This window comes from Prionailurus bengalensis, chromosome B2, assembly GCF_016509475.1.
Source record: "Prionailurus bengalensis isolate Pbe53 chromosome B2, Fcat_Pben_1.1_paternal_pri, whole genome shotgun sequence".
Taxonomy (NCBI): Eukaryota; Metazoa; Chordata; class Mammalia; order Carnivora; family Felidae; genus Prionailurus; species Prionailurus bengalensis.
In genome coordinates this window covers 140,256,000-140,328,088 of record NC_057349.1, presented here as the reverse complement: position 1 = coordinate 140,328,088, position 72,089 = coordinate 140,256,000, and positions in this window count along the sequence as shown.

Sequence of the window (72,089 nt, the reverse complement as noted above, 5' to 3'; positions counted from 1 at the left end):
GAGGAAAAGGCTCGGGCAGTCCTGCTTGGGAAACTGGAGGGACAGCACAGCATAGGCCCCGGCTGTCCACTGGAATCAGGACCGTCAGCCCCGTGAACAAGGCTGGCCTCAGCCGTGATGAGTCATGATGAGACCCGCTGTGATGGCAATTCCACTTTACTTCTTTGACCGTCCTCCCCGAAACCCAAAATCCCAGTCTAATCGTGAGAAAAAAAAAAAAAAAAATCAGACGAATCCAAATTCAGAGACATTGTACAGAACACCTGCCCAGGACTTCTCAAAACTCTCCAGATCACCCCCAAAGGGAGGAGAGTCTGAGAAATTGGTTTCCTGTTGAGAACGCACCGTTGGATCTTGTCTTTGTAATCCACTCTAACAATCTCTTTTAGTTATCGTATTTAAGCCATTAAAAAAAATTGAAAATAAACAAAGGGACTACTGATACAGTTGGATTAATATTTATCACACTTGTGGGGTGTCCGGGCGGCTCAGTCGGTCGAGCGTCCAACTTCAGCTCAGGTCACGATCTCACAGTTCGTGAGTTTGAGCCCCGCGTCAGGCTCGCTGCTGTTAGCGCAGACCCTGCTTTGGATCCTCCGTCTCCCTCTCTCTGCCCCTCCCCTGCTCACACACGCTCCCTCTCAAAAATAAATAAAACATTTCACAACATATCTATCATGCTTGTAACTTTTCGCTCGTTTGTTCTTTCTTTCTTTTTTCCCTCTCTTCTGCCTTCTCTAGTTTTCAATGAGCATTTTACACGATTCCATTTTTACATCCTCCTAAACTTACCCATTGTACTTCTAAACGTTTTCGTTAGTGAAGTTGTTTCTGCGTCTACGAAATAGGTCACTTCCTAGGTTACAGGATTCTTATGAGAATTAGAAATAACGGAGTAAGTCGTAGACTGGATTCTTGTTCGTTCCCTTACAGCCGGTGCTTACTCAGCATCGGGAGTGTTCAAGCAGTAAATCTGTATTGGTTCATTTCATCTACAGAAAGCCTGTGGAGACACCTGAGAATTCTTTATAAATGGAGAAACTGAGGCAGAGAGAAATTAGGTAAACTGCCTCAGGTCACAGAGCTGGTAAACGGTGGCATTGGTGGTTGAATCCGGGAAAGGTGGCCCTAGAACCTACACACATCTACATTCTGAAAGGGGGTTCCATTAAAACACAGTGAGGGGGTTAATTAGGTTGACAAGTGGTCTGTATTGGGGTGAAGTTAAAGAAAAGCTAGCATATATTCACATTAGATTAAATTCAAGAAGAATACAGGATAGGGATCTTTTTAGAAATAACGTCCGTATAAAAATTTTTTAAAATCCAGCTGTTTAAAAATCTGTGTATATGGGACTTTTCACCTGCTGCAACAAAGCGACCTTCAACTGAAAAGCTTATTTTATACGCGGGTCTTCTCTAGGAAGGCCAAGTTGGGATTCAGCCTTCTATGAAACTCTTGTTATATCATCTTATGTGTTTGTTAGAATAAATTATAAATACTGAATTTGTTTAAAATATTCTGAATTTGATAAACTTCTTTCGTATAACTCTACCTATTTGACCTGTATGCATAGTTTGAGTACATTCATTAAGGAAAGACATTTTAATTCAATCAGCCATTTTCCCCAATATGGTAGCAATAAGTCATTTTTAATGACTTTTTTAAATGCTTGACCCATGAGGCTATGCTGCAAAGGGGAAATGTAACTTACATAAGGCTAATGCATAATTCTAGTTTCTAGCTAAATACTTAGAAAGCCAACTACACAAACCCAATTAGTTATACCTCTAATTTCAGTATTGGCCCATGGCAGCACACTGCTTGCTGCTTCGATAACAGAGTCATAGTTACCTATTCTTTATTTTTACAACATCTATATCGAGGTAACTCTTCATTATCAAAGCGTTCTCTAATGGAATTCAAAGCTCAAGACTGATTTCGAAAACTATCTTAAAGGCAAAACCATGATTGTATTAAATACTCTGGAATGACAACTCTCTGGCTATGCAGCAAATTAGGAAAACTAAAATCCCCTTGCATTTATGTTTTATTTACTCTTTCGCTGCAAATCGTGTTAAAGCAGATGCCTTATCTGATGGCAAGATTTCTATGCGTTTGGATTTCAAGTATGTAAAGACTAAAATAGGTTTCAAAAGCACTCTGAATAATGATTTAAAATCAAAATGCTTTTGTGCTTCATGGAATAATATTCTACTAATAGAGTCTTTTGTTGCTTACTGTTTAGGGAATTCCAAAAGACTTTCCTCTATCCAAAACGCTATTGAAGCTCCTTCAATGAGACCTGGGATACAATCTGTTCAGATACCTTCATTATACGAAAGTGTCGTCGCTGTAAAATGTATGGCTCCATCATAACCTAATACAACACAGTGATTTGCAATACGGTGATTACCACTGTGATTTGATTCATTAATTCTCAGTCACAGTTGTTAATCAGCTCATTAAGCAAGTATTGTACAGAAGGCTTCAACCAGGGGAACCTCTTAAAAACCACTAAATATCTTCTTTTGCAGGGGGAGGAAAAAAGAAACAGGTGTAATGCCCCCAGAAGCAGCCTATAAATATGGCAGTTTTTCATCTACGGCAAAGTTTTAAATAATTATAATTTTATACAACTATAAATACTGAGCACTCTGTGCCTTTTCCAAACACGTGTTCATGGTCAGAAAACTCCTCTTCTGTGGCCTTATTTGATTTTGCAACTAGTTTGTTACTGAGAACAGGAAGGAATTCTAGCCATTTCACACTTCACCAGCGAGTTCCTTCATTCTCTTGCTTCCGTAGCAAATAATTCAATCATGCATTTTAGGTATCAGGGGTTAAATTTGAATATAATCTTAGTATTGCTTTAGTTGATTTCCAGCAACTTGTTTTATCTTGAAATACGCAACATGTAAACGCACGTGCATGATAACAAAAATTCATAACGTTGCCCAGTCTGCAGAGGCATTTCGAGCACATGACTTCGTTTGATATGTACAAAACCTGGAAGAATGTTGTCATTAGCCTACAATTAGCCACGAGAAACCTGATGCTCACGTGACTCGCCCCAGTTGAAAAGTTTGTATGTTCACTTTTTATAATCACAAACCCTATGCTTTTGTTTTGTTTTGTTTTGTTTTACTGAACCACTAATTTTCTCAGTAACTAACCAGAAGTTGGTTGCCTTCCTAATTGAAATACATCTCATCCATACCCAGAAGAAGGAGGTTTTAAACACAAAGGTGAAAGAGATCTGGTTCGTGTTTCGAGGGATGTGGTATGCAATCACACTTCAAGAAAAGCTTCAGTGCAGCATTATTTACTTTTGTAGGCACCGTCCTGTCCCTGCCTTCCCCAAACACTGTAAATCATCTGTCTACGGTCAAGCAAACTGAATGGCTGAGCAGGCTCACTGAATTAGAGCCAATCAAACATGTGCCTGACATTATTCCAGGAGAGCTCCAAAGCCAACATCCTCCACCATTCTAGGTGCAATGGCTCATGAAGCACGACGAGCACTTGAAGTGTTTCCCTTCTGAAATGAGGGTGCAGTTTCTTCTAATTGCTTACCGATGCATAGGGTCCACGGGTGCTTCATGACGCATTGGGCCACTTCATCTCTTAAGTGGTCTAAGGACGGTCACCGGAGATAAGCTGATGATTTGCATGAAAAAACAAGACATTGATGAATTCCAAGTAAACCTACCTACTTACATAAACCAATCCAAGGAGGCAGTTACTAATTCAATTTAATTTAATTTCGGGGTCTTGGGTATTGATTGAATTGATCAGTATTAATTCAGAATTGTCAGTGGCTGGACCTTTTGTGGATTAGTTCTGCTCTTTGTCAGCCTGCTAATTTCAGTGAATAGTGCCTCAGACATTGCAAATGAGCAAATTAAAGTGTGAATTGGCGATGACATTAATGTGTCATGTTACTTCAATATCTGCTCTGAACAAAGAATATCACATTTACAAACATATTTATACTCCTTTTTTTTCCTAAGAACTTCAGCCTGCTTATACAAGGTACAACATTTTGTGTTAATAAATGGAAATAGGGAAAACACCGTTGGAAAAATCAGCCTCCCAATGTGAATGAAGACTGTTTCTACAACCTTATGAAATCGTACCATGGCCAGCCCTTTCCCCAAATATAACTCTAATGGAACCATACGGCCCCGACTTCTCACCGAGCTCGATTAGTATGCCGTCAAACTTCTAACGGAAGAAAAAAAGCCACTGTTAAAATTTCCTAAGTGGTCCCTGAGCCTCTCCTTTCATACTCTTGTATTCCATTGGCTATGCTGTGATGCTTTTAGTGAAAGTTCTATGCTGTCCTCTATCTTAAAGGTATTGTTGCTCTCTTTGACTCTTGATCAAACCGAAAGCTCACATTGCATAGAGTATACTTTGGGAAACCCTGTCTTAGAGGAATAGCCCATCAAGACCCCACTTCTTCTTTTCTTATTGGTCCAGAGAGGCCATTGGCCACCTCATTGCCAATTCTGGCATGCGGATTTCACAGAGCCACTGCACATGAAGTACATAGACCTGTGAAAACAGTCAAATTCAGATCAGAAACCTACACGATATTCTTTGCGGCTTGGTGAATGGGAGGCAAAGATTAAAGCATGATTTTTCCACTCTGGGGAATCGAAATCAAGATGGCTCATGAACGTAGAGGTTTGTTGTCCTTCTATGGAAATTCAGCACGTTTCCCTCATGCATTAGGAAAAGGAAAGGATAAAAAGGGCATGGAGTGGGAAGAATTTTGTTTATTTTAGTTTGAATCTCTGTCTCTTGAAGGCAAATCTTATAGCTTCAGTGAAATTAATGGCAAAGATGCTTTGCCTTCTGAGCCTTCTCCTGGCACATTCCAGAAGAGAACTCTTCATCATAAGGAGGCATATTCCAGCTGTTGTCTGTCATATTCAAAAAAAGATGCCATAATTTGACCTATCCAGCTAGTATTATAGATTTATATAGTATAATTATATATGTATAACATCTGTTTGAATAATACCATTAAAACTTGCAGGCCTGTTTCATCTGAGCTGATGTTTTTTTTTTTTTATTATTGTGAACTTTTATAAATTTTCTAGACCAATCGGTCTGCAAAAGACCAGTCTAAGATTCAATGGACAAATGGCACACTGTTGCTGGAGATACTGGCTTTGAACTTTGGAAAGAAACAGCCCAGAAATCTAAGCTTTATGCAGAGAGATTTAGGACAACTCACTCTAAAAATAAGATCAATTATTGGGGCACCTGGGTGGCTCAGTCGGTCAAGCGTCTGACTTCAGCTCAGGTCATGATCTCGCAGTTCATGAGTTCGCGTCCCGCGTCGGGCTCTGTGCTGACAGCTCAGAGCCTGGAGCTGCTTTAGATTCTGTGTGTGTGTGTGTGTGTGTGTGTGTGTCTGCCCCTCCCTGTTCATACTCTGCCCCTTTCTCTCAAAAATAAATAATAAGAAATTAAAAAAATAAGATCACTTATTGAGATGGAAATTTGGTAGCTTCTACCAAAGGAGAGTTGTCAGAAAAGATCATCAGGGTGAGTGAGTAGAATAAGTAACCAATAAAAATACTGTTAAAATAGGGTTTAATCTAGTTTAATGTAGAATATGGAGGAACCTCAGAATCAGAAACTTCTCTTGTATAACCCATTTTCGAGTGGACTCTTTGAGGCTTCAGTGAAACACAGCTCATGGAGGATCATGTAACAATAAATCCCTCAATTTTAGACAAATATGTAAGTATTGTTTAAACTTATCTAGATTGTTTGATCACCTGCTGGGATGGTTATATACCGTGAGGACTTTATCATCTAAAATCAAACCTACACGGAACTTCCAACTAATCACAATTCCTTGTGCTTCTACTTTTAGGGGGAAAAAAATAGGTCAATCATAAGAAAACAAGCTGAGATCAAAGTTGTAGTTAAAAACAACGTTCAGATTTCACATTACATTTTTCTAAATCATCAAAAAGGATTTCATTTTATACCAAATTATATGCACTCTCAGTCAACAGAGTATCTTAACATGTTTTAAAACATTTCCCACAAGAAAAGAAATACAATGTTATAATAGTGAGGACCCTTTTGGATGTAAGTCGCAGAAAACCCAACCCAGATTGGCTCGTGTAATTAAATTCTGCACGGATCAAGAACAGTTGGATTCAGCCCATCAGGACCTACCCTCTGTCTTTGGCTCAGTTCTTAACCATATGGCTTCATCCTCAGACTTTGGGTTGGGACATGAATGGCTGCCAGCAGACCCATGACCAACTCCACCCAGGCCCAAATCCAGAGAAAGGAGTTGGTACTTCTTTTTCAGAAGTCCCAGATTACATCTGATTGGTATTGAATCTCTGTGTCTAGGAGATTATGACCTTCTGATTGGCCAGATTTTGGGCAGCAAAACATGAAATGTCCACTAAAACTGTTAAGTATTCACTGGGCCTGATGATAAAAGAGCTCATGGGCTTGGTTCCTAGGGGTATGTTTATCCCTATGACTTCATATAATATCCCACACGTAGTAGATAAATGTCTCCTTAACTGTTGAGAATTTAATTTGTTCATAAGTTAATAATTACAAAAATGATAATTCTATTAGGAAAAAAATGTTTGATCTTCAATTGGTACCAGAATACCCAAACAGAAATGAATGAAAATGGTGATTTCATGGAATCAGAACACTGTCTCTTGAAGTGTTTTACCTTGAAATGCTAGGTCCTTGAAATGCTCCGTGAGGAAATGAGGTTGAGAAAGGATGATTCCACATCCTTCTTATGTAGATTCCCAAGAATTATTGCCATATTAAGAACCTCAAGAATCCTGGAGTAATGAAGACTGCTTTCCTTGGCATTCATGTTTCTCAGATTTACACGTCAAAGGATTTGTCTGTCTTAGAACTCATCTTGGGAGGAAGCGGGCTGGATTTTTACAAAGTAGAACCCGAGGGACACCTGGATGGCTCAGTCAGTTAAGCAGCTGACTTCAACTCAGGTCATGATCTCAAGGTCATGATCTCACGGGTCATGGCTCCAGCCCGGCATCAGGCTCTGTGCTGACAGCTCGGAGCCTGGAGCCTGTTTCGGATTCTGTCTCCTCCTCTCTCTCCCCTCCCCCACTCATGCTCTGTCTCTCTCTCGCGCTCTCAAAAATAAACATTAAAAAATTAAAACAACGATAACAACAACAATAAAACAAAGTAGAACCAGAGATAGGACTGTTGGAGTGGTTGGTTTAGGTGCAACACAGGCTGCCATTAAGAAAAATTGTCAAACACTATAAATGTTCAGAAGTAGAAAATTATTTAAATTAATTGTTAAAGTATAGAACATACTAAAACCATAAAAATTATAAACATCTATATTTGCTGGCATGAAATCAGTGGCATATGATATATTTAAAGAGGCTGTAAAATAGGGGCGCCTGGGTGGCTTGGTCGGTTAAGCGTCCGGCTTCAGCTCAGGTCATGATCTCACGGTCCGTGAGTTCAAGCCCTGCGTCGGGCTCTGTGCTGACAGCTCAGAGCCTGGAGCCTGTTTCAGATTCTGTGTCTCCCTCTCTCTCTGCTCCTCCCCTGTTCATGCTCTGTCTCTCTCTGTCTCAAAAATAAATAAACGTTGGGGCGCCTGGGTGGCGCAGTGGGTTAAGCGTCCGACTTCAGCCAGGTCACGATCTCGCGGTCTGGGAGTTCGAGCCCCGCATCAGGCTCTGGGCTGATGGCTCAGAGCCTGGAGCCTGTTTCCGATTCTGTGTCTCCCTCTCTCTCTGCCCCTCCCCCGTTCATGCTCTGTCTCTCTGTCCCAAAAATAAATAAATGTTGAAAAAAAAAATTTAAATAAAAAAAAAAATTAAAAAAAAAGAGGCTGTAAAATAAATGCGTATTGTCTCATTGCATTTTCTTCATAAAAAATGGGGAAGTAGATACTTGTATGCAAAAAAAATCTCTAAAGTTGTACCACTAAAAGATAACAAATGGGGGGTTTGTTTATGGTTGACTTAATTTTTTTTTTCTTTGAGCCTCTGCATTCTCAGAATGTGTGTGTGTGTGTGTGTGTGTGTGTATTTCTATGTTCTGGTCATGAGCATGTATTGCTTTTTTTTTTAATATTTTAAGTTATTTTCATTTGTCCAGAAACTTACACCACACACTATTAAGTATTATTATACTACTTTTCAATCCTTTTCCCTTTCTAATGTGAACATTAGCTGATGCACTTTTACCATCATGTAAAATCTCAAACTCATAAGCCTTTATTCTTCTGTCAAAAAATAAAACTACTTCTAGGTGCTACAGAAGTCAAAAAGAAAGGCTTGTAGGCAGAGAACTTCAAAAAATCCTCAGCCGATTCCTATTTCAGCTGCCTCAGTACCAGATTTCAATAGAACACATGAATCAGGACAACTTGACATTAACATCAGTCCAATAGAGATGTCAAAAGGATAGGGAGCAATTAGGAGCAGAAAAATAACAAAGTGATGGAATATCATCAAATCACAGCAGAGAGTGTAATAGGGCTTGACGCCAGCCACCTAATGAAGCTGATTGAACTATTCGATGCTTTTATTTCGGGAATGAAGGGGTGGGGGTGGGGGGATGGACCTTCTTGGGCAGTGGAAAGATAGAATGCCCTCAAAGGAGTTCTCTTCAAACTGCTGAGTGGAACAATACCAACGCATTCTGCTGTCAGCCAGGGCTTGCGCTGTGCACCCCCAGGCCAAGCATGGGGGGAGAGGGGACAGGCCGGAAGGTTGGATGTTTACATCCAGATCTGGGAGATAATAGTCAGTCAGTTCTTCATTATCTATCACAGTGGAAGGCCCCAGAGACAATAGAAATGTCTCTCCCCTTGTCTCAAATTCTTTTTTCTCTGTTCCTGATGTTCTGTCTGGATATAGACAGAATTCCCAGGTTGAAAGATAAAGGCAGATACTGGCATGGAAATGGTCTTGCATTCTTTCCAAAGGAGAAAAAAAAAATAATGAGAAAGCCTTGGTACGGGGTAGATCAACAAAAGTGTATTGGGATCAGTTCTCACCCAGAAGTCTGAGAGTTGTTGGGTGGGCAAGTGAGGAAAGCATGCTTTTTCTTTGATATTTTATTACGGAAATTTTCAAACCTATGGTCAAGTTGAGAGAATAATACAATGAGAGTTCACATACCCATCACTTAGAATCAGCAATTGTTTAATTGTTTAATGTTATCACATGTGATTTATTTAGATAGGTATCCAGTGTCTCTATGTTTTTCTGAACCACTTGAAAATGGGTTACAGGCATCATGATATCCCACCTCTAAATTCTTCAGTATGCATCTCAAGGGGAAAACAAAAGCACTTTCTTATCTAAACAATGGCCATTATCATACTTGGTGAAATTAACAAACAAGAGAACATTAACATCAGATCATCTTCCTTATACAAATTTCATCGCTTGTGTTATTTTAAAAATATCTTTTACAAGCTGGCCTTTGGAATCAACATCCAATCAAAGTTCTCACACTACATTTAGTGATATCTCTTTAGTCTATTTTGACTCTAAAAAAAAAGCTTCTGCATTTTTTTACCTTGATGAAATTAACTTTCTTATGCATCCGCCCAGTTGTCTTATTGTTTCTCCCTGATGTTTTAACTTGTTTCTCTCCATTGTGTTTCCTATTAGCTGGCCAAAGGTTTGATTAGATTCAGGTTAAATATGTTGTACAGAATACTTCAGACATGAAGCTACGTATACTTCATATCATATCAGAAAACATATAAACCGAACCTTACTGTTGGTGACACTAGTTTGATCACTGCAGTGAGGCGTTAAGATCATTTCATTTAAAGTATATTTTTCACTTCATAAATAGCAAGTTATCTGTGGGCCTGTAGATAGAGCCTATGCATCTATTATACTCCAATGGAATATTATCCATTGATGACTGGTGCCTGAATCAATTATTTATTAGGAGCTGCAAAGGATGATTTCCTAATTTTATTGTTATTTCTACATTTATTGGATGATGACATCAAAGAATGTAATAAAATCCAGGATCTCTACAATGTAGCATGAACAGTGTCCAAACCAGGGTTCCAAATTCGTTGATCTAGAAAGAAACAGAACATGTAACCCATGCTTAGGAGAAAAGGAAGTCACAGAGGTCAACCCTGAGACCCTGGAATTAACAGATAAGCGCTGTAAAGCAGTTAATACAATTATGCTCAAGAACATATAGAAAAATATACTCATGATAGACAAATAGAAAATATCAGCAGAGAAATAGAAACTATTTTTAAAACCTATGAAAGAGAACCAAAAAAAAAAAAAGAGAGAGAGAACAAATTTGGAGGAATAACAATTCCCAATTTCAGAACTCGCTACAATCATATGAATAGACATCTAGATAAATGGAACAAAATTGCGAGTCCAGAATTAAATCCCTATTTTTATGGTCAATTGATTTTCAACAAACATGCCAAGGCAATTGAATGAGTTAAAAACAGTCTTTTCAACAAATCCTGCTGAGACAACTGGATATCTATATGCAAAAACAAAAAACAAAAAACAAAAAACAAAACAAAACAAAAAAAACCCTACCTCAAAGAACACCCACAAGTTAATTCAATATGTATAATAGACCTAAATATAAGAGCTCAAACTCTTAGAAGAAAAATAGGAGTAAATATTCACGACCTAGAGTTAGGCAAAATTTCTTAGCTATGACACCAAAATGTCAAGCTATAAGAGAAAAAAAAATTAAGTTAGTCGTAATCAAAATGGAAACTTTTGCACTTTAAAAGGTACTACTAAGAAAGAAAAGATAAGCTGCTGTTGGAGAAGGGAGAATATTTGCAAATTATATATCTGATAACAGACTTGTCTCCAGATGATATTAAGAACTTTTGCACCTCAGTGATAAAACGATAAATAAACCAATTTTTAAAATGTGCAAAAGATTGAATAGGTATTTTACCCAAAAAAAGATACATGAATGGCCCGTTAGCACATGAAAAGATGCTCAGTATCGCTGGTTATTAGGGAAATGTGAATTGAAACCACAGTGAACCACCATTCTACATCCACAAGAATGGTTATAACACTAATACTTTTAAAAAGCTAACAAGTGTTTGGGAGGATATTGAGTAACTGTAACCTTCAAATATTGTGAATGGGAACATAAAATGGTATAATCGCTTTGGAAAATCATTCAACAGTTTCTTAAAATGTTAAAGATAAATCTACCAAATAGTTCAGCAACTCTGCTCCTCAGTATCCACTCAAGAGAAATAAAGACACATGCGCTCAAAAAGCGGTGCTCATGAATGACCATAGCATCATCATTCATACTAGCCCCAAAGTGAAAACAACCCAAATGTCCATCAACTTGACAATGGGTAAGTAAAAGGTGGTATAGTCATAGGATTTGATTTTATTTAGTAATCAAAGGAAATGAAGTATTGATACACACACACATGAATGAGTCTCAAAAACATTATACTAAGCCAAAGAATCCAGACACAAAGGACCACAGAGTCTATGATTCCATTTAAAAGAAATGTCCAGAATATGAAAATAAATAAAAACAGTTAGTGTTACCTGGGAATGGTAGTGGGAACAGGGAGTGACTGCCAATGAGCACCAGGTTTCTTTTTGAGATGATGAAAATATTCTAAAAGTAGCTTATGGTGTGGCTTCTGGGTGGCTCCGTCAGTTAAGCATCTGACTTCAGGTAAGGTCATGAGCTCACAGTTCATGGGTTCAAGCCCCCGTCAGGCTCTGCACTGACAGCTCAGAGCCCGGAGCCTCCTTGGGATTCGTTGTCTCCCTCTCTCTCTGTTCTTCCCCCGTTTGCCCTCTGTCTCCCTCTCTTCTCTCAAAAATAAATAAAAGATTAAGAATATTAAAAAAATATAATTAGTTTATGGTGACGTGCACAATTTTATAAACTTATTAAAAATCGTTACCTTGGGGCGCCTGGGTGGCGCAGTCGGTTGAGCGTCCGACTTCAGCCAGGTCACGATCTCGCGGTCTGTGAGTTCGAGCCCCGCGTCAGGCTCTGGGCTGATGGCTCGGAGCCTGGAGCCTGTTTCCGATTCTGTGTCTCCCTCTCTCTCTGACCCTCTCCCGTTCATGCTCTGTCTCTCTCTGTCTCAAAAATAAAATAAACGTTGGAAAAAAAAATCCCTTTAATAAAAAAAAATCGTTACCTTGTATAGTTAAAATGAATGAATGTTATTGTATATAAACTGCGCCTCAGTAAAGTTATTTGAAAAAGGACTAAATGTAAGCTCTAGAACTGAAAATACAATAAAAAAGTGATTAACGGTATGACAAAGAAGCAGTGAGCTTGGAGGCAGACCAATGGGAGCCAGACAATAGACCTGAACAATAAGAAAAGAAAAAGAAAAAAGAGCCTGTGCAATAATATCAACAAGTATATTTGCGGTTCCAGAACTGGAAGAGAGAAAAATGGGGGTAACTATTTGGGGAAAAAAAAAAGACATAATTTTCTAAGTATCACAAGAGACACAAATTTAGATTCGGGAAGCTGAGCGAATCCCAAGCAGATAAGACGCATAAATACCAACAAAGCCATATCACACCCTAGATACCATCCTGGTCAAAGTGCTGAAAACCAAATATAAACAGAAAAACTCGAAAACAACCAGACATGAAAGATATTGTGTATGTCAGTAAACACTAGGAATGGCCAGTCTTCTCATTAGAACAAAGACCAGACACAGTGCAATGATTTCTTCAAGGTGCTGAGACAGTGGAAGAGAAACCACAAATCCTAAAATGGTACGCACGGCAAAAACGTCCTTCATTAATAAAGCAATGATAAGGATATTTGTGTGTAAACAGGCCGAAGAGAATTCATCACCAGGAGACCTGCACTAAAAATAATTGTAAAATGCGGTTGTTCAGGGTAAAGTGAAATGCAGGAAAGATGCATTTTCAGGAAAAATAAAAAGCAATAGAAGTGATAAACATTTGAGTAAATATTAAAGACGGTTTGTCCTCTAAATACCGTGAAAACACATGAGTTAGTTTAAAAACCATTAAGTTTAACTGTGGCATTTATAATATACATTTACATAATGAATTTGATAAACAGCAAAAAGGATGGCGATGGGGATAAGTGAGCTATACAGTTCCAAGGCTCTCACACGTGGCATAAAATAGTGCAATATTGACTCTATAACTGTGAAAAGTTAGAAATAGTTATTGTAATCTGTACTGTAATCACTAAAAATAATGCAAGGATGTATAGCTGTTTAAAAAGCTAATAGAGGGGCGCCTGGGTGGCGCAGTCGGTTAAGCGTCCGACTTCAGCCAGGTCACGATCTCGCGGTCCGTGAGTTCGAGCCCTGCGTCCGGCTCTGGGCTGATGGCTCCGAGCCTGGAGCCTGTTTCCGATGCTGTGTCTCCCTCTCTCTCTGCCCCTCCCCCGTTCATGCTCTGTTTCTCTCTGTCCCAAAAATAAATAAAAAACGTTGAAAAAAAAATTAAAAAAAAAAAAAGCTAATAGAAACTTTAAAGTTATAAAAAACAAAGATCATTTAACCCCAAAGATAGCAAGGCAGGAAAAAAGCTAAAACAAAAAGTACATGGGAAATCAAAAGCATAGTAAAATGGAGTGCCTGGGTGGCTCAGTTGGTTAAGCGTCCAACTTCAGCTCAAGTCATGATCTCACAGTTCATGGGTTTGAGCCCCATGTCAGGCTCTGTGTTGACAGCTCAGAGCCCAGAGCCTGCATTGGATTCCGCGTCTCCCTCTCTCTCTCTCTCTCTGCCCATCCCTCACTCATGTTCTGTCTCTCTGTGTCTCTCAAAAATGAATGAACATTTAAAAAAATTTTTAAAAATAGGGGTGCCTCTGTGGCTCAGTCGGTTGAGCATCTGACTCCAGCTCAGGTCACGATCTCTCAGCGGGTGGGTTCGAGCCCCATGTCAGGCTCTGTGCTGACAGCTCAGAGCCTGGAGCCTGCTTCGGATCCTGTGTCTCCCTCTCTTTCTGTCCCTCCCCTGCTCCTGCTCTGTCTCTCTGTCTCTCTCTCAAAAATAAATAAACATTAAAAAAATTTTTTTAAGAAAAGATTTTTTAAAATAGTAAAATGGTAGCTATAAATCCAAATGTATCAGCCATTATATTAAATGTTAATTGAGGGCCTCCTGGGTGGCTCAGTTGGTTAAGCCTCTGACTCTTGATATCGGCTCAGGTCCTGATCTTGCAGTCTTGGTGCTGAGCATGGAACCTGCTTGAGATTCTCTCTCTCTCCTTCTCTCCCTCGGCCCCTTCCCGGCCCCTGAATGTGCTCTCTCAAAACAAATAAACAAGTAAACATTTTTTAATGCTAATTGACTAAGCAATCCATTTAAGCAATCCAAAGGTTGACAGAATGGAAAAGCAGTCCCCCACTATCTGCTGTCTAGAACAGACACACTAAATATAAAGACACAGATAGGCTTAGTAAAAGGGTGGAAACATACACTCTGTAAACAGAGTGGGAGGAGCATATTAAAATAAAATAAATCAGACTTTAAAACAAAGAGTATTGTGGAAAGTAAAGGAGATATTTTAAAGTGATAAAAGAGCCAATTTGTCAGGAAGATGTAACAATTGTAAGTGTATGTGTCTTACACATACTTAAAATGACAGAATTTAGGGGAGAAATAGATGCATCAACAATCATGGATGAAGACCCATCTTCTTAAGCAATTGACAACTGAGCAAAAAATATCAGGAAAGACAGATGATCTGAAAGTCACTGTCAGTCATGATGACTTAATTGACTTTTTTCCCGAAGCTTTTAATTTTATTGTGAAATAAAAAATTTATATATTCAAGGTATACAGCATGATTTCATGTACATATACATAGTGCAATGATTACTACATTCAAACTCATTAACATATCTCCTCGCATATCATTATTATTTTTGTGTGTACATGTGATGAGGGCACCAGAAATCTACTTAGCAAATTTCCAGCATTTGATGCAGTAATATTAACTGTAGCCATCATGCTATGCATTGGTCCTCTAGACCTGTATAATTGCAACTTTGTGCCCTTTGGCTAACATCTCCCCCCACTTCCGTCTGACAACCACCACTATATTCACTGCTTCTACGTATTCAACATTGTAAAATTCCACAAAGAACAATACATCCAACCACTTCATGCTAAACTTTATAAATGAGTATGCATTTTCACCAAGACAGACCCCATGCGAGGCTATGAAGCTCTGTTACATTTTAAAATCTCTAACCATAAAGGAATTGTGTCAGAAATCAATAACAATGAAACATCTTCAAAGAGATCACATACTTGGAAACTAACGCATTTGAAATAACCAACTGTACCCATCAAAACTTGCCTTGAGAGTCTTTAAACCGGCTTACCAATGATCTTAATCTTACCTAAATCTTACCTTAATCTTCTACTTACCTGCCAACTAGTTCCACTCAAATGTCACCCTCTGCTGAAGATTTGTCTGACATACCTCCAGCTTTTGGGCCTCATTCTAAAAAAAAAAGATGTGAATTCCTTCATCTGGTATTCTCTTAGATAACTTTATCTCCTTTATGGTACATATCACTCTGTGTCTTATTTACTTATGTATTTTTCCATCCCAGTGGAGGGTGCATTTCTGTATTTTTTTTTTTCACATTTCGGTGCATAGTAGGCCCTTGATAAATGTTTGTTTAAAAGAAAGGTAAGAAGGAACAAAGAAGGAAGGAAGAAGGGAAGATGGGAAAAAAGGGAGGGAGGGAGGAAAGAAGAAAGAAAGAAACATGTTTTACTTCAAATAATTCAGGGCTTTTTAACTATAATCATATAATTCTAAGCCCCAGAAACAAATGTTTTTTTTATATTTTTCCTTCCTAATTTAGAAAGTGATTTGAGATATATTTTTAATTTTTTTTTAAATGTTTATTTATTTTTGAGAGAAACAGAGACAGAATGATAATGGGTTATGAGCAGAGGGAGAGGGAGACACAGAATCCGAAGCAGGCCCCAGGCTCCGAGCTGTCAGCACAGAGCCCGACGTGGGGCTCAAACTCAGGAGCTGTGAGATCATGACCTGGGCGGAAGTTGGACACCCATCTGACTGAGCCACCCAGGTGCCCCTGGGATATATTTTTTAATAGTGAAAAACATTCTCCTTGATATGAAAAGGGTAGGACCTAAAGAAAATACAACAGAACCAGCTTTTTAAAATACGTTTTTGCACACGTACCTTATGCATATAGCACCTACATGGTTTCACAGCCAACATTGCAACAAAGTAATTTTCAGGCATCTGAGTATCGGCTACCCATACCGATTTCCATCATTAGAGGATTAGCCGGAACATATAACAATTTATTTCTCCAAATCTGGATATAACTTCTTGGAACACAAAACAAAACAAAACGATTGCAGTCTATCAAGAGTCTGGTGGAGCCCAAGGAAACCTAGAACAAGAGAACTGATTTCACGTTAAATATAATCTCATTGACTTAAATGTTGAGAGGAGCTGGTTTTGCCGAGATTTGATCCTTGCAAAGTCTGAACTGGGAGGGCTACGTTCTTCTGAGACATTTGTCCATTACTAATTCTCTGAGTTCTAAAGGCCAGTCTCCGTGTATATGCAGTTATTGCCACAATTCTTTAAAAACAACTTTGTGGGCTTCGTCTAGGAGGAATTACACTTAAATCTCTAATCAAGGTGACAGTGTTATTGATTAGTTAATAATTAGATTTTATTTATTTCCATCCTTGAGAGGGCACTTGTAGACTTGGTTGAAAACAGTCGTTTGTGCCCTGAAATCTACTGAAACTTGGTTATCAGTTCTGTTGACAGAAAACCTTTACCCACCCGCGCGCACACACACACACACACACACACACCCCATTTCTTTCAACAAATATTTGTGGAGAATACTGAGCCAGGCACAGGTGTTCTAACTCTGAACCCAGACCCTGACTTAGGAAGTGGTAAAAGGGAACAGGGGTAAATAAACATAATGACAACATAATGTGCTAAGGGCTGTGATACAGGAACTTCCAAGTATTAACACAGCGAAGAAAAGATTTCTGAGGAAAATAGCATCTAAATTGCAACCTCTCTACAGCAGGAATAATCCATCCAACAGCAATAATTCTCTTGTAAATTCTCTCTTATCCAACCTCCAACATCCCCCGCACCTCTGACTTTTGGCCAATGACTGTATTTCATAGTCACAGAGAAAAGAGAAATAAATAGCTATCACCTCTCATCCCCAATTCCATCAATCGACCTGCATCAGCAGCCACAGAGCCCCCCCAAACATGTGCGCTGGAATCTAATCCCTCACACCTTCTCAAGGACCTTCCTCCCTTCCTCTCCTGCAACATCAACCAAATCACCTATAGCAGGTCAGTCGTTCTCCAGAACCATCAATCGTGTCTTAATAATAACCATCTTTTAACACACTATCCACCTTGTACCACATCTCCCTTTAGACCGTTAGGTATCATCACCCTGTTTTTCTTTTCCTTTCCTAGCAAAGTTCCCCCAAAGGATTAACTGTCTCACGGCCTTCTCTTCCTTACCTCCCATGCTGCTCTCCATCCATTTTAATTGGCCCTTTGTCTCCACCACAGAAAGGAAACAGCTCTTACCAACATCACAGGTAACTGGCATCTCCCCAGAATCGCACCTGCCGGAATTCTTGGAATTCTGACCACTTACCGCTTCTCTAGGCTTTCCTGGCACTCCATTCCTCCACTTTCCCCCTCCTCCCCAGACACTCCATTTAATTCTCCTTTGTTGGCTCCTTTTCCTGTACCATCTCCCTAAATGTAGGAGTATCTGTGGTGCATCTTTTGCCTCTTTTATGTACAAGTCTGCGTTCTGGCTTTGAGTGATCTCATTAAGTCCTGTGCCTTTAAATGCCATCTATATGATAGTGACGACTGTGTCATATCCAGACAGCCCCACTGCGTGCTAGACACGTGTATCCAATCTCCCGTTTCTTTTAAACACATTTTATTTATTTATTTATTTTGAGTGAAAGAGAGGGAGAGAGAGAGAGAGAGAAACAGAGAGGGGAATCCAAGCGGGATCCACACGCTCAGCGCAGAGCCCGAGGTGGGGCTCCAACTCACAAAGCCTGAGATCATTACCAGAGCCAAAATCAAGAGTCAGGCCCTTAACCGACTGAGCCACCCGAGTGCCCCAACCTCCCGTTTCATGTGTCCACTTGGGTAGTCGCTGACCCTTGCAACTTGTGAGCAGATGCCTCCACTGTTGTTACTGCCGCACTGGGATGAACACCATTGTACGTGTGTCCTCTGGGCCCTTGTGAGAGCTTCTCTGGGATGTCAGTTCAAGAGCCCGATGGCTGGGTCATGCATTTTGGGTAAATATCATTTAAGTAGCGCCCCTCGTTCTCCCGAATGCCTACATGGGCACCAGCGCCCCATGACTGTTTTGTTTTTCATCCCAGTGGTGCCTAGCCACCTAGGCCGTACCTCAACTTAATCAAGTCAGAATTTCTGGAGGTGGAACCGAGGTGCGGGTAGTATTTAAAGCTCTCTACGGGATTCCAACACGCATATAAGTTTGAGAACCACTGCTCTCGTGACACGCCCTCCCCAACACTCAGCTCCTCCCAGCTAATTTTGCCAATATAAGAGGTGTTAAGCGCGGCATCCCTGTCATTTTAATCTGCATGTAATTTGTAGGTACTGTTGTTATTTTCTACATAATCGACCAGTTTTCCCAATAAGAATTATCTTCTAAACAATTTGACCTTTCTCCATTGACTTATGGTCCTATAGATTACCAAGTTCTTTGACACTGGAATCTAGTAAAATCCATTCACTTCACAACTGAACACATAATTCAAAAAAAAAATTAGACCAGTTGTGTCTGTCATAATTGTTAAAATATCGAGCACGCATAGCATCTACTTTTTGTGCATATATTGTGTACACACACACACACACACACACACACACATAGTTTTCTGGTGGACATTGTAGCATTATGGTGGACCTTTGATTTTAGAAATGGTAGAGTCCAATATTTGAGAGCTCAGGTTTTGATGTCAGACGGACCTGAATTTGAACTCTGGCTTTGCATTTACCTACTCCGTGACCTTGGGCAAGTGGCTCCGTCTCTGTCTGAACCTCGGCCCCTTGCTGGTAGTATGAGGACACTTTGACCACATACACTTGTTGTGAGGAGTGAATAAGAAAAGGGAGCTAAATCTGGAAACACGGCGCCGGACACATTACCGACGCTCCGCAAAGGTGATGGGTTTTGTCGTTGCTATTCTTTGTGATGTCGCACCCACTTGCCACATTAAGCGTTGCATGACTCTGGAGTTTGGAGTATTGTTCCTTCAGTTGTTGGAACAGCTTGAACCTCTCCTTTTGAGTGAAAATTAAGGTACGCATATTTTGCAGGTATGTCTGCAACTCATTTTGGCCGACAGCTTGACATTCCATTCAAGTAACGATACAAGCAGAGTCTCGCATTCTTTTTTTTTTAATGTTTATTTATTTTGAGAGGGAGAGAGAAAGAGAGAGAGTGCGAGCAGGGGAGGGGCAGGGAGAGAAGGTGGGGGGAAGAGAATTCCAAGCAGGCTCCTTGCTGTCAGCACTGAGCTGGATGCAGCGCTCAGTCTCAGGAACCCTGAGATCATGACCTGAGCCGAAATCAAGAGTCCGAGGCTTAAGGAACTGAGCCCCCCAGGTGTCCCAGCATAGTCCTACCTTCTTACAACAGAGTGATAACTTGCACTATGCATGCCTCTGATCTACAAACAGGTTACTTTTGGAAAACAAGAGTGCCAATGCTTGGAGCTCATTAGAACATTTGCTCATTATATGGATGGACCTGTTCAACAAACGTCACCAGGTAGCTGGAAGTTCTTGATGGTTGTGAGACACCATCCAAGGCAGCGGTTTTCCAAACCTAGACAACCAACGTGTAGAGTCAACTGCTGCTGTGCGGTCCGGGTCTTCTCATTACCCAAGAAGCCAGAAATCCAATTTTTAAATAGTTTTTCAGAGTTAAATAGTTATACAAACCAAATGAAACCTCTACTGGTCAGTTTAGGCGCATAGACCATTAGTTTTCAACCTCTGCTTTGCTCCCTAGATTTACCCCAACACCACCTGCTTACCAGGAATAATTGCAACCAAGTTGTGTAATTTTAGTTCCTATCACATCTTATCACATCTTAATGTTACGTGCTGGGCTGGGTTCCATGTTTCTCAGTGTTCTAGCCATTTTTTAAATTATTGTACCTCCCACATTGTATTATAGTGTCTATCTTATGAGTTGTCTTCCACTAATCAGAGAGTTCTTTAAAGGCGAGGACTGCATCTAAATCTCAACACCTCGTGTAGGGCTTGACACGTTAGGCACTTAAAAAATTCTTGCAGAATGAATGAATGATTAAATCCATAAACGCCCGTGGTGTCCTTTCAGGAACTACTTGAGAAACGTCCTTTTGCAAAACACGTCAACCCCTTCCGCGGAACAGTCATCAAAGAAACGAACAATTTTGTTTCTTGAATATATATGAAGTTCACACAGAAGGTCACGTGAAGAAGTCACATAAAAATTCTCATAGGTTTGACTTGCAGAAACAAAATTCTCCTCTTCAGGTGACGTTAAATGCTTTCCCTTTTCTCCAACGCCAATCGCAAAATCTTTTTTTCCTTGGCTGCCAGTAAGCTCAGAGGTATATTTAGCACAAGATTGTAATAATTAACTCATTGCCGAAACTAGATCTTTCCTTCTCCTTCTTTTTTCTCCAACATTTTCCGTTTTATTTTAATTGTCCTGTGCTATGCTTGTTAGTTGTGTCACTCAAGTAAAATATTTTATGAAACAGGCAACATAGAAATCATTAGAAAACAATTATGGAGTAAAATATACAGCAATTTGCTTTAGGACAAATACACTCCAGAGGCTTCATCCATTTGGCAATTAGCATCCAGCAGGTTTTAGCACCCATTTGCCACCTGTTCAATAGTCTTAACTTTGTACTCTGGAACACTGCGTGGCATTAGTGTTGCAACGAAGGGCTTGGTTTCTGTTATAACAGTGAGCTGGGTGCTTGGGAATGGGGGGCAGATGAGAAGAGTAGAGTGTGAGGACCCTGCCTTCATGGAGGTTGTCCTCTCATTGAGGAAAATAGGACGTCAACACAAAACAATGAAGAAGGAATCATGGTTGGTATGTTAATTTCTGAGGGCTGCTATAGCAAAGCACCACAGACTGGTGACTTAAAACCATAGAAATGGATTCTCTCTCTTTTCTGGAGGCCAGAAGTCCAAAATGAAGATACCCATAGAGCCATGTCTCTCTGAACCTTCTAGGGAAGAATCTATTCGATGCCTTAGCTTCTGGTGTCTCCAGTAATCCTTGCTGTTCTGTGGTGTATGGCCTCATTACTCCAATCTCTGCCTCCAACGTCATGTGGAGATTTCCCTGTGTCTCTGAGTGTGTCTGCCTATCTCTGTGCCCCTTGTCCTCTTGTTATAAGGACACTGGTCATAAGACGAAGGGCCCTCCCTACTCCAGAGTGACCTCATCTTAACATATATGTATATATAATGATGTCCACAAAGACTCTACTCCAAATAAGGCCACATTCGTGGGTGCTGGGGGTGAGAACTTCGACACATCTTTTTTTTTTTGAGAGACAGAATTCAACCACTCCGTTGCCAAAGAACAGGTGCCAAAAAGTATAGAACAGACAACCAGAAAGAAGAGGAGGGCCAGGCCTTGGTGGAGAGCCCGTCCAACTGGTTTGCACATCAGCGAAGCTGGAGGGCACACCCTACCGCTGACAGCTCTGGAAGCTTTGTGTTGTCCCTGTGTCTTTCGTTCACTAAGGCCCTTCCTTCATTGTCCTGCTCGCTCACCGGGCCTCGTCCTTCGTTACAAACCGGCCCTCCCAGATATCATTCTCATTCCAGCCGTTGGCATTCTTGGTATGCTCCGCATGTTGAGTTTTTATCAGTTTTGTGTGATGAGAAATTCCTCAGTCACTTTCTACAAGATGGCCTTCCTTTACTGTGCTCTTATCTCTTATTGCTATCACGAGCTTGTGTGACAGACTGTGCCAGCCTTAAGTTCACAGGGTTCTCTGAAATAAAGAGAAAACATACACACCTGATTTTCTTGTTGTTGCCGCTAACAGTACATGTGCAAATATAACAGAGACCATCAAATTATACTCCCGGCTCTCAGCTTCCCTGCTCTTTACATGGATTTGAAACAAGACTTGGTCTATCTCCTTTTCCTAATGGAATTTTTTAAAAGTCGTCTTTGCTAGATTTTCTTTAGAGATAAAATGGTCCCTTTCTTTCTATAAGGTCTTATCATAATCATCTCCATTCTCTTGGCTGGTCAGGTAGAAGAACTTTAAAATGTGCTTCATTTCTTCCCGTGCCACGTCTGATGAACAACCTAGATTTGGAAATCCTCTCGCTTTCCTACCTCAAATGAAAATAACAAAGCTACAGCATGATTAAGTGATCGCTACAGCAGGCATTTTTGCTCCTTTTACTTGCAAGAACCTCGTAGAGTATTTTGCTAGACATAATCACAGCTATCGTCAATTACCATTTTATTGGGTGTTAGTTGCGTGGTGTTTTGCTAGGCAATAATTGAACAAATTATGACGAGTGGCATTTTTTTCATAAAATACCAGTAATGCGGAGTCACAGGTTTACGACCTGAAGTATATTTTGAGACTCACAAAGCAGGAAGGATACTTACCTCAGTAAATGGAAACCTGTAGTTAGAATGTGCAGGACTCAGTAATTCCGGTTCCTACATTTAAGTCTTTGGTTCCACCTTGAATTGTTAATACATGTGGCCAGGTCCTTGTCCCCTCACCCGTGAATGCTCTTCACAACTGCCTGCAGACCTTCTTTATTCCCATCAACACTACTCCCCGAGTAGGATTGAAGCAATACCACGTTGTGTGTTTGCAATGATCGACAGTTCACCAGGGTTCGACCTCCCTTATTCACATGGCTCAATGCTGAGGCGTAAGGTGGCTCATCCTGTGGAACGCTGGTAATGAGAACCAAACACGGAGTTCTACCCGGATTTGGGGGATTTAAGCCTAGGACCCGTCCCACTGCTCTGCTTTGCTCTCTCGTCGGCTGCCATCCTATTTCGACCCAACTCAGGTATCTTCCCAAGGTGCCTATGAGTTCTCATGTCACATCAGATCCTTGGCATTACAGGCCTCCATCATATTTCCTCTCAAAACATTTACATCTGCCACCATGCTTCAGCACTGGAAAGCCCCACCCCTTCACTACTGCCCCCAAACGCTACCCAGGTAAGCGCTCTTGTTCCTCACGCTTCCCAATTCCCATCTTGCCATTCTTCCAGGCCTTTCCGAGCCTTAGTCTTCTGCGATACTGTCCATGACAACTGTGGGCCAGACTGACTGCTCCTCTCAGAATTTGTGTTCCCTTAGCATTTATGTTTTATGCCAGACTAGTGAGCACTGCTATCTATTTCCTTAGCATTTAAATGTTGGCTATGTCTGTTCATTTTATTCTGCAAACCAGATTATAATACCTTTGCAGTAAGGATCTTATCATAGATTTCTCTTTTGCACATTTAAATACATACTTTGATGACTGATAATTGGTATTTCTTAATATCCTAAACTTCTGGCTCCAAATTGTAAGTGTCTACCATATAAGAGCAAAACATTGAACTGCAAACCCATATTCTGGTAATGATTCTAAATTAATATTAACATGCTGCTCTCCAAAATTCTGATTAAGGTAACCTTTTGAAAAATATTAAATGTTAAAATGTTTTTGACTCTATGTTCTAAATGACACTTAAGAAAAAGAAAAATCATAGTACCTTTCAGGATACTTTTTTGACCATTTTACATAGCAGAGAGTTGTTGTCTTCGCCTTTTCTGCCTTATCTGACTGCACATTTCTATAATCAGTAATCTTTACAAGACTATATTTACACTTGGTCCAGAAAACTGTAGGTTCCACACATTTTCTGTGCTCTTCGTACCTTGTTTATCAGGCTCTCCCATTTGGGATTGCACCATTCTATTGAGGCAAGAAACCGAGACCTCTATTTGGTTGATGCATTTGAGGAGTCATGAGGAAAATGCTTTTAAGTAGAGTGACCTTAACTAGATGGAAGTTCTTTGGGCACCAAAGGGAAAAAAAAAAAAAAGTTAATTCCTACCCGAAGCTTCATTAAACGGATGCTTTGTAAGAAAGGCTAATAAAAGTATGGTGACCCCATTAGGTTCGGGGGAACTCTATGCCTCAGACAGAACTGTTGGTCCTGCATTATCAGTAAAGCATCTTAGATGCCCAGTTAAATGGGACTCTTTTCTCGGGATCTCACTGATGCTTTAGGGATTTCAGGACATTAGCCAATGGCTGACTAGCTTTATGGGATTTATGCACCAGTGCAGCCACGAAATCAAGTTTCATCCCCTGAATGTGCGGAAGGTCCCTAATAAATTAAAGTTTCCTCCTTCCCCTGCTCCTACAGTCTTGAGGATTTCAGTCTTCAGATAATAACATTTAGAAAACCACACTGTGATGATTCACTTGCAAAGAGACAAAGCCTTGGCGGCGTATTGTAATGTGTCTCGAAAGCTTCCTTTAAAATTCACTTGATCGCTTTTCTTTACTTCCTAGTTGAAGTCTGGTTTGTATAGTGGCACATGTTGATCAATTACTTTGGTGAACGCCCATCCAGCTGTCACAATTTCCTTTTGGAAAGTTCCTTTTGACTTTTCCCGGTTCATTTCACCACCGGACGCTCTACCGGCGTGTCTCCTAGGTACATAAGCACAAGGGGGTTGTGACTTTCAGAAGCATCTCTGCAGGCTGAGATCATCCCTATGTCCCCCTGCAACAACACATGGAGTCACAGGTTTACGACCTGAATATCGGAATGGTGCAGTGAGTCTATTTACCAAGAAAACCTCCCACCCATGCACTATAAGTTTATTTGCATTTTTGCGATACACATCCCACAGGCTAACTCCCACGTCCATGTAGATCTACCTGACCTCCTTATACTAACAGCTAGATAGATGAGTTTGGGGAAAATACTGCATCTTACTTATATTACCTTGAAGGAAGCTCAACATGTGATGCTTCCATTTTGGATTTATATTCCCAACACCTGTATGACACAGGAACCAATTTTTAATGTCAACGAACCATGGCATGTAAGATTCTAATTTTTAACTTACGCTGGAAGTGTACTCATTTCGTACTTGGTATCATCAAGATGGCCTTTCGTTAAAAAAGCCCAAATACTTACGTGCCTAAGGATTACAAAGTTTAAACATCGAGGTGCACATACACTTAGATATAAAATATCACATATAATGAAGGGCTAATGTGGGCATGATACCGGACTCAACAAAGGGCTTATACAAAGACAAGGCAAGAGGAGCCTTTTTAGAAGACATCTTTATTATGGTTAAAAAGAAAAGGGAGGAGGGAGCTAACCCCATCCCGAGATTCCTGCTGTGTGCAGGAAATCAAAAGAAATAAAATGAACACCATTGAACCACAGCTCCACAAACACTCGTCAGGGTAGGTATCTTCAAATATTTGAAAGACTGTCATGTGAAACAGGAGTTAATTAGATTTACTCTGTTAACTCCACAGGACAGCACAAAGAACAATAAAAAGAAGTTTGAGGGGAGGCTAATTTTGTGCCTCAATACTGGGAACCCTTGAACATTTAGAAGTCTCTATAAATCGGTTGGGCCAGACCACTTTGCCAAGGAGGAAACTCCCCGCGTCTAGAAGCATTAAAACAGAGTCAAGATGACCTCTATCCAGAATAATATAGATGGAATCCTTGTTCTAGTGCAAAGACTTGCTTTGTGTGGCCGCATAAATTCATTCTGATATCAATATTAAGTGATTTCCTTTACTTGCTTGATGAGAAGGTATAATCTCTTCCAAATCGGCTTGTTTATTTTTCAAATTCTCTGATGGTTAAAAAAGAATTTTATTCTTTTTTCCTGCTGTCTTGTGTATTCCCTCAAATAGGAAAAAAAAAAAAGAATTTCAGAAGAGCTCTTCAGTATTTTCTGTGATATGATTACCTCAGGCAGTGTTACAAGTGTAATTAAAATTCTGTTTGCATTCCTTGAAATATAGATACGCATCTCAGAGCGTGAGCATTCTGAAACATCAGAATCGGGTAGTTATCCAATCGAGGATGGTAACAATCTGAGTTATTCTGGATCCTCGATTTTGAGACTAAGACTAATTCCCGTAATCATTGTTATACTTTAGGCTATAAGGTTATACATGTTCTAGAACAAGTTTGTGGGCTGGCAGACAAAAAAAAAAAAACAAGCCGAGGAGACCGTGGTAAGGATTTAGCTATTTACTCTGTGTAGATGCTTGTTCTAACAAAGCAATCTGGATTTTATTTTCAAATAAACATTACAAATGTGTGTTCCAAAGCCAGGCAGAGACCCACTTCCATATCAATTGAGTAAAACAGAGCTGAGAGCTGTAAAAAAAAAAAAAAAAATAGAAGCCTATCGCTGACTTCCAAGAGTCAGTAAGAATAATAACTCACATTATCAGAAAGGGCAGTACAAAATTACTCGTGCAAAGAACAAGTAAAGACTTCTTGCTTTTTCCTCTTTGGCTTTCTTGCTTCCAATTTAAGATCAAGATCTTAGAAGGAATTACATTCCTTCTTAGGTAGAACTGACAGAAACACATTTTCAATTACCAGCAGGTGACAATAGAACAACAATGTCAGTGGTTTTTTAAACAAGGTTATTTCTTGCTTTACAAAGGTGACTATTTATAAATGACGGAACAAGATCTCTAACAAATAATATTACTCTTTTCAAAAAATATAAATGCTATATCTCTGGATCCTGGTCCGTTTAATTGACACTTTTCTGGTTTCGTAGGGGTCCAAAGAGAAAAAAGAAATAGCACTGTAGCAGAATGATTTGACCCAAGAAATATTAAGTGCTAAATATAACCCAGGGATGCCTATTATAATAAACATGGTTATTACTCATTTCCATTTAAGGAAAGCAGAACTCATGATTCCATCTTATTGTTGCTATTGTCTTTCAATGAGCATACTTCTTAGGACACATTTAAACACATGCTATAGATGAATGAATCAATCAATACAAGGATGAATGAAATGAATACAAGTCAATGATGCCAGTCCTATGAGTCAGTCTTACAGCCAAACTCTATAGTTTTATTTCTGTGTCATTTACCTGTGTCACCCCAATAATACCAGAGCTCAATTTTAGTGACCCAAAGAAAAAAAGTCACTCTATCTCAAGTTATCCCACATATTGAACTTGCACTCACATTAGAATTAACTCTTGTTTTCTTTGTAGACTTGGATTTTCGGTCACGTTATTTTTAAGTTAAAAGCAGCTTCACCAGAAAGGGATTTCAAAGGGCTTCACATTATCCGTCTAAAAGATACAAAAATCACTTTCTGCTCTTGAATTTTGCTTGGAATATTTTTCCTAACAGCTCCCAATTGTTTGGAGCATTTTAAGACATGAGTTAACGTTCACATAGTTAACTTACATTATCTCCCATCTCAGTTGAAGGTTTTAACGATGCCAAATTACCTCACCACCTTTTCCCTCCCGTGATTCCATTAACCTTAGGATTTCAAAGCAATCTAATTTTGGATAAATTGCTTTCCTGTGTTTTGGCTGCTAGCTTTTGACAAACGTGTTTTAAGTTTCACTCAAAGGCTAATTTTTTTCTTATTTTAACCACAGAATGCTTTACAAATTATGCTAGCAAGATGTCTTTTATTTCTCAAGTTTTAGTTACTCAGAAATTATAATTTTCTAAAGCTAAAAAAAGCTTGAAAACTTGATACTGAGCTAAATATCGTCGAGACTAGATTAAATTGTTAAGAATTTATTCTTAGGAAAACTTGTTTTGAGCTCTTTTCTAGCTGTTAATACTCTGTAAATACTGGCACCCTCAAAACCATCTTGTTTATTAGTGAGAATGGCCAAAATTTAGAAGCATTTGTATTTTTTGCTGTGGGAATACAAAGTTAGCTGACTCTCATTCCAGAAGTTCATACACACACACACACACACACACGGGTAAGAAAGGAGAATGGTTGGATTCCCTTCCCTTCCCTTCCCTTCCCTTCCCTTCCCTTCCCTTCCTTTTCTTTCCTTTCCTTTTTCTCTTCACTCTCTCTCTTCTTCTACCTTTCTAAATAGCCATTTAAGGTTCTCACGGAAGAAACTATCAATTAAGAAATTTCTATGACAAGCCATGACATTGTATTAGACATTGTGATGGAATAAAAGCAACGAAGCATAGGACATTTGCTTACCATAACCATCCAATGAAGGAAATAGACGCGTCCTCTCCCAACTAAAATAATGTCATGGATCAAATGTGAAGCGTAGTCATAATAACATCATAGCAGCTAACTAACCTTGAACACTTTCTGTTGGACTGACACTGGACAAAGAACCTCACAGAAGCTATCTCATTTGGCCCTCACCACAATGAAAGGGCTACTGCTATTCCCATCTTACAGATGAGAAAACAGAGTCTGAGAGGTCAGATTGTTTGCCCACATACAGTAAATGCTCAGCTATGATTCAAATCTAAGTCTGACTCCAAGGCTCATGTTTCTGTATGTTTTGTTAATGCTGCATTTCAGAATATTCTAATTTTTTTTAACATTTGTTTATTTTTGAGAGACAGAGAGACAAAGCATGAGCACAGCAGGGGCCGAGAGAGGGAGACACAGAATCCGAAGCAGGCTCCAGGCTCCAAGCTGTCAGCACACAGCCCGACGCGGTTCCTCGAACCCACAAACCGTGAGATCATGACCTGAGCTGAAGTCGGGCGTTTAACTGACTGAGCCACCCAGATGCCCTCAGAATATTCTAAATGCAGGGTTTCAAAGATGGGAGAGATCATTTTCAGGGACAAACTCACAGAGAAACTGGTATTTGTGTTGAGAAATGAAGGGCAAGCTGAATGATGTCAAGCGTGGATCCTGGGGGATCTACGTCAGACAGTGGAAACAGAGCGACCAAAGCATGAGGTTAGGAGCATAAAGATGTTTGGGGACAAAAGCCTCGTCCGGTCTGGCTAGAGCGTGGTAGATTGGAAAAGCTGAATGGGACAAAATGAAAGACACTGGGCAGTTTTTAATACGTAATTTGTGTTCATTTATCAGGAGTTTGTGAAGTTAGAGGTAAGACATGAGAAATAATTTTAAAAAAACTTAGCCCTACATAACTGGAGTTCAGAGAAATCTCAAACTATCATCTGAGGCCAATTATGTTTTTCATGTTCTTTGTTTTTCTCCTCAAGTGAACAGCCATGACGGTAAGGAGAGCTCTCCAAAGTAATTTGTATTTCTTTGGTAAGAGAATATAAAAATTTTAAATGCTCCAACAAGTCAATTGATTCTTCATTGTGTGCTCTTAATATTAAAAATAATTTTAATTATGAAAATTAAAAATAATTAATATTAAAAATATATTTAACCTACGCCGAAATATTACACCAGAATGAAGGATGGATTGTTCGTTCATACAATGTCATTATTTATGATTCTCTGGAAAGAATTTGTCCATTTTCACTTAATATCATGCTTTGTTATCTACTTCAAAAGGCCCACATAAATATTAGGGCTATTATAAATAAAGAGAGCATTTTATTCATGGCAAGACTAAGGCCAATTCTTATTGACTGCATGGACCTCTTGAATATCCAAATCCATTTGGAACCATCTCACTGTTTTGTTTTTGCCTTCACAAAGATAGATTTTTTTTTTTTTTAAGCGTCAAAGTTGTTACCCTCAGTCCGAACATTGGAAATATCAAAATGGTTTTGTATACATTCTTTTCTCTTTGGGTTATTGGTGATTATTTTAAAACGCTTAATTAAACCTTTACCAATTCTGGGAATGCATTTGCTCCTAAAATGAAAAAGCCTGATTTGTTTTTTGGACACTCTGCTCCTCTTTTCTCATTTTGAAATACTTAAAAATTATTTTTTTTTTGCAAGGACAGAACTTGCTTCCCTACCGCTGAGTCAGGGACAGATTTTAGATCTAAGCCTTTTGATCGGAAAGGAAGAGTTACAGAAGCTCAATCATGTGTGAAAGCATCTAATGGAATTCAAATACCGATGGAACTTGCTAGTGCCTGAAGGGCGAAATTTGTATAATTTGCATGGCGAGTGCAGGGTTAATAAACGAAAAGGGAAGAAAACAGAGAAGCAGCTTTCAGAGAAGCATGAAGCGTTTTGCTGAGCCTCTCGGAAATGGGAGTCGATCAAGCAATTAATATAGTTAAAAACACAAAAGCATGCTTGGATCTTAATCTACCTAAGGAAAGCGATCCAACCCAAATACGTAAAATTGATAGACTAAGACGACTTTCCAGTGAGGTGGAAAAGTCTCATAAAAACTCAGAAATGGAATACAAGGAACAAGGTCATTTGGCTCATCCTGTCTGTCAGCACTGAATTATTTCATAGCGATTAAACTCAGTTCAGTTGACCAGGGAGGGAGTTCATTTATACTAATGAATCCACATTGAAACTCTGACTTGAGCAACAAACTTTGTTGTTGTTGCTGTTTTTCCTTCCTATCTCAGTCCCGACTCCCAACCACACCCAAGTAAACATTTTTTATTATAGGAGTGACAGCCTCAATATTAAAGATTGGAAAGACCACTCGGCTTGAAGGATTCTAAAGACTGTTTTCCTTTTGTTATGAGCTACAGTTACTGAAAATAGAACGTGGTGTTGTGTTGTGATGCCAATGAGATAACACCAGTCTTACTTTTGTCCCTCGTCCTGGGCTGTGCTAGACTATAAGCTTTGGGAGTCTAGGGACAAGGTCTGCATTAGCTTACCCTTGTATCACCACTGTCCAGCACATTGCTTCTATGGAGTCAGCGCTCAATTAGTATTTATTGAAAAGAATTTAAAAAAATTGAATGCCGAAGGTGCATCTCTTCTTGCCAAATTGGGTGGGCATGCTATGTAAAGCCAGGGAATAACTGTCTTCCCCGGGGATCACGTTTCCTGAAAAGTTTGAGAGGAAAGTTAAGTAATTTCACGAGGTTAATTAAAGTAGATCTAAATATTAAAACGAATTCGGATTATTTATGGAAAGAACGCAAAATCCGCACGAACTCCTAAGATGAAAACTTGAGACTTCAAAGCAATTTCACCAGGGGTGCTGCTTCCGGCACCGCCCCCAGATCTGTCCCCCCGACCGGGAGAGGACTCCAGGGGGACATATGTGAATCACAGAGTAGAGCAGTAAAGAAGACCCAAGGAAGACGGATTTATGATCATCGGGACATCGTCGGAGAATTCGACAGACATTTCAGAGAGCAGACGTGCTTGCTTATTTGGGGCCCTGGCACGGCTCACCCCTGTACACGGGAGTTTTAAAAGGCCCCAGATTCGGTGATTTGGGAGATTGGACAGCGGGGAGAGACTCCTTTTTCTTCTCCCCTGCTGGGTTCTCCAGTTGGGGCCTGTAAAACCAGACTCACAAAGGACAGATGAATACGAGACAAACAAAAGCTTACTAACACATGTGGCACATGTCACATGGGAGAAACTTCATAGCGACTAACTCAAAGGCATGGCTAGAACTTACGATGATATAGTGCTTTAGCAAAGAACAATAAATCTGTAGAGAAGTGACAAGACAAAAGAAAAGGGTCTTAGACTTCCCACGGTGGCACACTGTGGAAAGGTAAATAGGTGGGGGAAACTAACCGAGCAAGGTGTTCTACGTACGTCCATTTTGGTGCCAACTGCCTTCCCCCGTCACCCCCCCCCCCCCCGCAAGGCCATTAAAACTACCCCGGGAGGGGAGATTTACATTTTTCAGAAATTTCTCATTTTTCAGAAATTTCTGCTGTTAGTCAGATAAGAGAGTCAGGGGAAGGTGTCTTTCTGTATCTATTGATTCTCATTTGCCTCCGGCTCTAGGTAATCCTTCTGCCAAAGTGGCATGTTTGGGGATAGCATATTCTGGCCCCCTACAAGAGAGAAGTGACAATGTGGAGAAATCCTAACACTGGGAGCCCAGGGGGAGCAATGTTATGAGAGGTTCAGCTGGGGTTCGAGGCCTCCGACTGTACCTGTTACAAATGAACCCGATGTGGCTGCTTGGGGGACATCAAGGACAAGGCTACACATTCTCACTATGCCACTATGGGGCGACGGGCCCGTGAGCCTGGCTGGGGTGTGCCCCCCTTTCACAGGCTTTGTCATCTGAGTGCTGGAGTCTTGTGCGTGCCCGAGCACGTGTGTGTTCACAAAAGCAGCGCCACAATCCTGTTAGATGAGGGCCAGCTGAGATAGGAGTGACGAAGTGCGGGTGTGACCCTTCCCTGCTTGGTTACAGGGACAGGCCCGGGGCTGTGCCTCACTTTAGAGGAACCACATGCCCAAGGACCAAGAAATCCAGTGGGTTCCTGACAGCTGGATGTTCATGATGTCCGGGCTCGCCCTGGACAGAGCCAGTTGAACAAGAACGAAGTCACATTTAGGCAGCCATGGAGGGGCCACCGGGACTGAGCGGAAGACCAGCTGGGAGCCTGCAAGAGGCTGTGTAGTATGGTGACTGTGGCAGGATGTAGAGAAGACAGAACCTAGCAACTAGCAAGGAGGGGCTTAGAACGGGTCTGAAGTCACTGTCGGATGAGCCCCTCCCCCGCCCCCCCACCTCCCCCCCACCCACCCCCACCCACCCCCCGCTGCCAGCTGCTCCTGGAGAGGGCAGAGCACTGGCTGGGATGCCTAGGCTCCGCTCCACAAACCGGCAGCACAGCTGGCTTCACAGGACACGCTTCACTGTGGCACAGAGTCGTCACTTAGAAGAGCCCACGTGGTTTAACGCTCTGCTGTCACCGCTCAAGAATTCTTAATAATTTTGCCTTTGGACTGGTGTTTGGTAAGTGAGGTTCAGTGGGACAAACAGCCTAAACGTGAGCAGGGGAGAGGGGGTGCAGGAGGCATGTCTGCTGTTGACAGAGAGCATTCCCAGGATCCCAGGAGCCCAGCAGTCAAGTGGACCCACGACGGGTGAAGCTGAGTGAGACTCTGGATGAGTGCAAAGTCAGCCTGCTGTGTCCGTGACTATGAACAGAGGGGTGCTGCCCGTCGTGAGAACTGCTCCTTTCATTTGAAAGCAGCTTGTTTCAATGCCGAAAGAAGGTGGTCGTGGTCTCTAAAAAACACGAATGACCAAGGATCTGCACTATATTCTTTCTTACCCGGCTGATTTCGTTTTGTGCAGAATTTCTACTTTCCTGGTGAGAACAAAATACATATGCATGTACGATTTTTGTAATTTTGGTGATTCCACATACTAGTTAAATGCTCTAATGTTTGCATTTAAAACTGGCAACGCACAGCATAAAGATAGAAAGTACGCAGTAATTTAAGATTCTGATTTTCCATCACTTAGAAAGACATTAAATAACAAATAAAAACAACACAATAAGTTGTGTGAAAGATGACGGAAGAAAGGAAAAAGCTGTATATTTCAGTGCCCTTCATGGGAATTGTTCTTGTTTCTTTGAATAAGAGACCCCACGTTTTCATTTTGCACGGAGTTTTGTAAGATCTGTAGCTGGCCTTGTCTGGAAGAGATAGTAAGAAGAAACCACCTACATATTCCGCTCTGGTCTGACAAATGTGATTAGATAAAGGTTCTCAAAAGAATGAATTCATTAATATGCTTTCTTCTCAACCAAGAAGCACCAGCTTCTGAGAGGAAATATTCATGGCAGATGTGGGAAGAGAGGAGCTAAAGTTCAAGGTCAGCTCATCAAGTTCCCTTTAATGTTCTTGGGCCTTTCCCGCAAGATAGATTATTTAGTTTCTCTTAAACTTACGTATGTTGCTCCAAATACTTTTAGATACTGACATTGTATTTTACTGTTTTAAGTCTATTTATTGATTTTGAGAGAGAGAGAGAGAGAGAGAGAAAGAGAGAGAGAGAATGTGGGAGGGGCGAAGAGAAGGGAAGAGAGAGAAAATCCCAAGCAGGCTCCATATTGTCAGGGCAGAGCCCTCTACGGAGCTGCAATTCATGAACCATGAGACCACGCCCTGAGCCAAAACCAAGAGGCAGAGGCCTAACCAATCGAGCTACCCCAGAAGCCCAAAATATTGGTTTTTTAACTTGAAAATGTTAAGCATTTCAGCGGGGAAGTGCAAAACTCTTAGCTTCTCCTAACTGCATCCATGCTATTCATGGGTAGCTGTCAAAATGCATCACTGGGAAGCCTGGGGCCATGGCAGAGAAGATAAGCAAGAGAGCCTCCTGGAGCATTTAGCAGGTAGTCTGGTTCAGGCTTCTCTGTTCAGGAAGCATCTTCAATCTCCTCATCCCTTTCTTGTCCTATGCTGACTCTGAGCAGCACTCTGTACCTTTTGTCAATTTCACCGCTTAATTTTTTTCGATTCCTGGATTTCTGTATACAGGAACGTTTTTGATGCTCTTAGTCTCTTGTTCTGACACTTCCCCATATATTCACGGTCTGCTGACACCACCTTCAGTGTTTAAGTATCTCTAAGCACAGTTGCCCAAAATTGAGTGAATGCCTCCAAACCAAAGACCAGATTCTGTTTAATTCCTGTTGTAATGGGACATTGATTAGTGAGGACACCATCCATCTTGGTAAAATACCTTGTGGGTTTTCTCCCCCAGCTTTTGTTTCCGGTCCACACTGGAACTGATGAACTTACTTTATAGCTATCAGACTTCCATTCTCCTAATGGTTGCAAAGATCAACAGAGACAGATGAGATCTTAAAGCTGTCTTCTTTACTCTTCCTGTAGTTGACATTTAAGAAAAATCGTGACGATATCATGCCTCTGTGGTCTCAAGTAGGAGTCAGCAAGCTTTCTGTAAAGGACTGTAAATATTTGGGGCTTCGGTTAGGAATTTTTTTTTAATCTCAATTTTACAGTTTACCTGTGTAATTATTTTTATAAAGAGGTTAAAGAATAATAATTAATATGAGAACCATACTTATTCTTTTTAGTAAAACATATTTCCATTACTTCCATCTTAGTTGATTAAAAAACATAGAGAAGAATCTGGCCAAGATTTTAATAATATGACAACTGTCTTAGACACATTATATTTCTTCCCTTGTAACATCTTTAAAGTTTTGTGAACGTCTTCAATGTGTTGTGTGTTGAGAAAAATACTATGTTAATATGGAAAAGCACTTTGCTTTTGCCCTGCTTAAAGACCTCAGTCAATATATTGGGACCTCTACCCTACCTTTAGTTTCTTGATAATCAGATGGTTGACATCACCAAATGATCAACATCTTGTTGGGATTATCTGTCATCATTTATCATGATGCTTTCAATCCTTAAGATTTTGCCCATATCCGAAACCTTTTGTCCAATGTCACGTACCATGCTGGGCAGTTAAATATTTCTGCAGATTTATGTATATTCTTTATTTCCTTATTGCAAACCCACCCTTCTCTGATGTTTATAAACTTAGACAAATAAACAGTGGAATAACGGCTCCTCATTCCCTGTCTATGTATTAGTTTTCCAAAAATATTTACAATGGGAAATTGATAAGCTTTCTAAATATGTGAATTTATAAGATTGTGGTGACAGCAGATGATGTATCATAATTTTATGTTCTTTTCTTTGAAAGTTGTTGTTTAATATTTGCAAACAGAGGTGACTCTTCTTCAGTACTTACCTGTGGAATTCATTAATTATTTTTTAACATAACCATTGTCTACATATTATTTTTTTTTGGCACGTAGAAACTGAAAATAGATCTATTATACGGAATAATACATATTTTTTTAAGATTTGTAGTATTCTACTTTTTGATTAATTTTCCTGTACATTTGAATTGTGATAGGTAATCCATTTCCATTCATATTTTTTGGCTTGTATTGATCTTAGGTATTCTTTGCTTCTTTTACTGCGTATATAAATGTAATAGAGAAAACCCAATAAAAATGATCAACTATTTTGAGAAGCTAAATTTCACTGGCCATTCATTAAGGTGGTTTCAGTTTTTCCCAGCATGTAGTTTTTCCAAATCAATATTTAAAAAGCTGTCAATGGGCAGATTAAATTAAATTATTTTCTTTATAATTGATGTTATTAAGCTATGAAGATAGTATATGATCTTTTTGGGGGGAAATGTAACTTTGTGTTTATTCAATTGCTCTATCAGCCAAAGATGTGTTTTTGCTAACTACTAAAGTATTTTCCCTTTTTAAAATTGTTGAAATAGGTTTTATAGATATTAAAAGAGTAAATCCTTCTCTGGTAATTATCATTTTGTAGCTCTTAAAAAGTTATAACAATGTTATTTTATACACTTCCTCAATAAGTGGCTTAGTTCATTCATTCATTTTTTTGAAATCTTATTAAATACTCATTGTACGTAATTCCAATAGGCAGTAAATAGTGACTAAGCATATAGACTCTGGAATCAAGGTCAAATCCTCTGTCCCTACTCTCTAGGTAGGTGTCCTAGGTAGGTGAGGATAAATTATTCTAGGTGATCATCGTCATCAGTTTGTAGGATTTTGGTGAATGTTGGATGGGAAAATACCTGTAAAATGTGCAGTGCACTCACAGAGCAAGCTTCAGAGCACTAGCCATTATCAGCATCGCTAGATGCCGGATGCAATGCACATTAATTTCTTTTTCATTTCCTCTGAGTAGTATTTCCAGAAATCAGCATTTCTAAGTTCAACAGCAAAGCTATTACTTAGAGGCCTTAAAATTGCCACTGTTTGGGGAAAAAAATCAATTAGGCAACATGAGTCCATTTCCTATATGACTAGATTGTAGCCAATATTCTGGCTGCATTAAGTGGCATTTGACGTAAGATCATCTATCCTGCAGCCCCATCCTGGGTTGATGCATTGCTGGCATATTGTCTGGAGGTTTTCCTCAGCTATCTCTATCAGTCTGCAACTTTGAAGTCTTGTCCTTTGGAAACAACAACAGAAGCATCTACAAAGCCAAGGCTCTTGGTTTTGGGGGGCAGCCCCTTCTGCTGTTCACACCCAACGGATTCAAATATTCAAGCCAATGACTTGAGAACATAGTTCTGCCCCTCGTGAGGATTCAGCCAAAACACCCCAAGCCTGAGAAAACACTTAGAAGAGCATCATTGTGCGCTAATACAACGTTTTCATTGTTATAAAAACATATTGGTCAAATGAAGCACAGAGACACTTTGTGCAATTATTGTGACATAGATAAGGTTGACTTTTTTCCCAAGCACTAATCATGCCTCATACAAATATAAATCATAAATAATAAATATACATTGTTTATCAATAATGGTTATTATAAATAACCATTTATAAATGGTTGGTTAAATGATGGTTATAAATATATAAATATGGGTAATAAACAATGGTTAATCCTTTGAAGGAAAAAAGTCTATTTGGAGCTTGGTCAGATGCTATATATGAAAATAAATTTCAGGTTAGTGAGTTAAATGTAAAAAAAAAAGAGAAAAAATATATCTCTAAACAATTTTAAGGAATGGACATGCTAGAGAAAGATGATTTTTGATAGATTTTTTATCTTTGTATGGAGAAAGGCTTTCTAACTCAGAAACAATGGAAAAGATCCCAAGGGAAAATATGACCAAATATGACTACAGTATGCTTTTTAAAAACTTTAATTTGAAAAATTTAAAAAGAATTTTTTTAAGGTGGAGGGGGCGCAGCTGGGTGGCTCAGTCGGTTGAGCGTCTGACTTCTGCTCAGGTGATGATCTCATGAGTCATGAGTTCAACCCCTGCATCAGGCTGTGTGCTGACAGCTCAGAGCCTGGAGCCTGCTTCGGATTCTGTGTGTCCCTCTCTCTCTGACCTCCCCATCTCGCGTTCTGTCTCTCTCTCTCAAAAATAAATGAACATTAAAAAAAAAGGAAAAATTTAAAAATTAGCAGAAAAAAGTATTTGCCTAAAGATGACAGAGAAGGATTACCATCCTTAATTTATAAAGTATCTTTACAAACCAATATTAGGGGCGCCTGGGTGGCGCAGTCGGTTAAGCATCCGACTTCAACCAGGTCACGATCTCGCGGTCCGGGAGTTCGAGCCCCGCGTCAGGCTCTGGGCTGATGGCTCAGAGCCTGGAGCCTGGTTCCGATTCTGTGTCTCCCTCTCTCTCTGCCCCTCCCCCATTCATGCTCTGTCTCTCTGTCCCAAAAAATAAATAAACTTTGAAAAAAAAATTATAAAAAAAACAAACCAAAAAAAAACCAATATTAAATTACATTATTCTAAATTGTAAATGGATTGTTCTACATCAAAGTTAAAGAATGTTATTATTAGCCAAATTATGGAAAGAGACCAAATGTCCATCAACTGATGAGTGGATAAGGAAGATATGGTTTATATATACAGTGGAATACTACTCAACGATGAAAAAGAATGACCTCTTGCCATTTGCAACAACGTGGATGGAACTAGAAGGTATTATGCTAAGTGAAATAAGTCAGTTAGAAAAAGACAGATATCATAGTTTTCACTCATATGTGGAATTTGAGAAACTTAACAGAAGACCATGGGGGAAGGGAAGGAAAAGTAAGTTGCAGACAGAGAAGGAGGTACACCATAAGAGACTCTTAAATACAGAGAACAAACTGAGTGTTGATGGGGGTGTGGGATGGGGAGCAGGGAAAATGGGAGATGGGAATTGAGGGGGCATTTGGGATGAACACTGGGTGTTGTATGTAAGTGATGAACCACGGGAATCTACTCCCAAAGCCAAGAAACTATATGTCAGATAACTTGACAATAAACTATTTAAATAAATAAATAAATAAATAAATAAATGATAAATAAATAAATAAATAATAAATTTAAATTAAAAATAATAAAAATTTTAAAAAACAAAATAAAAAATAAAATCCCCCCCCAGAAAAAAAGAATGTTATTTATTTTCAAAATCAGGCTGTTAAAACTCTTTAGAGAACCATCAAACCAAATAAATATGCATAATAAGACTTCTTTTAAAAATATGGGATAATATTGGGGCACCTGGCTGGCTTAGTAGGTAGAGTACGGGACTCTTGATCTTGGGGTCGTGAGTTCGAGCCCTACGTTGGGTGTGGACCCTACTTTAAAAGTCAGGGGGGATAATATTACCACCTGCTTCAATCCAATCACAGGAATTGAAGAAATTATGCATGGAAACGTATAGCACCGAACTAGTAAGAAGGGGATTAAAAGAAAAGTTTTCTGTTTTGTATGACTCTAGAGTATGTATAATTTCAGATTTCTAAACTTCAAGGTCGTCCAGACTAAGCCAATTGTCTTCTAACTATAAGCAGCCGATGCAGTTTGGAAAAAAAAAAAAAGTATAAATAAATGTATGAATACATTCTACCTGAGGATTTCACTCAGATCCTCACTAATTGAAACACAAATGATTAAATGCCCCAGGAAGCAAGCTGTAGTATTATTACTCAGTCAGTGCGCGAAAAGGAAAACAAGGCAAGCCCACCTTCCATCTGCATAGCCATGATAGAAGCTTCTTGGTTGTCTCAGGCAAGAAGCAGCTGAAAAAGGAATCCCCAAGCTTGACTGAAAGCCTCTCAGGATATCTCCAGTGATCTAAGAGGACATGAGATTTTCAGACAGTTTTTGGCAAATTTTTATTTTGATCCCATTTGTTTTAATTTAAAAAAAAATTTTTTTTTCAACGTTTATTTATTTTTGGGACAGAGAGAGACAGAGCATGAACGGGGGAGGGGCAGAGAGAGAGGGAGACACAGAATCGGAAACAGGCTCCAGGCTCTGAGCCATCAGCCCAGAGCCTGACGCGGGGCTCGAACTCCCGGACCGCGAGATCGTGACCTGGCTGAAGTCGGACGCTTAAGCGACTGCGCCACCCAGGCGCCCCTGATCCCATTTGTCTTAAGTCGAAACGCGTTTTTCAGTACTGTTAGGGTCTAAGAAGGCAAAAGTCGACAAAGTACGGGAACCACCACTGGAAAGAGGAATGGAATCGTCGGCTGGCTACTAAAGTGAACCACAGTGGTTCTAACACAAATTTTCTTACCTAATGTATTCATTATATTTCTCCGCATTTCCATTTTAATTATACTGAAGAAAAGGCAGCAACCCTTTTGCCACGTGCCGTAATTTATCCTTGCTCTAGCAAGATAAGTAATACTACTCCAACTACATCATAAACAAAATATTTATTAGGAAAGCCTCATTAGCATGCATTTCATTCTGATAATAAGGTTTAGGAATTTAAATTAATATCAGTGTTATTCGAGAACATGGCTATTAACATTTAATAATATTTAGCATTTATATAGTCTTTTGTGTTTCCAAAGTACTTCAGTCATTAATTAATTAAATCTCAAGTTATCATTGTGAGCAGGTTCAGCTCATGGTTTCTTCAGTTATATAATGGTATTCATAAGTATTTTAACTTTTTCCAAGTAGGAGTTCTGACCAACAGTTGTTTTCTCGAAAGTTCTTTCATGCAGAGTGAGATTGCCAGTGTAACCAGGCAGGAATCTCTCCATTGCCATCTGCCAATGATATTCTACTTGTTAATTGGCAGGACCAGAGATGGACCACTGGCGGGAGGGCATGGCTCTCTTTAATCTCTTTACATCTTCTCTATATGTCTTGATTCCTACGGTGCTGCTATAGCTCCCAGCCCCCCACCCTGGCATCATCATACACTGACATGACCCAGTCAAGGGCTTAAAGCGTACTTACGCATGACCCCATACTTACTAATAATTATCCATCTAAGACGATGTCACAAACATGGCCTTAGGTTCAAAAGGAAATAATCCGAACTAAGAAACGTACGCTCCTGAGGAATGGGGGACACCGACTCTACAGTATTCAGTGGCTCCCTGTTACCTATCCGCAGTAAAAATGCCCATTCCTCAGATCTGATATTTAAACCTTCTACAATGTCGTGTTTGAAGCGTCCCACCCTCCACTTCACACATCCCTTCCCAACCACAGAACAGAGTGGCATTTTAGTTGACCTCATCACCATGAGCATGTGAAGGTCCATCTGGACCGGTGTTAACAAAGCAGACTGTAAGGGGTGACCTGGCTGCTCTCAGAAAATTGTGCCCAGGGGGACTTCTTGCTCGGCCTTGGTTCCCTGCTGGAAGCAGAATGGCAATCAAGCTGCTCGGTGTCTAAACCCACACGGGCCATCAGGCTGCCATGTCGTTGGATTCCTGACCCACCTGCTCCCCCTTTTGATCCTTGACTGTGGCTCTGGGTTCTTTATGCAGGGGAATATTCCAGCTTTGCCAAGAGTCTCAAGCCTGGTTCTTTGCTTTGTGTCATGAGTAGGGCAGAAGCCAGTCCCTGGGGGTCCATCCATGAGGGGCGAAGGCAGAGAGCTCCATCACCTTCCTCCAAAGGATAATTTTATCAAGGCTGAGCTGAGAAAAAACTCTGGAAGCATTCACACGCGGGTGGAAGAAAGCATACATTTAAAATCAGCAGGGAAAAAGGAAATTATTATCATCCATCAGAGTAGCAAAGAAGACAGGAAAAGAGTCTTAATGCAGTCACCCTGTGGGTCTTAGCCTTGCTTTCTCTTGCTATCTACTGGATTCATAGCTCGGTTTTTTAAATACAACCTGATTCATTGGAGCAGTCAGGATAATGGTCTACATCCTCAGTGGTCCGGAGGTTACCAGGTTGGAATAGCTTTTTATTACAGATCAAAACAAATGTAACAAAATTTGCTCAAGTAATAAAATGTACTCAGCATCAGATGGCCACATAAATCCCAAACATGCTACAAAATTATCCTTGGGGAGTTCATTTTTTAGGTTATAGAGATGGCTCATCTTCCATGGGTCTTCAGTACCCTGCTACTAACTTAAGACTACCCTTGACATCTTCAGTAAATATTTGAGAGAGAGAGAGAAAGAGAGAAGCCAAAACTCACTTTAACCTTAAAATTCTATGTGTGAATGCTGAACGGATACCCTGACACACAGAAGGTGGCCAAATATTCATTTCCAATCTGAACCCTCAGTGTACAAGATCTAATGGCTCCCCATTACCTACATGCAGTATAAATACAAACATCCTCTGTTCTGATGTTTAAATTTTCAACAGTGTGATATTTGACTTCCCAACCCCTAGCTTCACACATTCCCTCCCAATGCTGGCATGTGTTTTAGGCAGGAGTAGTATATTTGACTATCGCATGAATACATTGGCTGACATCCCAATCTCTCAGCTTCACTTTGAGCTGTTTCTATTGCCCAAAATATTTATACATTTTTTTTCAGTTGCTCCCACTACATTTTGAGACCGTTGAGGAGATGAACTAGGTGTTATTCATTTCTTCACTCTCCACGGTGCTTATGGAGCTTTTTCAACATGGACGACATTCACAAAATGCTTTTTAAAAAAGAATTAGATTGAAAAGAAAATAAGCCAGGTTTTTGGTTTTTGTTTGTTTTTCATACTTGCTACTGAGAAATGGCATTGAACTCCACCATATTTTATCTAAAGAGAGATTTATGGCATGAAGATTTTCTTCAGGGTTTTGTTGTTGTTGTTATTGTTGTTTTTGTATGTGACCCAACAAATATACAGTGTCTTCTGGTCAGAAACAGGATGGATTCTAGTCACAGATTCGCCAAAATGTGGGAAAACTAGCTAGAAAAACAGTGTTTTTAATAAAGAACTTGCCTATGTTTAAGAAACTTCCTGAATATGGGGCACCTGGGGTGGCTCAGTTGGTGAAGCGTCTGACTTCGACTCAGGTCATGATCTCACGGTTCATGGGTTTGAGCCCTGCGTGGGGCTCTGTGCTGACAGCTCGGAGTCTGGAGCCTGCTTCAGACTCTGTGTCTCCCTCTCTCTCTGCCACTCCCCTGCTCATGCTGTCTTTCTCTCTCAAAAATAAGTAAACATTAAAAAAAGTTAAGAAAGAAAAAAGAAACTTCCTGAATAAGAAGCTCTCATAGATATATGTATATATGCATATATAGAACTATATATATAGAAAAGTGTGTGTGTGTGTGTGTATATATATATATATATATATTGTGTGTTTGTGTGTGCTTATAGATAAAAGGACCAACCATGTGTGTGAATAGGAACTTGCACCTTCCAAAATTTCAAACATTAGATTGCAAAACCCTCCACCTATGAGCCAGATGATTACTGCTTCAAGGATTTCACATGTGAGACTCATGTGGTTATTACATCCAACTCAGTCACAATGTTACATAGTATATATATACATATATATATGCTATATACACTATATATATATATAGTATTCAAATATATATCCAAATAAATAAGTATTTATTAAATATATTATATAATATGGGGCACTTGGGTGGCTCAGTCAGTTAAACGTCTGACTACAGTTCAGGTCATGATCTCATGGTTCACAAGTTCAAGCCCCACATCAGGCTCCGGGCCATGGAACCTTCTTCAGATTCTGTGTCTCCCTCTCTCTCTCTCTCTGCTCCTCCCCTGCTCTCTCTGTCTCTCTCAGAAAATGAATAAAACACTAAAAAAGATTTTTAAGAATAAATAAATAACTATATTATATACTAAAATTGTAAAACACATTACTATATTAATAACACATATAATATATGATCAAATATATTTTATTGGAATTGAAGGTAAATGTTTAGGTTTTTTTTGGGGGGGGGTAAAGTTTATGGGATTTTTTTTCGTAAGACTCTGTTAAATTGCACACTTCAAAACTGTATTGCAGGTCTCTGCCTCGTGTAGGACACTGGGCTGGACGCTGAGGTCCCCAGCACAAAACCCGTCTGCGGTGGATTTGAGGCGCTCCCAGTCTCCCAGGAGGCCCGGAAGTGCCAACCACCACCACCATGGTGCGCCCCCTGACGGTGAGCGAGGAGCAATGCATCCTGCTTCAAGAGATTTAAAGACAGACCGGCAGGGCCAGGCAGGCAGAGAACAGCAGAGCTCCGGGTCAGGGTAAAGGCACAAGAAAGAGAAGTTTACGGCGTTTGGGAGGCTGATGGGTGCTTGTGCCGGGGGAGAGGGCAAACGGAGTGGCAGGGGCGGTCAATTCGAAGCCGGACAAGGTCGTAGTAGAGCGAGCCCTGGGGGGCCTGGAGCAAACTGCGGAGCCTGTGCCTTGGCTAGAGAGGCGGGCAGCCGCACAGCGGCGACAAATGGGTCGCTGCCAGCTCCAGGGCCGCCAGGGGCTTGCCAGAGCTTGGGATAAAAAAAAAAAAAAAAAAAAAAAAAAAAAAGCACAGAAATCTGGACCTTGTATGAAATCTACCAATTTTTAATTTTTGAAAACTGATTTAAAAATGTGAATGCTATGTAATAAACAATACATTTGTGGATGAGCAGGTGGCCGGTGTAAGAATCCTATCACACAGGTGAGGAGGCCGAGAAGGTGGCCTGGGGACGGGCTGTCAGAGCAAAAACACGAAGCCACAAATGTGTTTTGCTTTTGGAGGTGATGCTGATTTTCATGCCCTTGATGGTGCTGATGGCTTTGCCACCTACATATCTGTCAAAACACACTACCGTACGCATTAAATGTTTATTGTTTGCCAAATGTACCTGGAGAAAGCTTTTTTTTTTTTAAGTTACAAAGAGTAAATATGCTTCCCAACATCAAAAAACAAAACAAACAATAAAATTAAAATCGTTAAAATAAATGTGTTTCCTACAAAGGCTTTCCAGCATCCCTGGCCTCACGTACCCGGTTCAAGGTTGCTCAGGGCAAGAACACCAGGTGACGAAGCCTTTCTCCAGCAGGACACCCCCCCCCCCCCCCCGGGACTAATTCCAAGAGCAAGTTGAAATGCAAGGAACCGAGGAAATAAAAGACAAGACATGGGCCCTGCCCCTTCGTCTCTGCATGTCGTTAGTCTCTTGTTTCTGAGAAATGAAGAACGAGGAGAATCCACAGGCTAGAGCGAGAAAGACAAAACGCAGGTAGGAGGAACGTGGACGGTTCGCGCAAGAACCCGGCCCAGTCAGATCTGCTTTCTTTCCGCACCCCGGGCTGTTTCTCTGGAACCTTTTTTGGCAACAGGTTCTTCCGCATACCTCCTGACACCCTCCTTTTGGACCCAGCGTAAAAAGTGTAAGCCTTGGGGGGCGTAAAGAACCGAGCATCGCTCTCTAGAGCCAAGCAGATTATTGTTAATCAGCTCACTCTCCAGGCTGTCACAAATTCAGCAGCGTTTTGCCCACTTAAGACAGGAAGAGGGTGCAGGGCTAATTTGTGGCAGTGAAAGTTTTCTGATGAGCCTATTTTCTTCTGTTTCATAAGCTTAATTAATTAATTAATTAATTAGCATAGTATCTTTCATGTGATTATATATACTACCTATACGCTCTCTTGAGAAATACACCCAAGTAAAAGACAGAAAGCTTACCACTGATGTCTCCTGTGAGAGGTCTCTTCAGGGACTTATATTACCTCCTCTTTCAAGTGAAGTTCAATTAAACAAGAAATTTTGCATTATCCTATAGACAGTGGGGTCCTTTTTTGTTTCCTTCTATTTTTCTTCTTGAGGGGAAAGGCAACGATAGAAAATAAAAAGTAAGGTTCAGAATTACATTAAAACCTTGTAACTTGTGAGCTGTTATGTTAGTGATGAAATTGTACCTGGTGTAAATTCTCAGCACAATGGATGGAGTTCTGCTCGATGACTCACATTAACATTATTAAGAGCTGTGCCGTTGAATCCCACAGATCACATGACAAATTATCTACACTGGATGTGAAAGCATGGGACAAGACAGCTAACTGGGGGCGGGGGGGCAGGGGGCGTCTAGAGGGTCAAGTGATCGGTGGTGGAACATACCAAAGCTAAACTGCTCAGAAAGTTACCATGGAGTGAGTCCTGGTCGGACAAATTGCACTTATAGATGTAGAACAGATGGGCTGAGAGCACAGGCTGTTGACTCAGGCAGAACTGTTTGACCCTGGATCTTACACTCCCTCATTTTTTGATCTTGGAAAAGTCGTTGGTTTCTCTAAGTCACGTCCCATGACATAAAGTGAGTATAGCATTTAGTATTTCATAAACACATAGTAAAAGGTAGCTGATGTTATTATAGATTCATAGGAAAGATCCTAAATATCTCGTGCTACCAACTGATTTTACAGAAGAATTTATTGAGACTAGAGATGTAATGCTACTTGCCTAAACTCACGCAGCTAGTTAGCTAGTTAGGGAGCTAGGAATGGAATAGGAAACCATGAACTTTATCCCCTTTGGTTTGTATCTTATTTTATAGTTAGTAACCATGTGTTCTTTTTCATTACAGCTTTATTGAAGTATAATTGTCATACAACACACTGTAATTATTTAAAGCATACAATTTTATGAACTTTGGAATGTATCCATACCCATGAAACAATCACCATAATCAAAATCGTGAACTTATCCTTTACTCTCCTTCTTCTCGTGTTCCTTCCTTCTCTCGTGTAGTCCATTTCTCTCTTCCTTAACTACCTATGGACAACGGATCCATATTCTGTCATCAGAGACTTTTATTTTCTAGAGTTTTACATAAATGGAATCAAACAGTACATATATCGATAGTACACAGCCTTTCTTATCTCGTTTCTTTAAGTCAGAAAAATTATTCGAGATTCATCCATTACATTTATCGAGATTTCATTCAATTTTGTCCCCGAGCAGTATTCCATACCACAGTCTGATCTTCCATTAACCTGTGGATACACATTTCAGTTGTTCCCGGGGTTTGCCTATTATAAATAAATCTGCTGTGAACATTTGTGTACAAGTCTTTGTGGGACATATGTTGTCATTTCTCTTGGGTATATATGAGGAGTAGTTTAGCTCTGTCTTATGGTAGGAGGATGTTTAACTGTGTAAGAAACTACCAGACGGTTTTCCTCAGTGCTTGTGCATTCTATATTTCTACCAGGAGCACACGAGACCTCTAGTCTTCACATCTCTGCAGACTTGTGTCATAGCCATTGTATCAATTTTCTACGGCAGTGTAGCAAATTTCCACAAACGTAGCTGCTTAGAATAACACACATTTATTAGCTCACCGTCCTGTAGGTCAGAAGTTCAGGCCCAGTGTGGTGGGATTCTCAGATTCTCACAAGGCTAAACTCAAGACGTCATCCAGCCTGCATTCTGATCTGGAGTTCAAGTCTTCTAAGCTGGCATGGTGTGGCCGACTTCAGTTCCAGGAGGTAGGAGTGAGGTGGCCATTTCCTTGCTGGCTGTCAGCCATGAGCTTGCTCCTAACTCCTACGAGCTGCCTACATTCCTTGACATGTGGCTACATTCCATCTTCAAAGCCACCACTGGTGCATGGGATGCCCCTCCAGCATCTGATCTCTCCATAGTGACCTCTAGATCCAGACTTAAAGGGCTCATGTGCTTAGGTCAGGCCAAGCCAGATCATCTACCTGTCATGAGGTCTGCTGACTTGGGAACTTAATTACATCCACAGAAGTCCTTTTGCCAAAAGTATGATATTTCATCGTATTCATGGGTCCCACGCACACACAAGGGAGGAGATTTTAAGAGAGCATTATACACAAGGGTAAGGGGGACTATTGGGGGTCGTCTTAGAATTCTCCCTGCCATCATATTTTTGTTCTTAACGTGGCAATATTTCATGGTGATTTTAATTTGCATTCCTGTAATGACTGATGGGATTAACCATCTTTTCATCTTTTCACTTATAATCTCCTATAGTGAAGTATCTGTTCAAAACTTTACCCAGTTTTTGGTGTTATTTGTCTTAAGTAAAGCTTTTCAATTCTGATAAAGCTAATTTATTCATGTTTTTCCTTCGATAGTTTGTGGGGTTTTTGTGGCATATTTGGGACATCTTTGCCAAAACCAAGGTCATTAAATGTCTGTTTTTTTCTTATACAAGTTTTATAGTTTTAGGCCTAACATTTAGGTCTATGATCAGTTTTCAGTTAATTCTTTGTGTGGTGTGAGGAAAGGGACAGTGTTCGTAATCTGCAAATGGATACCTAATTGTTCTAGCACCACTGATTGAAGAGATAATCCTTTCTCTCTTGAGTTGCCTTGGCACTGGTTTTGAAAATTAATTGTCCGTGTGCATGTGGGTCTACATCTGACTATTTTCTGTTCCACTGATCTATGTGAATATCTTTATACCAATACAACATTGTTTTGATTCCCAGTGGCTTTATAATAAATCTTCAAGTCAGGTAGCCTTAGTTCTTTACTTTGCCCTTTTTTAAACAACTGTTTTGGCTGTTCTAAAAGCTTTGCGTTTGCATGTAAATTTTAGAGTCAGCATGGGAATTTCTGAGGAAAGCCTACTTGGATCTTGATTTAAATTGTGTTGAATCTGTGGATCATTTTGGGTGAAACTGATATCCTAAGACTGACCAACGAATACGCACTATTTATTTTGGTCTTTTATTTTTCACCATGAAATCTTGAGGTTTTGAGTGTTCATGTCTTGCAAATCTTTTGTCAATTTATCCCTAAGTATTTTCTATTTTTGATGGTATTTTTTCTCTAGTGTCAATTTCTGTTTGATTGTGGTTAGGAAATAGAAATTCAACTTATTTCTTACTTTCCAATATGAATACCTTTTATTTCTTTTTCTTGCCTGATTACACTGAACCAACAGTACACAACAGAATAAAAATAGTAAGAACACACATCAGCTAATTCCCAATCTTGTGGGGAAAGCATCCAGGCTTTCACCATTAAGTGTAATGTAGCTGTAGATTTTTCTGAGATTCCCTTTACCAAATCAAGGAAATTTCTGTCTCTTTCTTGTTTGCTGAGAGGTTTTTCCTCTTCTTCTTCTTCTTCTTCTTCTTCTTCTTACTATTATTATTATTATTAATCAGTGTTGGATTTTGTCAAATTTTTTATAGCTTTTTTATAGCCATTGTGATCATGTGATTTTTCTTCTTTCAGCTCCTGATATGATGAATTGTATTGTGTTAGCCTGTTAATATGATGAATCGCAGATTAAATCAACCTTATATTTCTGCTATAACTTCTACTTGGTCATGATATATTATCTGTTTATATATTGTTGCCATTTATTCATTAAAATCTTATTAAGAAAATACATGTTTATGTTCATATGGGATATAGAGGTCACTGATTTAAATTGTTTCATTTCTAATACAAGCATTTAATGAAGTTCCTTTAAGCACTGAATAACTGCATTCTCCATATTTTTTGTGTTATATTTCAATTTGCACTCCATTCAAAATACATTCTGATTTCTTTGACTCATGGGTTATTCAGGAGTGCGTTGTTTGTTTTCATATTTGAAGAATTTCCAGAATTTCCAGTTTAATTCCACTTTGATCAGAAGATATATTTTTTATAATTCCAATACTTTTCAATTCGGGGGGAGTTTTTATGACTCAGAATATGGTGTATCTTGGTAATCATCCTGTGTGCACTTAATAATGCGTATTCTGCCATTGGTGATTATAGGGTTTTGTAAATATCAATTAGGTCAAGTTCTTTGCTAACATTGTTAAAGGTTTCTATATCTTTGGTTTTTCTGTCCACTTGGCTGGTGAAATATTGAGAAAAAGATGTTGAAATCTTTGGCTATAACTGCAGAGTCACCTGTTTCTTTCAATCCTATCAGTTTTGCCTCAGATATTTGGAAGCGATACTAATTAGGTGCATAAACAGGTCCTCTTAAAGAATCAACCCCCTTATCCCCATGAAATGATCTGCTGTATCTTTGGTCATATTCCTTACTCTCACATTTATTTTGCTTGATATTATTATAGCCACTTCAGCTTTCTTTCGGTTAATGCTAGTATGGTATATCAGTTTTTATCCATTCACTTTTAACCTATTTAATTATAATTAAAATGGGTGTTTTGCAGACATACTTTTTTTTTTTTTTTAATTTTTATTTTTGGGACAGAGAGAGACAGAGCATGAACGGGGGAGGGGCAGAGAGAGAGGGAGACACAGATTCGGAAACAGGCTCCAGGCTCTGAGCCATCAGCCCAGAGCCCGACGCGGAGCTCGAACTCACGGACCGCGAGATCGTGACCTGGCCGAAGTCGGACGCTCAACCGACTGCGCCACCCAGGTGCCCCATCAGACATACTTTTTAAAATCCAATCTGATGATCTCTACCTTTTAACTGAGGTGTTTAAAGCTTATACCTTGAATGTGAATATAAATTTGTGTGAGTATTAATCCACCATCCTGCTATAGTTTCCATTTATCCTATCTATTCTTTGTTCTATTTTTCTCTGCCTTCTTCCAAATGAATTAAGTATTTTTAATAATACCATTTTATCACTGTTAGTAGCTGTTAATTCCATCTAATGCATTTTTCATCTTAGACATTGTTTTTTCAACTCTGAAAGTTCAATTTGGATCTCTATTTATCTTTATATTTCCCCTTCACATGGTTTCCTCCATCTTTCCGAACGTATGGAGTATATTTACAGTTTTTAAAAAAACCTCTTTGTCTATTAATCCTATCATGTTTTCCACTCCTGCGTCTTTTCAGATGATCGAGTTTTATCCTCATTATAGATTTTTTTTCCTGATTCTTTGCTTCTCTCATAATTTCTGAATAGACATTGTGAATTTATTCTGTTGGGTACTGAATTCTTTTAAATTTTGTAGAGCTCTGTCTTGAGATGTAGTTCAGGTATGTAGAAACAGACGGGTCCTTCTGAATCTTGCTTTTAAGCTTTGATAGGCAAGATGAGAGCAGTCTTCAAACTAGCGTTCAGTACTAAAACCAGTACCTGTACATTGTGAGGTTTTTCCACTCTGGCTGTTGAGAGCAAGAACAATGTCCATCTTGGTGTGACTCCTCTCCTTTCTGGTGACTCTTTTCCTGACTTCTAGCAGCTTCCTCACAGCCAGTGCTAACTCCTGCTGAGCTGAAGGAGCCAGCAGATCCCAGCAGCTCTCTGTGCTCTTCTCTGCCACGATAATTCTAGCCACCTTGTACTCCTCAAATTGTCAACTTGGTCTCCTCAACTCAGAAGATACTGCTGTACTCAGCTCGGGGCCCCCCTTCTCTAGGCCGCAGCCTAGAAACTCACTCTAGGCGGTCAGCTGAGACTTTGCCAAGCGCACCTCACTTGTCTTCCTTGGCTCAACGATGAGCGTCCCGCACTGCCTGCTGTCCAAGGCCTGAAAACCACAGTTGCATATATTTTTCGGGTACTTAAAGTAAATAGGGAGGAGAGGGGTGGGGGTGCCTGGGTGGCTCGGTCGGTTGAGCATCTGACTTCGACTCAGGTCATGACCTCGCAGTTTGTGGGTTTGAGCCCTGCATCGGGCTCTGTGCTGATGGCTCAGAGCCTGGAGCCTGCTTCAGATTCTGTGTCCCCCTCTCTCTGCCCCTCCCCAGCCTCTCCCTCTGCCCCTCCCCAGCCTCTCCCTCTCTCTCAAAAATGAACATTAAATGTATATATATTTATATATATTACTATATATATATATATATATATAGTAAATAAGGAGGGAAAATCTGGCCCCTCTTCCCCCATCATGACTGGAAACAGAAGTTTAAATGTCCCTAACAAGTAATAAAAATGAAAATGAAACCAATAACGCAGAAAACATAAATAATAACATGACTGAAAACTTCGAACCTGGAAATAATCACCCCTAACAATCTCCCTTAGTTTCGTTATAGACACACACAACAAATAAAAGATTCTGTAATTGTCTTGCTTGTCTCCCAAGTCAATAAAAATACGCTCTTATCATCAGTTTTAATGATCACATAGCATTCCAGTGAATGAATGCATTAGGATCTATTTAACGCATCCCTGATTGTTGGACAGTTAGGTTTTTCCGACTTATGGACATTTTTAAAAGTGTGCTGCTAAACCCCAGTAACTCAAAACCTGTAGCCCATGGCTTGCTATCTGCCCTGACCCTGAGCCAGCTTTAAAACTCTAGACATTTTTAGGCCACCATGTTTGTTCTGTGGCTTCACCTCATACATATTTTGCTAGAATCCTTAATAAGGACAAAGGTAAGAAACGCAATTGATTTTGACAGGTGATGTGCTGACCGGAGACTGATAAAACAGGAGATTTTTTTTTTTTCTTCAGCTCAGCGTGCACTCCCTTTAGAGAAATTCAGGTTTGTAAAGCTTCATTTGGATGAAAATATACAGGAGGATACCTAGGCTGCCAGTTCCTTGGTTAAGAAACTAAACATGCACAGTACCTCGGTGAGTTAATTCGAGTTGGGGCTAGAGGCAATCTGACATGAATACGGAACTTTTTAATCATGGGCTGTGGCTAGAATAGGCACTGGTGGGAGATTCACACTGCAATTGAGTGGCACTTGGTCTAGCCTGCTGAAATAACTTGATGGTCTAATCCATGTCCCAACAGACAGATATCCCTGAGTTTGGCCTTAATAGTTGTGTTTTATAGAGTCTCAGCAGAGAGCCCTGGATTATGGGATAATGAAAAATGAATAATACAGGTAGAAGTGCCATTGAGTTAGAGTTGAGATATGTTAATAGACAGTGAGGTGAATTTGTAATGGACTAAGGTAACCTATATTAATATGTTTTACATTTGCAAAGCTTAAAAAGACAAATAGCTTGGTATATCTCCTGCAGCACAAAAAGAAAAGGAGCCTAAGGTTTACACACCAATCAGGAAAATGAATTTTCTATTTATTGTACTAAAAGATTATACCCTGATGTCTGGACAGTATGAATTGTGAAGAGCTGTTCCATTTTGCAATTGGGATTATATTTCACAAGTCTTAGGAAGATAAACACGTTGAAGTCTATTTTTTCTCTGTCTCAGATTTTTTAGTTCTGAGAAATTATTAATCAGTTTTCCTTTGGATATTTAAAACTTTAATAATAAATAAGGAAGGAAAGGCAAGCTCTTGACAAAGAAAGATAAAATTTTAATGGAGACAACTGTGATTGGTAGAGAAGTGTCAGGCTACTAAGGGATTGTGTTGAGGAAAGTTCTGGAGAAAGGAGAGGCTGTTGAAAGACTCTGAAACGTTTGAGAGAAGGAAACTGGCACAAATTCACACACAAAGGAAGCTGGCCATTTTGGGGGTGAGTACTTAAGAGTGGGCCTTGAAACCTGTCAAGTTCAAAATTTGGACCAGAGGAAGTAAAAAGCATTCCAAAATAAAATCAGGAACAAAAGTTCATGTCCCATTTAGTGACATTAGAACTTTTTTTTTTTTGAAAACATTTATCCTTCCATTTTTATGGTTTAGAGTCAAGATCTTTAATAGTAGTGCAGGGTGAGATGTTCATTTACTCTTTCATTCGTCCTGTCGAACTTTTTGAGCACAATTACAAATCTGAAAGTATACTAACCTGAGGATAGAGTGAGGAGGTACAGCAGAGAAAATACATTTTAAAAAACCACACAGAGCTGGGCACTGAGAAGGGCACTTGTTGGGATGAGCACGGGGCGTTGTGTGGAAGAGATGAATCACGGGGATCGACCCCCCGAAGCCAAGAGCACACTATATACAATGTATGTTAGCCAACTGGACAACAAATTATATATAAAAAAATAAAACAATAAAAAAAAGAAATCATTGCCTAACCCCCCCCAAATAAAAATAAAAAAAAAATCAAAAGCCACACATAAGCTGTTAATAATTACAAATGGGTTTAAGTTTAAAAAATAGTGAAGATGACATATTGTAACGTGCTATTTGTTTTCATTGTTTCCCTCGACTGTTCCCAAAGAACATAGGACCACCATCAATTTCTCAGACCAAATAGCTCCTTTCCTGCCTGGAATGTTCCTGAATGAGCCGACCCCAAAGGACTATTTGCTTCTCCGTGGACTAAAATTGCAAGACCAAGTTGCATTCAGAGCCGCTGACAAACTAGGCCACGTTTCAGACCTTGAAAATACATTCTGAAGTATTAGTAATCCTGATTAATTAATGTTTTCTTCCAAAAGCAAGAGGCCTTACTAAGTTTTAAGTCTTGATAATTGACCCTTTCAAATGGTACAGTTAACCAGTTTTCTGATTATCCACCCTTCACTCTCCATACTGACTGATGTTTGGACTATAACTTTGATATTCATGGTGTGGCCAGGGATTTCCAGCTATTCACTGTGCCTCCATGTTTCTAAGAATTTCTAAGAATTCTATGAGCATAGCTGGTGGTACACTTTCAGGAGTCTAAAATACTTTAAACAAGACTATGAATGGAGCATTTTGCAGGAGAGATGTTTACTTTTAAAATAGAGGTAAGAAGGGAGAAAAAAAAGATAAGGATTGTGTCCTGGCAAGCAATTCAATAAACAGAATAAACTTTATAAAAATCAAGAACTATGCTATATGTATCTACCCATACGCCACAATGCCTTCCTTCGAAGAGTGCATGGTGCAACATCTAAATAAATCCTACTTTGCCAAACGACATGTGCCATAATATAAGTCAGGTCCTGTAAAAGCCCAGAAGAGAGAAATCACAGGGAAATTGTATTTGAATTGAGGCTTAAAAAAAAAAAAAGTGAGTGAGAACTCACCAGTTGAAGAAGACTAGGGCATTCGAATAATAGAGAACAAAAAGTAAAATATGTGGAAATGTGATAGGCGGGCATATTTCGGAAAGCCACGAAAGGAAATTTAGGCATATTTCGGAAAGCGGCCATAGAAAGGTCCTCTCCTGGTCTCACATACATTCAACCTCTCTCTGGTTTTTGTAAAAAACACAGCTGGTGGGACAGTACTTTCTTTATGTGCTTATTCTATCATTTAGTGAAAGAGACATGTTAAAGATCTCCCAGTGGGGGATTTTGAGTGAGAATTTGTCTATTTCTTTAATTCCGTTAACTTTTTGCCTTATATATTTTGTGGCTTTATTATACTAGCATTGTATATACATCCAGAACATAGGATTGTTATATCTTCTTGGTGAATTCAATTTGTTGTTATTATTCTCCCTTTATCTCTACTAATGACCTTTTCCTTAAAGTCTGTTTTAACATTAATATTGCTATATTGGCTCTATTTTGGTCAGTGTTTGCACAGAGTATCTCTATCTTTTTACTTTCAATGTTTCTGCATTTATATTTAATGTGATTGTTGTTATTATTTACTTAAATCCCCCGTCTCACTATTTGCTTTATATTTGTATCAATTGTATATTTGTTTCCTCTTTCTTTTTATTGGGGGGGGGGGCTGATTTTATTTTAACAATTCCTTTTTTTTTTTCTTAATTTGTTTTTGAGAGAGAGAGACAGAGCACAAGCGGGGAAGGGGCAGAGAGAGAGAGAGGGAGACATAGATCTGAAGCAGGTTCCAGGTTCTGAGCTGTCTGCACAGAGCCCATTATGGGGCTCAAACTCACAAACCTGAGATCCTGACCTGAACGGAAGTCGGATGTTTAACCAAATGAGCCACCCATGGGCCCCAATGGGGGGTGGATTTATAAAAAATTATTCTGTTTTTCCCCCCTATTTGTTTAGTCATTATATATTCCTTTTTTTATTATTTAGGGAGGTAAGCTAGGGATAAAAACATCCTTGAGATATAAAGTTCTAATGTCACTTTGTATTTTTGCTACCTTTCCAGACAAAGTGTTCATGGTCTTCCTTTCTAATTTACACATTATTGTTGTTCTGGACATTAATTATGACTGTTATTCAGCCACATATTTACCTTTTTATTTCTTCCCTTATCGTAGAGTTTCTTTTTAAAAAAAAAGTCTTTTTAACGTTTATTTATTTTTGAGAAAGAGAGAGAGAGACAGAGCATGAGTGGGGGAGGGGCAGAGAGAGGGGGAGACAGAATCCGAAACAGGCTCCAGGCTCCGAGCTGTCAGTCCCAGAGCCCTATGCTCACGACACGCAAGATCACGACCTGAGCCAGAGGCTTAACTGGCTGAGGCACCCAGGCGCCCCATAGAGTTTCTATCCGTAATCATTTACCTTCTGCCTAAAAATCACCTTTTGGTAAATACCTCTGTTTTTGCTTACCTGAAACTGCTTACACTTAACTTTCATTCTTCGAGGATATTTTGACTGGTGGTAGCATTTTAGGTCCTTTCCGAAAATATTGTTCTATAGTCTTTTGGCTTTCATTATTTCTGTTGAGAAGTCAGATCTCACTTGAATAATTTTCCTTTCAAAATAGTATGACTTTTCCATCTGCTTTTTAAGAAAATTTTTTGCCCTTAATTTTACTGTGTCTAGAGGTGGTATTTTTTGTATATACCCTCCTTGAGATCTGTAAGAATTCTTGACCATATGGCTTGATAACTTATGTTAATTTTGGAAAATTCTCAAATGTTGGTTTTAATCCATTGTCTCTTTTTTTTTCTGGGATCCAGGAAATTTCTACTAGGCTTTCTCATTTATATCTTAGATGTTTATTTACATCTTAGATGTCATTTATATCTTAGATGTTTCTTGCCTCTTCTCTGTGCTTTTGTTCCTTCTGTCTCTCCATGTTTCATTGTGGATATTTTGTTTTAACCATCCGCTGATTTACCCATTCTCTCTTCAGCTGTGTCTAAAGCACTTTTAAACCCATTCACTGAGGGGCGATTGGGTGGCTCAGTCTATTAAGCAGTTCTCCAGTCAGAATTCAAGGTTCGTGGGTTTGAGCCCCGCATTGGGCTCTGTGCTGACAGCTCAAAGTCTGGAGCCTGCTTCAGATGCTGTGTCTCCCTCTCTCTCTGCCCCTCCCCTGGTTGTGTTCTGGCTCTCTCTCTCTCTCTCAAAAATAAATAAACATTAAAAAATGTTTTTGAAAGGACTTTACACCCATTCATTGAGATCTTAACTGTGATTATTGTATTTTTCAGTTTTGAAATTTCTATTTTTAATTTCCTGTTCTCTGCCATAATTCTCAATCCTAATTCTCCTTCTTATCTGTTATCTCCTTGAAAATATTGAGGATAGTTATTTACAAGTCTATTTCTGATAACTCCATTATCTGACTTTCATTTAATCTTTGTTCCTTGTCTGTTTCTCTTGGACTTTGTTCATGATTTGTCCTTGATTGTATGCTTATTTTGACTGAATGCTTGAGATGTTATTTAAAAGCTGATAGAAATAACATGAGGCTTAGGATGATGCTGCATTCCTCCAGAGAAAATTTAGGTCTGTTTCTGGCAGGTGACTTAGCAATTCCAGAACCCTTCATCCAATAAGGGAGTCAGCACCCAGAAGGGCAGTTTACCTGAATGTCTCTTACTCCTGAGAAGCTGTCCTTTTAATTCCCTCCCAAAGACCGAGTAGTTACCAGATACTCTGGGCTTTGATGGTACCTGGACTCTCTTTTGTGTGACCCAAGTTGTGAGACTCGAGCAAAATTCTCCTCCAGTCTCTCATCCTCTCGTTCTCCCAGAATCAGTGGACATCCTTAGTGGAAAAGCTAGGATCGCCTTTCTGGGTTTCCACCTTCTATCAGATCTTGGTCTCATAATGCTTCCTGCTTTGTTAGCTCTTTAGGCAGGTTATTTTGGTCTGACTTTTCTAATTCTCCGAGAGAGGTTGATCCAAATTCCCTAACCTCTATTACCGAAAACTGAACGTCCCTCCCCCAGCTTTTGCACTGTAGTCTCTCTAACCTTGAAATGCTAACGGTGAAAAACACTCCCTTGTCTCCGTGCCTTCTTTTAACCTACTTGATTGCTTACCTTCTCTTCACAGCCAGATTCCTCAAAGGGGTGGCTAGAGCGCTCTGTCCATATCTTTGTTTCCTAAGTACCCTTGAATCCTCAGGACTTTTCCATCCATCCTAAGCCAGAAACTGCTATGTGGCAGCTGGCAGTGACACCCACTTGCTAAATCCAACAGACACCTGTTATCTCCTATCTCAAGCTCTTTCACATGGAAATTCTTGAAACAGCCCAACTAGGAGATCAGTATAGTTCTCGTTTATTTACTTATTTATTTTGCGTTCGAACTTTCATTCATTTATCCATTTACGTATTTAACAAACATTGCCTGAGTTCCTTCTGTGTCTCATTTAGCATGCCCAAGTGCCAGGAGTGAAAGAAGACTAAAACAAGATGCCCGTTCCTGATAGAGGAGGTAAAAACGCAAAAACGCAGCCCATGGACGACAACACAATGTAATACATTATGCTTTAATACTCTCCTATGAGTACATTTAATGTGCCGAGGGAAGACACATGAGTGAACAACTAATTATACTAGGGAAAGCATCTGTGAAGACTCCAGAGAAGAGACAGTGATTATCTTTAATGTTAAAAAACAATCTTTCCAGAAAGACATATGTGGCAAAGTGGGTTGGGCAGAGGAATGCAATAAACAAGTTTAAAGCAAATAAACAAACAAAAACGTGTGGAATGCAAGCCATGGTTGGAAAGGAGACAATAGTTTGGTATTAGCGAATTCAAGGTCTCTGCTTTCTTACTCAAGTTGATTGTCCTTCTACATGTTTAAGCATTCTTTGTATCCATTTTATTGTGAATTATCTATTTATGTTCCTACCCATTTTTAGGGGAGCTACTTGTATATTAAGGATTTAATTCTTTGTTTTTGGTATGAAATGCAGTATGTTTCCGAGCTTACTGTTTGTCTGTTGACTTTGTTAATATGCAGATTTTCATTATTTTCGTGTAGTAATATGTGTTAAGATTTTGGAATTTTGTCATATATGGAAAGGCAATTATAGGGGCGCCTGGGTGGCTCGGTCGGTTAAGCATCTGATTTTGGCTCAGGTCATGATCTCTCAGTTCGTGGGTTCGAGCCCCACGTCAGGCTCTGTGCTGGTAGCTCAGAGCGTGGAGCCTGCTTCAGCTTCTGTCTCCCTCTCTCTGCCCCTCCCCTGCTTGTGCTCTGTCTCTGTCTCTCAAAAATAAATAAAATGTTAAAAAATTTGAAAAAAAAGAAAAAAGCAGTTATGGAATTTCTGAGAGTGATTTGTGCTAAGGCAGGCTCAGAGGAGCCACAAGCATTTTTGGTAGTCTTTTAAAGGTCGAAATATTCTGAATTCCCTCCTAGTCCTCTTATGAACCCCCAAGACTTCTGTCATTCTCATCTACAATCAGACATATGGACGAGCTTCCATCAGGACGGTGTTCCAACTTGATCCTCTCCTGGAATACAAGAGCTCTGTTAGAAAGGTCTCAGAATTCAGGTTCCACGTACAGCAGGTCCAAACATGTAAACTGATATCCTGTCAGCACAAAGCTTTTCCTTCAAGTGGCATCTGACCTTACCTCAAAGGCAGCCAACTTTCTGCTTGTTATATGACCTTTGGAGCTAAGATAACTGAGTAACTGCATGCTACAAAACACCAGCAACCAAGACACATGAAATCTATTTGTCCACAGAAGGCGGAGGTGCAGTCCAGGGAGAAGACAATGGGAACCAGAATTTAGAAGATTTTATTTCATGTCCCTATGCTGTCATTTGTTACTTGTATGAGTTTATCAAGCTCTTGTACTTTCTGAGCCTATAAAACAATTGTATAATATGAGAACAATCGTTTGACTCCCAAATGGGTGGTTGTAGGTATTTAAAAAACCAAAACCGAAACCAAAAAACCTCTTTCCCCTTCCATGAAACATCATTTGAGTCCAAAATGGGTGGTTGTAGGTATTTAAAAAACAAAAACAAAACCCCCCAAAGTTCTCTCCCCTTCCCTACTTCCAACACCCTTCTCACTTCTTTTATAGTTCGCAGACATTTTACGCTCTATATTTTCCCAGGGCGCATCGGTGTATAGTCTCTTGTAAAGAAAAGGCGCCATGTTGAAAAGAGAATTGAAAAGATAGTAATGATGGAGATGTACGATTATGTTATAAAATGGATGGGAAGGGTTAGGTTGAATGCCTCTAGTGAATCATAATGTATGAAATTTGAGAGAAACGAGGAAACAAAGAGACACTGAATATTTTTAGAATATAATTGAATCTGGGAAGTAGCAAAGTCATATGGGACTTGCCTAACTTAACAAAGTTCAGGATAAAGAAAATAATAATTCTTTGAGTGAAGGAATGGGGCATTGGGCGGAAGAAGAAAGAATCAATCATGAATAAATAAAGAATTAGTCAATCATTATTCTTGAATAATGGAAGAAGAGAAATTACCGATAGACCCAATCTAAGTGCTGGTTACTCCATAGCAAAACCTTAAGATATTGCTATAACACAGGGAAGCTGGACATTAAGAGCCTTGCTTGTAAAAATTAGGTATTTAGAGGAACAATTTCCTGGACACTAGAGAATTGCTAAAACATGAAATAGTGCATATTGAGATCATGAAACAAGTTATTAAACCAAACAGGAAAATCTTTAATAAAATAAATTGGATAGGAAGTATAGTCCTAAGATGGAAACATTTATTATAACTACTTTTATTTACTAAATTTTCATATTATAAATATCAACTAATATTCTAAAATGAAAATCATCAATAGTCAAGTAACAGTAAGGAAAAAATTATTGTAATGTGAATTTAAATGTTTTAGTGTGCCCTTACTTCTTTTATGGTTCATACATTTATTATTATTTTTTAATGTTTATTTATTTTTGAGAGACAGAGTGTGAGTTGGGGAGGGGCAGAGAGAGAGGGAGACACAGAATCCAAGGCAGGTAGGTAGGCTCCAGGCTCTGAGCTGTTGGCACAGAGCCCGACGCGGGGCTTGAACTCACAAACTGTGAGATTGTGATCTGAGCCAAAGTCAGACGTCCAACCGACTGAGCCACCCAGGTGGCCCTCATACATTTATTTTTTAATGAAAAGAATTTCAAAGGAAAAAGTTCTGTAGTAAACAATAGCAAGATGTCTTCACAATGTCATAAAACCCTTTATTTGTGTAAAAGTGGAATGTTTTTAATGGATATGCTTAAATTTTTTTTTAGTCTCTGTAGCTACTCCTTCAAAAATATATTCCTAGAAGTCATTACATTCCTTTGAGCTGTGCTTTGAAATTCATTATGTGCAAATGCTTTCAATCACTGTGATCGGGGTAGGGGGGAGATAGTGGTGGTAATTGTTTGGTATGCCATATACATTTGCTTTAAATAGTTCAGTATTAATAGATACACTCAGATACCAATGTGATAATATAGATCAAGTGGAAATAGAAAAAAAATGTCCTAATGACTTACGTATTACTTTCAACAGGAAAAAAAATCTTAAAATATTTGGTTTAGCAGAAAATATACTTAATTCAGGCACTCATTTCCACTGGAGATCAGACACAGCAGCTGCATGGACTGATCTTCTTTGCCAACTGGGAGTTCACACCTGATGTAACACCCCACTCGCTGAACACAGTCATGAGCATCCCTCAAATCCCCAAGTCCCCACAGGCGACTTCCCTCCTGGGAGGCCTGAGGAAAGTTTTATTGCTTTCTGGATTATGTCAGATATCATTATCACCGGATATTTCAAAACCTTCTCTTTCCAAGTTAGACCCAGGTAATACCAACCGTCTTCCACAATCACGTGTATTCTGAGTATGCTTTCTTTTTCGGTAAGCGAGGTATCGTCCGTTCTATCTTCCTTTATCCATATATAAAAAGTGAATGGTCATAGTTCCAGAGTGATATAAGACAGTTCTCACTCTAACATTGTAAAACATTACCCCCAAATGAAAATAGATTCATCAACTGTCCAGATTTCTTAAAACAATGACTAAACAGTTACCCTTGAGTAACCCAGTCCTTTTTGAAATACGAAAACCTGTTGTACTTCTCCGGTTAATAGTAATTTACAGTGGGCTCTGAATTTTGATTGCTGCTATAGTCTAGTGTGATAAATAAAAATCTGATTCATGATCCAACATTATGCATAAATAAAAGGTATTCAATTCGGTAATGTGAATCTAATCCAAATTGATTGTGTTCCACACCAGCATGCCGACCACTAAATTATCATTTATCTTTGTCTGTTAATAAACACTTGCAGATTCTGTCATTGTGCTTTTAAGCCTTTTGAGATTACTGTGTCAACCTCAGTCACCTTCAAATGATGATACTCAGTAAATAATAATATTAATTCATAATGCTAATATTGCATCTCTGCTTTTACTATTGCAGGGAAGCTCTGTCATTCTGTCACGTTGGGTAACAATGCATAAGGCAGAAAGTAACGTAGCCAAATATTCAGGATCCATGAATCCTGTGAATATGTTGCAAGCCCTCTAAAGCAAACGTGAAGGGAGGGCACACCATAAAATAAAATAAAAGGCTGCCAATGTAGCACAATTATTTAACAGTGAATCACCCCAGTAAGTCATAGAAAGACCACAAAAATTACATGAGTTACTAAAAATAGTTTTGGTATAAGCCAGTCACCATATCAGAGTGGCACAAGTAATTCATCAGACATAAAAATGAGAATATGTAACCCACTACTCATTTGAAGTAAAAAAAAAATCTAAAAAATTATAAGAATGTTTGTACATGAAGTGGGCTTATAATTGATCACCGAATGTTCCATATTGACTAGATTTTGTTAGCTAATTAATCAGATTAAATTTAAAAAACTGCAGCTCAAAGAGAGCCCGGGTGAAAGCAATTTGATAAAAATTTTAAGACTGAAGCATGAGATATTAGTAGAAGTGAAATTTGGGGTGCCTGGGTGGCTCAGTCGGTTGAGTGTCCGGCTTCCGCTCAGGTCATGATCTCGCAGTTTGTGAGTTCCAGCCCCGCCTCGGGCTCTGTGCTGACAGCTCAGAGCCTGGAGCCTGCTTTGGATTCTGTGTTTTCCTCTCTCTCTGCCCCTCCTCTGCTCGCACTCTGTCTCTCTCTCAAAAATAAATAAACATTTAAAAATTTTTAAAAAAAGAAGTGAAATTGAATGATGATGATGTGCTACAAAGCAGAAAGAATAACAATGGAAGAGAAGGAGTGAATGCACAAGGAAGTATGATCTGAAGGTGTTACATCTACTCAGCAGAAAACAGTGGTAGTGTTGTAGTTACTGACCTAAGAGAAATCAACCATGGAGGTAGGTGCCCGTGTTCTTTGATCATCGGTTGTGTCTCTAGCACTGCGCTGCTTCCCAAAGCGGACACACACAAAAGCAGAAGACCTAACCCCGGTGGAGGATCCAGTCGGAGGATCAAGAATGCTAATGAACAGAAAATAGCAAAAGAAACTTGGCAGTGAACAAGCATTGAATTGTGCGCTGCAAACTACAAATGCTGTAGAGTAGAGAGTAGAGAGTAAAATCGGGTGCATCATAATTCAAAGAGGACTCAGAAATGGAATCCCTGCCTTAGGTAAGGACTAGATTCAGAGAGGTACAGGAGACGGAGATGGGTTAGGCAAATGACACTTTGTCTCATGGTAACCCTTGTAAAAGATTGAATATTGTTTTTAGGTCATCGAAAACATTCTTGGATCTCTAGGAAAGCAACAGAACTAGGATAAATGGAATCTGCTTTATGAAACATGGTCTGAAGAATAAGAACAATGAGATTAAAATACAAAAATCAGTTACATTTCTAACACTGATAATGAACCATCCAAAAACAATAATTATAAGTACACAATCTCATTTGCAATAGCATCAAAAAAATAAAATGCCAAGAGTAAATTTAGCCACAAAGGTCATAGATCTGTACACTGAAAACTGGAAAACATTGGTGAAAGAATTTCGAGACACGAATGAATGAAAAAGTGTTTCATGTTCAGAGACTGGAAGAGTTAATATTGGACGATTTAAATCATCCATATTACCCAAAGTGATCTACACATTTAGTGTAATCCCAATCAAAAGTCCAGTGGTATTTTTCACAGAAATAGAGCAAACAACCCTAAAATTCATTTGGAACCACAGAAGACCCTACATAGCCAAAGCAGTCTTGACAGGAAGAGCAAAGCTGGAGGCATCACATTTCCTGATTTCAAAATATACTGCAAAGCTGTAGTAACCAAAACAGCATGGTACTAGCATAAAAACAGACATATAGACCAATGGACCTGAAATAAACCCATGCATTTATGTTCAAACGATCTTTGAGAAATGTGTCAAAAACACATAACAAGGAAAGGGCAGTCTTTTCAATAAATGATATTGGGGAAACCTATTTTCCAGATGCAGAAAAGGAAATTGGATCCGACTTCATTCCACATGCAAAAATCAACTCAAAATGGATGAAAGAGTTTGATAAAAGATATGAAAACACAAAGCTATTGGAAGAAAGCATAGCTTTTTGACATTCGTTTGAGCAATAAACTTTTGGATAGGACTCCAAAAGCACAGGCAATGAAAACAAAACTAGGCAAATGGGACTACGTCAAACTGGAAGGCTTCTGCACAGCAACAGAAACCATGAGCAGAGTGAAGAGAACTGCAGAATGGGAGGAAATACCTTCCAACCATACATCTTATAAAGGGTCAAGGTAAAACATATTTAAGGGACTCAAACAACTCAATAGCAAGAAAACAAATAACCTGATTTAAAAACGAGCAAAGGATTTGAGTAGACATTCCCCCGAAAGACGTACAAACGGCCAAAAATACATGAAAAGATGTTTAACCCCATTAATCATTAGGGAAATGCAAATCCGAACCACAATGAAATATCACCTCATGCCTGTTAGAATGTCTATTATGAAAAAAGAAAGCAGCCTGAGTGGCTCGGTCGGTCGAGCGGCCGACTCTTGGTTTCATGAGCTCACAGTTGGCGAGATCGAGCCCTGCATCAGGCTCCACGCTGTCAATGCAGAATGAAGCCTGCTTGGGATTCTCCCTCCCTCTCTCTGCCCCTCCCCCACTTGCAAGGGTGTGCAGGCACTATCTATAATGCTATCTATAGATAGCACATGCTATCTCTTTCTTTCAAAACAAATAAATAACCTTTAAAAAATCCTTAAAAAATGATACCAAGTGTTGGTGAGGTTGTGGAGAAAAGGGAATGCTTGTACACTGTTGATGAGAACACAAACTGGGACAGCCATTACAGAGAAGAGCATGGAGGTTCTTTCAAAATTAAAAGTGGAATGATCCAGCAATCCCACTTCTGGGTATATACACCACGGAAATGAAATCAGTTTCTCAAAGAGATTATCTACACTCCTATGTTCATTGCAGCATAGTTCACAGTAGCCCAGATGTGGAAAAACCCAAGTGTCTATTAATAGACCAATGGATAAAGAAGATGTGGTACAAATGAATACACACTGGAATACCACTCAACCATGACAACGAGGAAATCTCCATGTGTGACAATATGGATGACCCTGAAGGACATTGTGTTAAGTGAAATAAGCCAGACAGAGAAAGACAAATACTGTATGATTTCACTTAATGTGTAGAATCTAAAAAAAAGTTGAACTCATAGAAGTAAAGAATATAATGGCGGTCAACAAGGGCTGAGGGGATAGGATGAGGACACGTTGGTCAAAGGCTACAAAGTCACAGTTATGTAGGATGAATAAGTCTAGAGATCTCATGCCCAGGCATGATGACTATAGTTAATAATACTGTATTGAATACTAGAAATATGCTGGGAACAGCAGCATAATGGTAACCTCGTGATGAGATATGTTAGTTTGACTGTAGTAGTCATTTCACTGTGGAAGTGTATCAAATCATCATGTTGCATAAATAAGTGCCATTTTTATCTAAAATAAATAAATAAGAACAATAAAATTAAAAAGAAGCATCAACGTAAACAGAAAAACGGACCTACGTGAAAAAGTGTTTGAGACTCGGAAAAATAAATTTATGTTTTGGGAGGGCCTTATTCAATAACAAATTCCCCCTTTTCTTATTCCAAAAAGGAGAAAGAAAAAAGTAGTATCTTGAGTATTTATGTGTCATAAGAAAAATGGAGACAGGGCTGTTTTTTCTTTTTATAAACCATACAAGAGACAGAATATTCTGGTGACGAGGGAACTGACTAGGAGACAAATGATAGAAAACTCATTTGGTCACATCTCAAGTCTTGTTGAACTAAGTTTATAATTCACACAGATTATAACTGGTCCTTTAGCTAGAGTAAGGATACAACTTACCATCCAAACCAAGGCACTTTGGAGCATGAAAGGAGGTACTTAATAATTAGAGTGGGAAAGCAGGCATAAACTGGGCTGTCCCCAGCAAAGTGGAATATAAGGTTGCCCTCTCCATGCCCAACACCAGAGGCGAGGCCCTTGGAAGCGAGGAGGGGGAAAGCGGTACTGGCACAGGTCAGCCAGCTTCTGGGGCTGAGCTGGGCAGCCCAGGTGTGGCCTCCACATGTTTCAGCTAGCTTGGGTCACTGTTTAGGCAAACCTTTGGTATAGGGACCAAAACAGTCACAAAATTAAAAGATGGAAAGGAGGGATAAATGTGTTAACACTGCAGTAAGTGAGATTAACCCTGAGATCAGGTTTGAAATTCGAGAAGTGGAAACATCAAAAACAGTCTCCAGTCCCATCAGTGGAAGGGGGTATCTCTGTCTCTATCTGTATCTCTCCTTCTCCATCTCTCTTTTTCCCTGTCTCTATAGATAGATATAGATCTGAGAAATTCTGAACTGGAGTCCAAACCCCAGTGCAGGTATATAGGGGAAAGGTGCCCAACCCCAAGGTAGCCATTGGGAAGGCAGAAAGACAAGTTGCCTCAGGGATGAGAGGTCTGGGACCACACACGCACAGAGAATCTTGGCTCAGGGCTGGGAGGTTGCGAATGTCAGAGAAGGGAATGGGAGGCAATTCCTGACGTCATTAACTGAAAGCAAAGATCTAATGTTCTGACAATTCTACTCCTTATAACGGTGATCTGGAACAGTGGCTCATGTTAGAATCATTTGGCAAGCTTTAAAGAAAAATAGGGATAACTGCTTCCACCAAGCCCACTCAAATCAGAAATTCTGAGCGGGAAATCTGGGCACAGCTATTTATTAAAACATCCCAGATGGTCCTCTACTGAAGCTAGAGCTAAAAGATGGCAAAATTAAGGAGAGAAATCACTCTGACAGATTCTGCTCAAGAAAGAAAAGGTAGCTAACGATGAGCGAGGGACATGAGGCCTGTTGGCACATGGACCAGTCACTCTGCAGTTCATGAGCCAAGAAGAAGAAAGCTGGGTCTTGTCAAACACCTACCCTGGCCTTCTGAAAGTGAGATCCCAAAGAAAGGAGGCTGTGATACCACGAAGACAAAATGGAAGATGACATAAGAGGTCTGGAAACCTCTGTCAAACCCACCAACCAAAGACCACCAGGAACACATCTATAGTCAAACAAAGTTGGGTTTATATAACAACACTATGGGGAACACGGGTGGTGGGGGGCAGTTTCCCGATAAAATCTGGGCTTGTGTTAGGTGATTTTAGGGTTTAAGGAAGCAGGAATTTGCTCTGGAAAGTGTACTGTCAGGAAGTGAGATAAATTCTATGATTGGATATTTTAATAATTTTTATCTAGGAGGGAGGAAGAAGAGATGAAGGCTAATGCTCCAGTTGATGAAGAAGTGGTAGACGCCATGTTAGCTAGAAGAGGAGGACACTTGGTCTTTTTGTGATTTGCTCAGTGTGCTCAGCCATCTGTGCTCAGCCATGGTTGCAGTGGGTCTTGTTTTGGGCTTCTCTGAGCCCACTCATCTGATTGTGGTGTTAGCGACACTGTGTAAGTAATGAACATGGCTTAGCAGCTCCAGGTCAGCTACCAGCTGATAGATGCCAGGGATGCTTCTTTCTTGCTCACCTCTTAAAAAGTGGGATTCTGATGGGATAGTCAAGGAGAATATTGAGAGGCACTCAAGTCACGAGGGCATATTTACAATGATTTCTCTGAAAAGCTCAAAGATAGAGGGCCTCAGGACCTTTTGGTCTAATCGGTGTGTATGATAAATGAGGGCACTGAGTCTTTGAGGGATGTGGTGACTAGGGTCAGTCCACTGATGCTCTTAGGCCTGGTCATTTCTGACATAGTGCTCATTCTACAGTCCACATTCAAGTCCATAATAGCTGCAGGAAGCCTTGCCCCAAAATGAGCTGAGCTTTTTATAAGGTAAAAAGCATTACAAAGACATCTTTTAGAGCTGTTTCTAGCAACCAAGCCAATGACTGTCTTCACTGCCGAGGTAGACATTATAATGTTAACAGAGAGAAAGCAGATTGAGTCAGCCCATAATTTGCTTCTTTCATGCCAATATTTTTTTATTCATTCAACATTGGTTGGCTTTCTATGTCATCAAGATTTTTCTTCATCTAAAAAAAGGTAAAATAAATATGCCCACCAGGGAGTTGAGCTCCAGATTAAGAGGCCAGAAAGCATAAGGTAAGGAGGATCTGACTGGCATCTGTCACGTGAGGGCAACCTATAGTTGATTCTGCTGGACTGGATGGCCTAGTGGTGCTCCCCTGGATCTCACCACTCTTTTTACCACTCCCAGACTGGAAATGTTCAGTCTGGGAGGAGGAGGTCTTTTCCAGAGAGGGGAAGATCATCTTCAGTCAAGAATATGGGAAGTTAAGGCTACACACCTGACAAATTAAACTGTAAGCTGCCTGCTACTGAAAGAAGTACCAGCTACAATCATGCAACCCCTGAGGGGTTCCTTTTGTGAGAAATGTTCTGAAGGGAAACTTCCAAGGAAACTTATCAAGGGGATAAGTTATCCTTATGAAAGGAGCCTTCACCAGGTAACCTCTTGTGAAGAACCTTCTGTAGGAAACATTCTGGGGAAATCTTTGAGAGGAACCTTCTGGGAAATCTTTGAGGAGAACCTTCTGGGGAAATCTTTGAGGGGAACCTTCTGGGGAAATCTCTTGAGGTGAACCTTCTAAGGGAAACTTCTGAGGGAATCGTCTAGGGAAATCTTTTGAGGGAAAACTTCTGTAGGGAAACATCTGAGGGAAACATTTTGGGGAAATTTTTGAGGGGAAACTTCTGAGGTAAACCTTCTGAGGGAACGTCTGATGGGAACCTTTTGTGAAGAACATTCTTTGGGAAACTTTTCAAGGGGACTCTTCTGGGGGAAATCTTTCAGAATCACAGAGAGTGAGATATGGACAGAAGACTGGTGATGAAAGTGAATGATGGTCATTTGTAAGGTTTTGTTGCTCAGTATCCAGTCTCCTTTTCTGATGACATCATCCTGAACTTGTGTGTGTGTGTGTGTGTGTGTGTGCGCGCGCGCGCATGTAGGAGGGAGGAAACCAGCCCTTCCTACTTTTAATCCATGTGGTTCAGATGAAGCTGCCTTGACTTCTTGCCTCTAGGAGTAGACACTTGACTTAAGCCTAGCCAAGGAGGCCATTCCATCCCACTGGCCAGAGCAATTGTCTCAGAGGTAGACAAGTGGATCTCAGGCATGCCAACAAAACTCAATTCTGGCACATACTTTTGAGTTGTTAGCATAAAACTCCTTTTTTTTTTTTTGCACTGGTCTTGAAGCTGGCAGAATATTGACCTGGAAGTGCTGGAGATCACCATGTAGAGTCATCCAGTCTGGGTTTGAAGCCCATGCAGTCCAAGTATAGCTGAAAGATGGAAGGAATAAATACCAAGTACTTATATACCATATGTCTAGATCCAACCATGTGTGAAACAAATCCCTAAACCAAAAGAATTACATTTTTGTTTCTGTTTGCATAAGCCAGCTTGAACTACATTTCCAGCTGAAATAAAGCAGCAAAATAAAAAGAACTAAATAGAAAAGAAGAGATAAAAGTGGACATTATCAAGGTTGCCCTTGTCACCTATGCTTCATAGAAATCTAGCACTCTGTATTTAGGCCAGGGGTGTTAGACAGTTTTTTTTTTTTAATTTACTTATGGAGAAAGAAGGAAATATGGAAAGTTAACATTTACCAAATGTCTACTGAACAGGGATTTTGAAAAACTCATGACAACATGGTTGTGCAAAGATAAAAACTTTATCTCATTTGTAATTGCTCCTTTTATGAGCCATCATCTGATGGCTACTGATAAGTAGGGAAACATTTAACTAAGTGCCCAACTCTTCTTGAACTTAGTCCATTATGTTAATAATATAAGCTGTCCCTTTTTAAGGAAACGGTCTATCATTTGAAAGAGTCCTTACCCTTGTCTCCCTGAGTCCACTCTGACTGTAGAAGGTGTAGAGGGCTTACACACATGCATGGCAGCAGAATAGTGTCGATCCCTCAGGGGAGGTGACTTCTGTCTTCTCTGCATTGATAATGAAAGTTGAAATATGAAGCCGAGGTGACTTTTGGTTTAGCCACTCTTGGCGTGATCAGTGAACACTCGGTGGCATCCCTGCTGGCTCAGGACCATCTAGGCTTCCCTGTCACTATTGGAGCATCTGGTGTTGGCTTGTGCCCTCTATTCACTCCCAGCTTGAATAGTCTATTCCAGAGCCCTAAGTGACAGTGACTATGTATGCCTCTTTTGTGGCAACCCGCATTGGATGGATTCCCAGGTCGACTTTTCACATGACTTCTGGGTCATGCCTATGCCCATTCAGAAACAAGGACAGAGTGAGGACACTAAATACAAGGACCTCGACTTGTCTGACCCCCTAAAAATGCATTGCTAGAAGACAGTCTGCAACTTACTTCCTGCCAGCATCCCAAATGAGTAGAGGAAGAGATTCCTTGCTTATTTTATTTAAACCATCTCCCCTCTAGGCAAAAGCTCCAAGAATGGAAATCAAAAAACATGTATCTGACTGTTGTACTGTTTTTACTTCTTCCCATAAACCCTAGGGCTGGAAAGAAGGCAGGTTTTGTGTTTGTTTAAATGTTACATATGTCATATTTTCCTTCTAGTTTCAGGTAGTCCCTGATGGCGGACAGGGTCTCTCTTCCTGTATTACAGGAGAATGCTGTGTGCTGAGCCTTCCAAAAGGCTAAAGAAGGAGAAAAAAGAATGTGGGAGAACAAGTCATTTTCTCAAGGCAATAGCCTGCCTGGGAAAATGGCTGCCTTCCTGCACCATCTTATTTGGGTTGGCTTTTCTCTCTGCCTTTCAGCTGTCACAAATCCCTCTGTCACTTTAGCCAGGTAGAGGCCGAGGTGAGCTAGGGCAAAGGTCTCACACCTGGTACGGTACAAAAGGAAAGCACATTCTATGTTGAAAACAATGTATCCATTACAGGACAGCGTTCCATTATTAAGGTGTTTTCACATATGTTATCTTAATTAATTCTGTCTATGCTTGAAGTTTTTGAAAATAATGAACAAAAGCCCTACAGCACCGATAGGATTTCTCTTCTGTGAATGAGAAGAAGAGTTTCTGAAAAGATAAGACATTTGTGCAAAGTCACATTGTAAGCAGCACAGCCAAGTTCAAATTAGAGTTTATATGAACCAAAGTCACATTAATAAAGATTGTGTCTGGGGCACCTGGGTGGCTCAGTCAGTTAAGCATCTGACTTCGGCTCAAGTCATAATCTCACAGTTTGTGGGCTTGAGCCCCACATCGGGCTCAGTGCTGACAGCTCAGAGCCTGGAGCCTGTTTCAGATTTTGTGTCTCCCTCTCTGTCTGCCCCTCCCCTGCTCACGCTGTGTCTCTCTCTCAAAAACAAATAAACATTAATGGGGCGCCTGGGTGGCTCAAGTTGGTTAAGCGTCCGACTTCGGCTGAGGTCATGATCTCTCAGTCCGTGGGTTCGAGCCCCGCGTGGGGCTCTGTGCTGACAGCTCAGAGCCTGGAGCCTGTTTCAGATTCTGTGTCTCCCTCTCTCTCTGCCCCTCCCCTGCTCACGCTCTGTCTGTCTCTCTCTCAAAAACAAATAAACATTAAAAAATTAAAAATAAATAAATAACAAATAAAGATGGTATGTGACTCAAGGCCAGGAAAAAGGGACTAATACATTTAATGACAGAATCAAATTTACAGTTTCCAATAGGAGTACATGTCCAAGATTTGAATCAAGATAAAATGTAACAGGCAGAACCGTATAGTGAGAATTTAGATTTAAAAGTAATGGGTGCGCGAATACAATAAAGGAGACCTGAGTTCATAGTGATTCATGTGAAATGGGGTGGACAGTAGTGGTGTTTGTAAGCTACACACTTTATATGGCACATCAGTCTGATATGAGTGTGAAGAAGAAGAAGAAGAAGAAGAAGAAGAAGAGAAAAGAAAAGAGAAAAGAGAAAAGA